The sequence below is a fragment of the Silurus aristotelis genome (assembly GCF_946808225.1).
Source record: "Silurus aristotelis genome assembly, chromosome: 2".
Classification (NCBI taxonomy): Eukaryota; Metazoa; Chordata; class Actinopteri; order Siluriformes; family Siluridae; genus Silurus; species Silurus aristotelis.
In genome coordinates, this window is record NC_139575.1 from 24325819 (window position 1) to 24397907 (window position 72089).

Genomic DNA, 72089 nt, shown 5'->3' on the forward strand with positions numbered 1-72089 from the left:
TATGTCCAGGACTGTTTACAGCTCAGCTAAATGCTAAAGGGTGGGATGCACTGTGGCTAATAGTAGCCAGCTGAAACTGACATTTACCAAGTGAGTTCCAGACTCCACACGCATTTCTAATTTCCTCCAAGCTCAAAGCAAAGCTATTCAGAGAACAGTGATGTCTTACTCTTCACTCTTCTTGAAACTTCTTTAAACAGTCTCATGAACAGTCGCTCTTCAGGATTGGTCATCCACATGAATTTAAGTCCATCACAAGTCCATATAGCAGAGTTCCTGTAGTAGTAATTGTTTACTGTGTAGAATAAAAAAGCCAATATTAGCATTATCTGTATTATGTAGATTACACACACTGTTCATAGTCAGTTGTTTGGGGTTAGTCAGTGTATCTACAAGCACTTTAGATTAACAGTTGAGAAATGTGTAGGGTTCGGACATGAATCAGTAATTGGTAAGCACTAAGATTTGGAGTAAGTGTTTTACTTCTTTCAAGGATGACAAGAATATAGAAGCAACACAGTTCAGTGTTCTCAACATTAATATGATGCATATGTGATTTAAAGCAATTTAAAACACTTAAAGCATTAAAAGAAATATAAAGATAATTTATGATATTCATGATGACAATCATAATAATAATAATAATAATAATAATAATAATAATAATAATAATAATAATAATAATAGTCATTTTACATGTAGTAAAGTATAGTATAATAATAATAATGGAATAGCCAGAATAGACTTTATTTGTCACATATACATTACAGCACAGTGAAATGTTGTTCTTCGCATATCCCAGCTTGCTTGGAAGCTGGGGTCAGAGCGCAGGGTCGGCCATGATACAGCGCCCCTGGAGCACACAGAGGGTTAAGGGCCTTGCTCAAGGGCCCAAGAGTGGCAGCTTGGCAATACCGGGGCTTGAACCCCCGACCTTCCGATCAGTAATCCAGCGCCTTAACCACTGGAGCCACCACTCCCCCTCTAGTAGACAGGAACTCAACCCCTAGTTTAAAAATATATGACAAATTAAAAACGCCAACAAATGATACACACATTATGCACACATGATTTGATTTCTCCTCATCAGACTCCAATCTTTCCATGCTTGAGTACACAAACTTATATATTTATTTATTTATTTATTTATTTATTTATTTATTTATTTATTTATTTGTAGCTACTAGCTACACTACATACTTCCAGATAGCAAAGTTATAATCATTGTCTTATAAATTTACATCTGACTTGCTTCAGTTTACAGCTCATATACAAATTCTATAATTCTATATTGATTCTATATCACCAATATTTAAATTCAGTTTACATTTAAATGTTTTAGCATTTTGCAGATGCCCTTATTTAGAGCAGCTTACTAAAATGTTTGGAAGTTTTTATTAATAAACATATTCTGATTCTCGTACATTAGGACACAGATTAAGAATATTGCATCAGCATAACACTCTTATGAGAGAGAATATATCTACACAAGGAAGTTTTTTTTTAACAGGAAAAAACAAACCTGCCTGTTTAAAATGCATGTCGCTAAGCTGCTGTCAATGTTAAATATGCTCATGCTGAGAATGATACTGTCTTATTTTACCAGTGAGACATCTACAAGCTGTTAAAAGCCAGCCAGAGAGCAGAGAGAGAATTAAGGTCACAGTGGGTCTCAACACTGGACATTTGCACCTCTTGCTGGATGATGTCAATGCTAATTTGCCTATTCATCATTTGTGATAGTGGAGAAACACTTGTCTCTAAAGGCTTCTGTATCAAACCTGACAAAGTACATAATGTCATGGAAATTCTACAATGATAGTATTTAAGTTACTTAATGGATTTACAGGGGATACATGAAACCTGGGGTCTTTTGAATTAGTGTGTGTGTGTGTGTGTGTGTGTGTGTGTGTGTGTGTGTGTGTGTGTGTGTGTGTGTGTGTGTGTGTGTGTGTGTGTGTGTGTGTGTGTGTGCCTGTGTCTGTGTGTGGTGGAGTAAAGGAGGGGGTTATGTGATACAATAAAACACATTTTTGAGTCAACGGTGTTTATACCTTTTTTAAACAGTCTATATGTACAGTCTAAGTACCAGTGACGGATGCAATCCCATAAGGCAACAAGATGCACTCACTTCATGGATTTACACGTTCCTCTCTACCGAGTTTCTTTCCGCACCTGAGGATCTTCCATCTTACACACCAGCAACAAGCCACTCCCTGCTCTTTTCCTGCCAGCAATTCCCACAATGTTTTAGGGTTATTTAAATGCACATGGTTCCAGTGAGTGTGCGATAAAGGGTCAGTTACTCATATCGAACCACATTCCTAATGATCAAGGCTGACAGTGCTAAATTGCTCCGAATGGTAAGGGAAAGTGAGGCATGGGAAACAGTGTGAAATGGAAAATTGACAGTCGTGGCAGAGAAGCTACATGCCTAAGGTAAACAAGGCAAGTTGCTGCAGGCTTGGTAATGGGCTGTCAGTTATGGGAGGCTCCTGCACTGTACACTGTATCTTTGTTTTAGTGTAATGAAGCTCAATGGAGAAGGAAAAAGACATAAATTCTGCAATTGCTGCAAATTGTCTATTGGAACGTTGTATTTAAATAATAGCTGACATCCAAACCTAGTATGGATGATGAATTATTGCACCTGGATTATATACCCCCCGAAAATGTATTTTCCTTGTACACTCTGTAACAAACATCAACCAGAGACAAATGGATTCAGAAGAATACTCAATATTTAGGTTATGGGCATCTTGACTGTGGAATCATTAGGCTCTATTTAGAGTGGGGTAGTTTATTACAGCAGTACCCTCAAATAACATACCATTTAATGTGAAATATCTGAAATCATTTTATAAGATGATTGTTTCATCCTTCTGAAATGTGTGCTTGTTTTTTTTTTCTTTTTTTTGTTTCTGACAATTTACACTTGTGATGGATTGTAGCAGTATGTCTACAAAACTTGGTCCAGTTTTACATACACACAGGCGCAAAGAGGTGGAGTGAACAAGAAAGAAGTCAGTCCAGCTTCTGTGGTTAAGGGCGAGAGCTGACATAAGCAGATAGCTAATTATGAGTAATTCTTTGCTAACCTGCCATTGCAAATTTTTTTACTGAAAAATACAGCATTGTCCTTTTTTAGAGTCAGTGACAAATTTACTAGTAAAAGTGAGATTATGAGAACAAGTTGACAGTGGTTTTATTCAAAATTTCTACCATCAACATACAGTAGTAGTAGCTAATGAACAAATAGAAACAAATCATATTTCTCCTAGCACTGCTTATGTCCTAATGGTGTTGAGCACCTACCCTGTGATATGTAATTAGTTCAAAGAATCGGCATGGCAAAAATAGTCAATTTAAGTTGGTTCAAAAAGTTTTTTTATGACATTTCCACCAATTAGCAAATAACGGTTAGAAAGAAAGAAAGAAAGAAAGAAAGAAAGAAAGAAAGAAAGAAAGAAAGAAAGAAAGAAAGAAAGAAAGAAAGAAAGTGTTATGCTAAGTTTCTTTTGTGTGTCTTTATGTTCAGTACATGTAATCAAATTTACTCCATAATGCAGACACACACATGAACACACAGAGTACAACTACCCAGTGTCCTTTGATGTAAGACAAGCTGGCAGTAAATTCCAGGGCTTTATCCTAGTTCCCGTTTCGATTAGCAAGGTTAACAAGCTTCCCTAGCTTAAGCTAATGAGAAGCTGCCATACAGAAGGGTCAGTGCAGCAAACCCCCATCTCACTCAGTCCTCTTTTCCGTTGCTTGGCACGACCGTCCCTCTTTCTCTGTCTGTCCTGCTGGGGACAGATGGGGGGTTTCTCATTAATGCAGGATGTGCCAGGATGCAGTAAACTCTCTGTTTTCCCCTTTCTTTCTTTTTTCCCCCTCCTTTCTTCTTTTTTTCTCAGGGGTAAAAGAGTGTTTCAGGGCTGGAGGAGATCACTTGCAGATGTAGAGGAGACTGAGAGCAGACATGCCGCTGGGAGTGAGAGAAAGAGAGAGAGAGAGAGAGAGAGAGAGAGAGAGAGAGAGAGAGAGAGAGAGAGAGAGAGAGAGAGAGAGAGAGAGAGAGAGAGAGAGAGAAAGAAAGAAGGGGGAGCAGGAACACAGTAAATATAAGGGAACTATATATTATCACTCCTTGTAGTTGCATGTTTTCATGTATCTGATTTAAGCATTAGATGGGAGATTACATTCATGACTATTTATTTTGCATTTATTATTAAGTTTAAAGTTGACCTCAAAAAGATGCCATGAAAGAAACAGAAATAAAACATTATTTTTCTTATTATATATACAATATGCTGTGAAATTTGCCGTTTTAAACAATAATCACTGAATTTCCGTAAGGACACTGTAGCAGCATATCACAAAGAATTTGTAGGCACACCCTCTTTTACACCACTCTCTTATATACACAGTATTTCATTTGCAGTCATGCATATAAGCCTCAACATGTGTAAGCCGATTTTCTGTTCAACTTTATGTGTTGGGATTTACACTTCTTCATGTGTATGTGTGTGAGTGTAAATGTGTCATTTCCTTCACTCACATTACTGTTGTCTGATTCATGCTCAAGGCAAGGTCTGAACACAAACCATAATCATTATGGTAGGGATAATGATAATTTGATTAAAAGCTTGCTCTTTCTCACAAAGCTCAGAATGTGCCCTCCTGCCCTTACTGAGCCCATGGCCTCTTAACTGAGAAGTGTGTCTCCCAAGGCACTGGCTGGGGCTCTTAATAAAGCGTGTTGTTCAGCTAATTGTTTAATTAATCTTAACCTTCATCTCTGACGGTCAGAGGGAGGGGATACATTTTTAAGTTTGTTGTAATTTGAGATGTTCTTAAAACGTTAAAATGTTTCAAAAAGAATTAAAAGGAATATTTTGCATAGATGTCAGGATGTGGCATTAAAATATCCTGAGCACATAACGTTTCACCTAGACAAATAGATCAGAGATGTGTGTGTGTGTGTGTGTGTGTGTGTGTGTGTGTGTGTGTGTGTGTGTGTGTGTGTGTGTGTGTGTGTGCATGTATGTGTGTGTGTGTGTGTGTGTGTAGAGTTAGACTGCACTTTGGGGAAGGACGTGACAGTGTGTGTGTCAGGCTGATGCTCAGTAGAAGAGACAGCAATGTAATTTGCCCTTTCCAGCACCACGGGCGCATGCATAATCCACGGTTCACGCTGTTGTTCTTATTTTTCTCATAGTATAAAGAGTTGATCAAATGCACTATTTCTTGTGTATGTACTTAAAATGGTGGAAAGGAATGCTATTGAGTCAGAACAAAAATTTCCCCAGGTAAAAGAAATTGCCTCAGTAAAATGCCAATATTGCAAAAAGCAGTGCCATGTCATTTCACTTTTGCTGTTTTTAGTTATTGGACCCTGTATAACTCTACCTGCTACAACATGCCCTCAATTTTCTTTCTGTCAAAGCACACTGCTGTTTAGCAGCCTTTTGGTCTGATTGTAAAGAAGAAATCTGAACGTGCCAAACAGGACACAATTGAACTCTAGTTCTAGACCCTTTTTTACAAAATGTAAAAGATGGATGTTAACATAGTGCAAGGTAAAAAAGCAACTGCCAAATCATTACATCGTGTATTGGTTATTAACTGATTTATACTCCCTACAACAAGCATATTGCAGATATAAAATCTTACATTGAAAAGGCAAAAATGACATCCTACCTAACCATGACACAATGGAACGATTTTTGTATAAAAAATACTTTGTCACTGTTATTTAAACATCAAAAAGAAAGCATTGTTTATCTAAGCATATATACTTACCTTACAATCAGACTTTTTATAATTGTTATGGAATATATACATACCATACACATAATATCACTGCAACAAGTGTAAATAGCTTAAATATCTTCTAAATAATTTAGAATAGTAGTATTACTTATTCTATTATAATAGGAATAGGAAAAGAATATATATTGCAATAAAGAAGATTATAAACATTCTTACTCGTCATTTTTTTTTTTTTTTTTTTTTTTTTTTTAAGAAATTATCCATCTGCCCTTATATCAGCATTATTTCAAGCTTGAGGCAAACAATAGGTTTAATAATCTTATATTTGGTTTATTGCACTTATAATAAACATAATAATCAATTAGACTATATTTATGATGTTTCCACACACCACAAAGTAATTTTTTGTCAGTGCTTAACCTCTGTAACCCTTTTGAAAGACAGGATGTGTTTGTTAATTCTTTGTAGCGTGCCAGTAGAGAGAAAAAAAACCCCTGAGATCATATTGATGAGACTGATTGGGCTGTCATTCCAAATAAAAAAATACAAGAGGTTGGTTGTGCTGCTACAGTACACAGGACACACTTTGAATTTATTCAAATTTTGATTCTGTGATTGGTATAAACAGAAGAAAAATTGTTCTATTAACTAAAGGTGTCTAAAGGTTTATCAATCTATGCCTTTTATTCGTATATTTAGAAAAAGACAGCTTTAGCAAGTAAGGAATTTACCTTATTTAGTATTTACAGAGTAGATGTTTTTCCTTTACATGTGGTCTCTATATTAATGCCTCCATACCAGACATACCAACAGCATGAGTCCCATTCAGTTCATTTAACTGCAGCTGCAAAACTTCAGTTTGTTCGGTGTGTACTGTTGCACTATTCATGCATTTTACTACTGAAGTGGTCCAGGTGTGTGCTGTGCAGGTTTCTGTCTGCAATTATTTCCACTGCTCAGCCCTGAGATAAGCTGAGATAAGCTCACATGACCACAGTCTTTTTGCCCTTCCACCACAGCTCACACTTACTGTCTCTACCACATCAAACAGACACAATCCGGCTTATCCGACATTTATTTTCTTAAATTAACATTAGTCATTAGTTGAATAGTTAAATGTGTCTTTGGAGTTAGCTGATGATACTGTTTTAACTTTGAAATAGATAAAAAAAAAACAACCCTTAAGCAGTTTTTCCTTAATCCCCACCCTCCAAAAATCACATGCATACATCCTGCATTAAACTGGATGCCTAGACACATGAATTCTGATGATCAAAAGGGAGGAGTCATCTCAAATGACAATTAACATAGACGGACAAGCAGGTGGAGACCTGGTTAAACATTGGCTGTGCACAGAAAGACTGGAGTATTGGCTCTGAACAGATCTTTCACAGAAGCATATTGCATATTATTATGCAAAATAATAGAGTGAATAAGGTGGATACAAGAAGCATAGGTATATCTCAGTTATCAGGTTAACTAAGATATTTTGTTGCTGTACTTTTTAAGCAATCTTATTTTGTCTATCTTAAAGTATGTGAAATAACTTTATGGTGCTTTAAAATGTTGTAGAATGTGCATAAAAAAAAGCGTTATAGCGTTATGGGATAAGATGCAATCACACGTCTCAAAAGGTAAGATGGTAGGTAGAGATGTTCCCTCCAGTACTTTATTATGGTATCTACTTCTTAGAAGGGTATGTAATTGAATGCTTTGTATTAAAATGGTTCCAGAGCACTCATAAAGTGTTACATGCACATTTTTCACTAACAAATTAGCCAAAAAAAGTGCAAGATATTGATAAAAAAAAAAAATTATATATATATATATATATATATATATATATATATATATATATATATATATATATATATATATATATATATATATAAAATGTGTTTTTAAGACTCAATTGCAAATTCATTAGAATTACTTTCAAAAATATTTTATGCAATGTCAATGCTTGTGAGAACCTTTTATTGACATCATTATAAATTTAGTTAATTAATACTATATATATACCTAAATGTGTAACCTAAACATCAGTGATAAACGAGTCTTGTTTTAAATAATTCTCTTGGGGACAGCACTATAAGTCACTACAAAAATATATAAAACATGCCATAAACCCACTATGCAACACCCCTAATAAAGATGCAAACGTACACCCAGAGATGGCAAGTAGCGAAGAACAAACACTTTGTTACTGTTCTTCAACATTTATTTTTCTGAAAACTTTTAACTTTCACCCAATAGATTTTTTTACACAAATATCTGTTCTTTCTACTTCTTACATTTTTAACTAGGCTCGTTACTTTAGTTTTAATCTATTTGGGGATATGATCAATATTTTTTCTTCTCATTGAGTGATGTTTTCAGCTCATCAACCTTTTTTTATCACCTGACCAACCTCATCATCTTTGCTCTGCTTGTGTTATATATAGTGGTTGTTCATCCTGGACACATTTATTAGATTCAGACAAAATTTGAAATTCTTTTGTATTGATATATACATTTGAGGTGAGGTCAAGTTACCAGCATGACACTTAAACAGGAAGTGGTAATGGCTACTTTTTACTTAAGTATATGTCATACTTCTTTACTTTAACATGAGTGAAAAAGTGTCAGTACTTTAACTTTTACCAGAGTCTTTTAAAACATGATTATCTGTACTTCTACTTGAGTAAACTATGTGTGTACTTTTGCCTTCTCTGCTTATACCCATATGACCGCAAGTTTCAATCTTTTCTCTGTTTCCCTCACCTTAAACCTCATGCCCTCGTCTCCACCCTTGTCTGTACCCTACAGGTCTTCCACTGCCATATCCATCTCTTCCCCATGCTGGATTTTCACCCTCTCCCCATCCCATCACCATCAAGGCATTCCTGTCCACATCTATTTATCCATCACAAATCCTTTACTCCCTTTTGCCTTCTCGTGCTCTCTCTCTCTCTCTCTCTCTCTCTCTCTCTCTCTCTCTCTCTCTCTCTCTCTCTCTTTCTCTATCACCAGCTATCCTTTGCAACCTCGGTCATTTGCCCTCTCCATCCCTCCCCATCCATATGCTCCCCCTCTTTTGTCAGATTTTTCTCAGAGAAAATAGCTAAAGGCCAGATTAAGGCTTTGGCTGCCTCTTTGCGTTACCAGCTAAGATAAATATTTCCCAGGATAACTCCCATTGCCTGCAGGATGTTTACACACACGCATGCTGCTCAATGTGCCCTCTCCCACCTCTCTCTCTTTTTTCTATCTCTGTCTTTCTCTTTCAACCACTTCTCCTTCTTGCCATTCACTGATAATAGTAGTTGGGTGGTGGTTAGATCATCTTAGCCTAGCCTAGCATCACATGTTAGTAAAATGTTTGTGCCAAGTCAGGCAAACAAACTTAAGCCGCCATGCTGGTGGATAAAAAGGATTAAGATTGTTGTGAGTCAATATAGAAAAGTAATGGAAAAAAGACGTTCACCTCAGAGGTGCTGGTGTGGATGAAAAACTTAGATCATCCGTTTTCCAGACTCCGGAGGTTTCAAAGTAAAATTGTACATAAATATTAATATTCAGGATCATCAGAAATGTACTTAAACATACTTTTCTCTGAAAATATAAATCAGAGTTAAATCGCCACTGTCAATAAACTACAAAGGGGTTTAATTTTAAAAAACAAAAGGAGATTGTACAGAAAGCATTGTGAACAATATACAGTCCCACTCAAGATAATTCTGTGCATTTGTATATCCATTTTATGTTGATTTGCTTATTTGTATGTCAATAGACACAAAAGATTAATAAACACTAAAAAGGAATATATTATATCTTATTTAGCACTCTGGATGTATTCATCAGCTTTCATTTTGACATGTTGAAACACAGCCCCTATTTTTTTTTCTGGTAACTGTCTTCTAAACCACATTTTTTTCCTGCCTGTTGTAAAATCAGTGTAGTTGAGCTATAAAGCTAAGAGTACTATATCACAGTACAAAAGATCTTTATTCTGAGTAAAAGGGAAACAATATATTGTATATGGTTTAGAACATATAGGAGAAGCATAGGATTTTCACTAAAAGTCAAGTAAAAGTGCAGTTGTTAGAGAGAGGTCATTCCAATATGCCTCATTCATTTCATGAATAATTATTAGCTGAGATTATTCAAAAAACCTCAACCAGGGGAAATATTAGCAGCAGTTGTGCTGTGGTCCTGCCATTAGAAATAAAGGGGGTAGATTTCAGAGAGCACTGCACGCCCCTACTTGCCTTTCAGCTCTTTCTCTCTCTTTCTGTGTAACTAGATGGAATAAATAAACCGTGTTCTCCTCTCAGCATACCGTCTCTGTCACCACAACTGATGAACACTTTCCCAACACCTTGATTGCTCCACATGATGACATTCATGACAAAGACACACCTCATTCTTTTAAACCTGTCATTGTGTTGTGTCACTGTGTTGTGTGTCTGAGATAAAGCGTTTTGATAAATCTAAATTTGGTTCATGCAAATTCGAATTCACAAGATGCAACTTCTTGTCTGATCTTAACTGTCTGTAAAGTTAAGATTACCTACATTTTAATATAATATAAGTTTTATTTTTGTTGCACACAAATCTATAAGCTCACTGCAAATCAGCATGTAGTTTCCTGTACAGTATACTGTGGTCCACATAATATACATGTTGATAGGAAAATATTGTATATAACACCAACGTTTCCAATCATATAATTTAGAATAGGAATGCATCACTGAACACATTATTGGTTTTTGTTTTCTTCTTTTAATACTTTAAGAGCAAACATTAAACAACACTGCATGCATAGGAAAACGGCAGCTGCAGGGAGGGACTTGCGACTTCAAAACCTGAAATTCTAGTTTGTGCGCTTAAGTGCACAAGTAAGTTGAAGGACATTACCAACAACTGATTCCAGACTTAAAATTGTTGAGACAAAGCTGTCTTGAGAACAAGCACAGTGACAAAAGTGTATTATTACATATACTGAATATTAAACTTAAAGAGTAATTGCTCAAAGACTCAGCATTTTTCAAACCTAGAGCAACAAATTATGCATTGACTTTTAGTTGGGTATGAGAAAACCTGACTGGCATCACTATGCTCACATAATACACATTTGATTTATTGCTTAGAAAAACAACTTCAGTTTGAAGCAACCTGTCAGGTGATTAAAACATTGAGTAAAGGCATGTAAATCATGGCTTACCTTGCAGTATACACCTCAGCCCCTTTTGGTTACACCCTAGTGCTAGTGCAGTTGGAAATATCAATAATGTCTCGATTGCAATAACTACAGAACTTCTGCTTTTGTTTATGCTTTTGTACATATAGATTGTTAGGTCTTTAAAAAGATTCCTTGCAGTAATTCTATTAGCCATTTTCATCCCAATACCATCTGTTTGTTTGTTTGTTTTCTCTCTCTTTCTCTCTCTCTCTCTCTCTCTCTCTTTCTCTCTCTCTCTCTCTCTCTCTCATTTCACATTCAGAGCTATGGTAGTGCTAAATCATCATAAAAAAAACTTTATCACATGGTGGCCATATGAAAGATTGGAGATTAGAAAAAGAAAAATAGTAATTAATAATAGTGACATTGATAATGTTAGCAAATTACAAGTAACTGCTTCATTTCCTCTAGTGGGATAGGCAACTGGTTCTTGTTGGAAAAAGGAAGAGAATTCGGAAAGTGCATTTAAAAAATTATATTTAAAGTATGTATGAATTTGTTCCTTCGGGACAAAAAGAGCAGGTCTGTCTCGAGAGCATTTCAGTTCCAGTGACTCCTCTTCCTCCTGCTCTTTCTCTCACACACACACATTCTCCCTCTCTCTCTCAGTTCACCCTATACAATAAAATGTAAGCTCTCATTCCTTTCTGCAAAGTTTGTCATCAGCACAGTTGTTTAGCATTATGAAAGCCAGGAGAGACAGGTGGGCAGGGCTCTCAACTCAACCCCCTTTTTGGTGCATTTTCAGTGTTTTTTTTTGTTTTTCTTTGTTTATTTTTTATTTTTGCTATGTTTACATTAATTCTTATAGATCTAGTATCTTAGATATCTAAAATACAAACAAAAGTGTCATGATTTACCAATACATATTGTACTGTATAAAGAATATAAAGAGGAAAATTATGAGGCATGCTTTCATCCACATAGTGATAGCTCAGACTGCCCCTTCAAACAGAAAAAACATTTTTTATGTATGATTTAAATGATTATTGCAGAATGTTGGCTTGCTGGTTTAATTCTGAAAAAGGATTAAGTGAAAAAAAAGCTGCAATTGATGACTTTATTAATACTAGGAACCAAGTCATTAGTTAAAAGAAATATTTTTGGGTTCATCTTGTTATTATTTTAAGTAAAACTGCTATGCTTGCCAACCCAAACTTGTTCTAAATTTGTAGCAGTCACTCTAGCTTGTGAAACAAGAGCAATGTCTTACCGATCATTTAAAATAAAAAAAACAATGCTGTAGACATGTCAATGTATCAGTAGCCTTCTCATATTTCATGATTTCTTTTTGTCATATCGGTCATCAGATTGTTAGTCTCATTTCTGTGGAATCAGATTTCAAAATATTTTCATTATAGGAATTCAAGTATAGTCACAAAAACCTGGCCTAAATCTGTAACGGAATAAATCATTTTGCCCCGGGTCAGACACGTCATACAATGCGACTGGCTGCAACCCGTTACACACTCACACACATCCAAATATACACACAAATTCCTGGACAGGGTGTATGTTTGTATTTAACAGTTATCTAAATGCTTGAGGTAAAATAAATACATATTAAGAATTCTCTCTCACTATTAACAAAAATATTCTGTCAGCAAAATTATTACTTCATGTCTACTATTTTCTGATTCCATTTTTATATTATTGTACTTATTTGGCTGATATCTGTATCATCATTGTTTAAAGCTGAAGTTTATTTTTATATATTTATAATCTCATTTCTTAAGTCTTGCTGAAACATTCTACTCCTAAAATGTTTAGAATTGAAGGTTTACCTAAAACAAGTCACGTGTGTGTGTGTGTGTGTGTGTGTGTGTGTGTGTGTGTGTGTGTGTGTGTGTGTGTGTGTGTGTGTGTGTGTGTGTGTGTATGTGTGTGTGTGTGTGATTTGCAATTATTTGTTTTTATACTCACCTGTCAATTCAACTTTGTTTTTACTTTTTTGCCTATGACCAAACTTTTGTGCAGCATATGAGAAGTATTATCCAAAACTTTAGCTCCAAAGAAGATCCGGGCCAAGTGCTGATTATTCCGAAGATAAACAGCAGGCACACATTATTAAATTGTGATAGGCTTAATAGGCTGGAGTAATTTTTCTCCATTTTGGTGACTCTTTCTTGCTTGCTGTTGTGTAAAGAAGATTGGTCTTTGACAAGGTGACACTGACAAGTTTCGTCAGTGAGCAGCTTCTTTATGTTCAGATCTTTACTCTGGAACATAGCCAGAGTCTACTGTAAACACTGTGAATCCTCCTGCAAAATAAGCCAAAAACAGATAAAGAGCAGCAGGCTAAAGAGCGGCAGACACGAACCTTCCTCCGGATCATGAAAAGAATGCTCCAGATTCAGATTACACTGTTTAGTTAACAGCGTCCAGTATGGTACACTGACATGCGTGATGTTCAAGTTCTTGAACGGTAACAATTGAACATGTCTACAGTAGATTATTTTTTTGTTGTTTAAGTAGGACTAAGTTAATGTGAAGTCTGAAAGCCTGCCGGTGAGATCTTTGAGGTGACTACTGAGTGTCTACCTCATGCGTCAAGTTCCCAGTGGAGACTCATGAACATGCAACTGTATCCCTGCTGCCCTGAACTATTATTATTTAGCAAAGAGCATTTAAGCACGATCCACTGTGAGATAATCAGTGCCACAATGATTTCTGGTTTGAATTGTTCACTTTTTTCTATGTCTCCCAAAACAAGCATGATTTAGGAAGACACTTAGTTCTTCACTCAGCTCTTCTTCCCTCCATCTTGTGTGTTACAAACAAGTCCAGGCAGCTTGCATCTCCCCCTGTTTTTTTTTTTTTTTTTTTCTAGATAAACACGTGCAGGAAATGAGTGTGGTTGGGCTATGATTCACTCTAGACTGGAAACACTTATTGTCTGAGAAACCCCATTCAGATTTTCAGACATGACATGATAGCTACACTAGACGGCATCTTATGCTGCTGTGTAGCTTATTTGTTTTTTTATACGACTATGCTCAGATGGTCTTCGTCTTGAGCGGCTGCTATTTTTATTGAGGTTTTCATGAATGCACTACGTTGTGTCACATTGAAGCTGATTTCATCATCCTCGTGTTTACTACCACTGTCAAATTGTCTTTTTTTAATTTGTTGCTGAACTTAACACGGGAGCTATTTTTTTGTAGTTAAGATTGCTTAGTTTAAGTAAACTACAGTGTAGCCAGGGTGTCCAAAGTGTAGGCTCATTTTCTTGTAGCTTGTGCTGTCACTTGAGTCTAACAACCCCTGAGCCATGTAGGACAGCTGTTTAGTGACACCAGGCCAAGTAATGAGTTTTACCTTTAGCTGAACCATAAATGCTAGTCTTTGCCTTCAGGCACCTCTCTTTCATTCTCTCTCCCTCTCTCTCTTCTTCTCTCTCTCTCTCTCTCTCTCTCTCTCTCTCTCTCTCTCTCTCTCTCTCTCTCTCTCTCTCTCTCTCTCTCTCTCTTTCTCTCTTGCTCGCTTTCTGTCTTCATCTGTGTTCACAAATAAAACATCACCAAATAAAGGTGAAAGTGAAGACCAGCCTACTAGTTATAATATTGCATAAATATTTGAGGTGGCGAACTCTTGTGTTATAAAAAATCATTTAGACTAGTGGTAAGATTTCAGCAGCTAAACAACATCCACAATATGACTATTTGGAGAAAGTTTAAGCGGGAAAAATGAGCAGGTCTTCATCCCACTTTTATAGTATTTGTAAAGTTGTAAAACAAATACATCTGGAAGCATTTGTTGGATTTGTTTGTACAACCATACATGTTTTTGGACATAAACTCACTTGAGCATGCTCACCGTTTAGTTGCCTGTAAATACATGTAATCCTTTACCAAAGCAGCTCCACAGGCCTCCACTTGAGTGTGGAGCAAAACTCAAATTGAGAATTTACAGTCAAGGCAAAAGATGGCTTTCCGCCTGCTTAGCTGTTAATGCATGCAGGTACTTGTAGCACTTAGAGACATGTTTCTTATTAAAGAGCAGTATGTTGCGACAGGGACAAGTCTGCCGTGTACAGAGTTATTCAATGTAGTACGCACTGTCAATCTGCAACATTCTGACAGTAAACATTGAGTGAGATAAATTCTAAAAAACAATGCAAAACAATTGTATTGAATTTTTTTGATAAGATCATTTGTATTTCTCAGGCTAATGAGAAGCTCAGTTTCCTGCACATTTTGAAGTACATGAAGTCCCCGAGACTGAGACTTAATGTGCTATGTATTTAGCAACGGTGTGATATCTAATGAGTAATAAAAAATTTGACAGTTGGCATTTCAACATAAGATGTATGAATAATACAGTGTCAAGCTGCACCACAAGATATCGATCAATTATTGGTGTCTTTTCTCATTATTGTTTTAATTCCCCCAGAAAAGACATCAGTCACTATGACAGAAATTATACAGAAATGTTTTTGTTTAGGCTAGATTATAACCACACCTGCAAAAGCCATGTTGGTTAAAGTTGGAAAAAAGACTTGTGATGTTAGAGTTGTAGTAGTTGTCACACTGTATATGATGATATTAATAAAACCATGGTTGAACAATTGAATCTGTTCTCGTTGTCAGATTATATATCTATGATGAAGCTCTTTTAACGATAGAATTGCAATTATAGCTAAAAACTATGCTCTGTAAATCACTCAGGGAGACCAGGGCTCATGCAGAAAGCAGGGTTGTATAAACAGAAACCTTCTTTAAATTGAGCTTGAGATAATAAGGATATTATCTGACCATTAGGACGTTTGTTTATGCATCATTAATGTCACTATCATATTTGCAGCTTTTCTGTTTGTTTTACATAATCTTATGTTGTCCCCTTATTGGTGTTCAATGCAGCTCACACACTGAAATTTTTTTATATTCTGTCGAATATATCATTATAGATAAAAAAATATATAAACATATATATATATATATATATATATATATATATATATGTATATATATATATATATATATATATATATATATATATATATATATATATATATATATATATACAAAATATTGGCATTTAATGCTACCAATGCTAGTTATAGTGAAAAAAGGCAACAATCAGACCCACATTTATATCCTACAATTGACCTTTAGGATTTCAGGAGATCAGGCGGAGTCTGATTTATATGATGTTGTGCTGCTAATATCATGAACAGCAGCTATGCTAATTCCTCTCCACTGCTTTTCTTTCTCTACCCATACCGAGGCATCCTGAGGTTGCTCCAGCCCCAGTCATGTCCCACTTTATCAAGTTGGTGGACCTTAAAAGAAGTAGATGCCGACCCCGCAAACATCCCAAACCATCAAGAGACATACCAGCGCCAATTGGAGTTTCCACATTGGACCTATTTGAGTGTTTAAAAGCTCTGGCATGGAAAAGCTGGTGTTGAGTCTACGATGATCGCAAATGTTGAGCTATTTTATGAGTTGCTCAGTAGCTCCTAGTTTTATAACCACAAATGACTGTAAAAGACTGTAGAAAGATCATTACTCATAATCTTACATTCCAGTGCTCATGTTATTTCTCACTCTTTAGTGTTCTGTATTGTTTAAAGATTTATAATCACACTCTTGATGTCACCCAAATGAGGATAGGTTCCCCTTTTGAGTCTGGTTCCTCTCAAGGTTTCTTCCTCATAACATCCGAAGGGAGTGTTTCCTTGCCACAGTCGCCATGGCTGCTCATCAGGGATAAATGCACACCATTCACCCTACAATGTGGTTTTTAAAAAGTCAGTTTTTAAAAAATAAACCCCTTATTTTTTCTGCCAGTTTACTTTCAGGAATGACAGTCAACAATTAAAAAAAACACAAAAAGGATGAGTGACGCAAAACATTCAACATAAGCCCTCTGAGAAAAATGGTGTGATTCATTTTGTTGACAGCATCATGCAGCCCCTCCATAATCCACTCACTGGAATAGGAAAAGGAACTTTTGACAGATGGTACACAGACACTTTGGCTATAGCACAATGCCTATCTGCATTTGTTTAGTGTTCCTAAATTTGCACATCTGTGTTCAGTTTTAAACACAAAGTGGCATGGCATAGCCAGAAGATTTTTTTATTATCAAATATGAATTCTATTATGTCCCCAAAAAACACTGGAACAAGCTGTAAAATATCAGCACTGGGAGCATGGTGTGTGAATTCTGACTGAAAAAACAAAACAAAAACCTCAACCTCAACCACTTCATTCAAGTTAAATACTCGTCTCAACAATAGGTGTGTACAGTCTATCTGACAGCTAACTTGCACCTGCATGAAAATAAAAACTTACTGCTCTGACTTTTTTCACTGAGACCCATGCGATCCCAATGTCCTGAGAATCTTTCTGGCAATCTTTCATAAAACAAAAGACAAAGCAAACAGTGCACATTTAATTTGTAGCTGTTAAGAATACATTTTCTGCTTGGTTACATCTAAAATACCTATATACAGCTATAAAGCTTGTTTAGGGAACTACAAAGAATGAGTGATAATGATTATGTTATTATAACACTCATTTCGGTTGGCCTATTGTTCTGACATCACATGATTAGAATATATGTTCAGTAACAGATTTTGCGGCAGTGAAGAAAATGTAAACTGATTTAAGGGTTTTTGTTTTGCAAGCAAGAACCTACACTGCATTTTTTTGAGTGTAGTCATTTAGTTAGACACACTGGTGGCTGCCTGTACATTCTTTACAAAGGGCATATGCTTTTAATTAAGTCTGATGCATACACCATTTTTAAATTTGCTTCCTTATTTAGTAGCAAAGAACAGGCAGTACTCCAATGTGAAAAGTCCTTACTATGTGGATCAGGGATGACTTCCTTTTTTGTTTGTAGAGCAATAGATTCATCTCTATGTTGATCCTATTGAACGGGTGGAACTATTCCCTCAGAAACAGACATCTGCCGTCTACCATGAAGGAGCGAAGCCTCGGCATGGATTTTGTGGCTTCGTCAGCCTAATTGGAAGGATTTTGCAAGTGAAGAGAGCGGGGGGGGGGGGGGGGTGTTTGGGTGGCTAGCCTAAGAGAAAGAGAAACAGGCCACATCATTCCCACAGAATGACACAAAAAAGGACAAAACAAGGAGTTGCTTTATGATATCATGCCTCATCTTTCCCAGCACCTACTCTTCATCTCTTTCCTTCTCTCTGAATACCAGATATAAAACAAACAACATGGGTACAATCTCACTCAACTGTCTGTAATTTATATTAATTCCTTCCACATTTTCTCCAAGGCTTACATGTTCACCCCACCCCCGTGCTTGTTTTTATGCTCTCGTTATTCAGATTCTTTGTACACACAAACCACCCCCTGCCATGCCCCCCACTGTTTCGTTGGCCAGAAAGCAACTTAACAACAATGCACCCCTGCCCCCACGAATCCAGCCAGGTATAACCACGCTGTGTACCATATGCATGTCAAAGCATGGCACGAGTTCTGGCTTGACTTTCAACTGTACAAACACCGTAAGCTTGTATGTGCTGATGGACATATGATAAAGCCTGTTTAATCTGAAGGAATTTCAGAGTGGTTACAGCGGTTTGGAGTTTCTGTTCCTATTAGTGTTACTGCAAATGACTCCTAATGTAAACCAGGCTGTGTAAGACTCGACACTGCATGCCTTCTTCCAGAGGTGTGGCAAAAACCCTTACAACAACAAAAATATAGGTATATATTTTTTTTCGGATCTTCACAATATTGATGATAATAATCTGCAGTCATTTGTTTGCTTACACCTTTCATGCATGTCAGTGGTGTTCTGTTATTTCTATTAATAAACCACCTACAAAACTAATACCTTTTGTACCAATCAAATGAAATAAACAGGGGGAATCAAACACATGGCTTCCGATAGCCTACAATGGAGTAGCAATAAACAAGTGTAATATTAAGTGTAATTTATGCTAAAACAAACACGACATGACAGCTGACTCTGCACATCATAATAAGACCAGAGACTCATTAAGAACCTAATTATGCAGATTAGTGCATAATTAATGCATAATGAAACAGGAGAGATACTATATCTTTGTAGAAATGCAAGATATCAGGATTATCACATTAATGTTGATAATCGTGATAAAACATTATAATTAAAATTGACTATGAATTATTCATTACATAACAAAATATTCATTACTAAATATACTATAGTGCATTACAGTCAGCCACATTTATGGGGTTAACCTTTGTGGATTTGAAAGTTATAATAATAAAATTGACATTTTTTGGAGTCAAAAAAACATAAAATATATGCATCATTACATGAGCAAAAGTATTGGGACACCTGGCTTGAGACTGCTAGTGGCCTGCTGTAGAATTCTGATCTCAGCCTCCTCACTCAACATCAGTAACTGACTTTACTAATACTCGTGAAAACAGTAAATTTCGAACAAGTGTACTTTCATTGATTGTTCAAGCAAAATGCTAAGGCTGCAGGAGGTGAAAACTGGTCCTAATCATTCTGCTGAACTTATGCACCATTACATCAACTGTATATAATATATTAATTGTATTAAATAAGAAGATTAAATACAAATTAACTCACTATTAATCTAAGAATCATTAATAGGAGGAAATTAATTGAGTAGCATAGATTCAATTACATATATATATATATATATATATATATATATATATATATATATATATATATATATATATATATATATATATATATATATATATATATATATATCCATGCTTGTGTGTTTTTCTGTGTGTTTTTTGGTATGATATTGCTACTTTGCTGATTGAGGAGCAGTTATGTAAGAAAAAGGAGTTATGAGTCAGTCAGTAAAAAAAGAATCCATTAAAAATATATACATTTCTTATTTTCTAAAAATGTGAAACTGCATTTTGTTGGCTTTGTACTTGTACTCTGCTTAATAACAGTGAAGCTAAATCTATTTGCGCTAATCTTATATGATCTTTTCAAATGTTCACCTTTTCATGTACTCTGTGAGCTTTAAATATATAAAGAACCCTCATATACTGTAGGGCCAAGTGTCGGCACCACAAAATATATTTAGAAAAATGAGCTCTAAAATTAGTTATTTATATCTTCATTATGGAAAACTAAATGCAATGGAAGGTATTTTAATACACAGAGAGAAAACATGTGAGAATGATCTTGCCTGAAAATGTAAGCAAGAAGGAGTAAGCAAGAAGAGCAGTATGCGCTGTTTCAAAAACCCATCGGTTGACACCTTTTAGGTGAAAGAGGAAATGAATGCCATGACCATTGGCAGTCAGTCATCAAAACTAGTCTTATGAAAGTTAGAATGGCTCATCTTTCAGCCTTGCACAAAAAAAGAATCAAGCAAAGGCGGTTACAGGCAGCCAAAGCTCAGCAGCAAAAGCCACATGGCCGGTCCATCAGGTTCTGAGGGAGAAGCTCACACTTGTCAGTCACATGAATCACATTCTCACACACACACACACACACACACACACACACACACACACACACACACACACATGCACACATGCACACATATTTGATGTGAAAAGAGGAAGATATAAGAAGGCACAATGAATAACTGTGATAATCATAGGTGAGCTGTAATAATAGTGGATTTGTAAAGATCTACGACAAAATCGTAAACATGTTTTATGAGCTGGTGCATCCAGCTGAGCTTTTATGAGCTGGTGCATCCAGAATGCCATCTTCCACAAGCAATTTTACAAAGCAAAGTTGCTTTCAGAAAAGCTAGAAGTCTCTGAAAATATTTAACTTTCTGGGAAACATTGGTTAACAGCTAATTCTCCTGTAGTAAAGCACCCAGAACGAATCAGCATTTGAAACTACAATAAAATAAAATACAGGCAGGAACTTATCTCTCATACTCATCAGTTTTGCTGTCACACCCATTTGCAGCACGGTAAGGTGAGACGTGAAAATACGGAACTGTGTTTGTAAGCGATGAATAAACAAACTATGGGGGATCCATGCAAGGCATGTGCATGCAGGATCTTTTGTTTGATTAGAGTGGTCACAAGGTTTTCTGAAACATCTGCTATTTAGTATTTCTTATGGTTTAGATATGTAAAAAAAACAACAACAAAAAAAAACACTTGTAATTTGCAAGCACTTTTACTACAAGTACTATTTTTCAACGATTGCTCTTATTTACACTTAAACTGGCTTTTACCCAGATGCCTCACTAGCAGAAGTGTGTGTGCATGTGTATTAGAGTGTACCAGTGATCTGACCACATAAATGAGAAGACTTAACAAGTGCAACTATGAACAGTGATGTCTTTTTATTCTTCTTTATCCTAAAGCTTTAAAAGGCTTTTACACATATATGAAAAGAAAACAATCCCCAAGGCTTAACTACTATATGATAAAAAACTAATCTATTTATAGAAAGATTAAGACGTCTTTTCCGAAAGCAAAACCATACACCAGAATTGTACCAGTATTTACAAATCCCATTAAATTACAACATAAATTAGAAAATATTTACATTTAGGGCAAGATAAGTGGAGGCAAATTTTCTAGTCCATTTAATCTAAAAGTATAAAAAGACATACTGTATTTACAGAAAACATGTATAATATCACACAAAACACACATGCATTTATCTGATCATCAAGGAAAACTGTTGGATATGGATAAAAAGATTATGCAGGTGGCCAGTGTTCTTAACTGGGGCAAATTTGTTCAACATTGTGATCTTAATCGGTGAACTTTTGGTGTAAAGCTAATAAAGACACTAAAAAAAACACCCCTAAAAGAACTTATTGTATTTAGCCCAAATTGTCACTTGACAAATATTTCAGTGCCTTTAGGGGGAATTATTTCTAAACTTAGTTGAAGAGAATAGAGACATACATAACACTCATTCATGTGAACAATACTCCCACAGACAGAAGTATAATAACACTGCATCCAAATGAAGTCAAGCAAAAAGCTACTTATTCTCTCAAAGTGGATCACATGTCCTCTGCATGTTGTATAGAGGGTCAGCACTAAAGAAGATGACATAAAAAATTTGGGACTTCCTCTTCATGAAAAAAACAACAAAAAGCTAAAATCCACATATGAACTCTTGAAATGGTATCTGGTTAAAAAAAAGAGGAAAAAAATGCTCCCTCCATTTCTTTTTGGCTGAGCATATGTCTAGAGATGCTGGTAGAGATGTTACTCAGAGGAACAAAAAGGAAAACCTCTGTGGAAGACCCAAATATGCAAAAAGGGATACCGAGCCTCTCTGTGAAGGTGATGAGACACCGCACGCTCTGTGGTCCTCAAAGATTGTTAGAATGTTCCATCACATCTTGGACACCTCACTTTCTGTGCTTGTCCATCTTGTCCATAGTTTTACTGCTTCCATCTGAGGAGCTTTGTGAGGAATCTCCAGGTGCATTAAGGTACATTTTGTCCACCTGCTTTAGAGCCTCATTGAGGTAGTTTTGCAGGGAGGTCATGGCAGCGCAGATGGCTGGTGAGCCAAAGCCGTGTGTGATTAGACTGAAGTGGGTCAAGCAGCCTTGGATGCCTGGGTCCAGGATGGGAACTGGTCGTGAGTTGCCTAGTGGACTGCGATCCTGGGTCAGGAGGTCTGTGAACTCCTTGCATATTTGCCTTTGTAAACAAATAGCAGGTATGTATTAAGTACAAAATGTGTTAGTTACAACTGTCTTGACAGTGTGATAACACATCTTTGTAAACATGAACCAAAAAATATTTTTGTGAACATCAAGCCCCATGTACAGAAACACCTGTGCACACACATACACACCTGCCAACGGCACTTATAAAGATCCCCAGGTGTATAAAGTGTGTCTACTACCATACAATAGCATTGCATTACAATTGCATTAAATTGTATAAATATTATTTTCATATAATACTAAGATAATTAATATTTCCTTTTTTATATAAAATATATAACTGTTGGATGGTTAAGAAAACCCTTAAAAGCAATGATTCTTAAATTTTTTGGTAACCATGGACACTCGTAACCGGGAATAAAAATCATAGGACGCTCCAGGTTGTGGAAAAGGTAGCAAAATTTTCTTCCCAAACATTCTGCCTGAAGGACACACTTTATTAAAACAGTGATCAGATTCAGGTGGATATTACACTCAAATTATCAAGTGCTATATTTAATAACTGTGCTATGGTTAAATTTAATTTCTTCAACTTTAACAAAAAATATATATTTTTAAAACTCTCCAAAAACTTTTCTAATCACCAAAACAGTACACAATGTTCAGCAGGATACATTGAACAGTACAATGATTAGCAGTTTGTTTGTAATGTGACAAATGGAAGTTTAGGATGTAACTTACTTCGCAGCCAGAAGCATGTTCTTGCGCGTGTTGATCTCGTTACGTTCAACATGGGGTCTTCCCAAATATTCAGCCACCGCCTTAGCTGGAAACTCTGTCTCACAGACATAACCAAAGTCTCGGGCCAGGTGTACAGCCTCACCTGCAGACATTAATCACAGGTGAGTCAGATACATATGACTCTTTTAACCAATGCTACTTAATTAGTGACACATTAACCCAAGACTTCCATTAATAATTCAAATAAGATCACAAAGACCTAGACAAAATTAGTCACAGTTTGTCTTGGGGAGGGAGGAGTGGTCACATTGCATGTGTTTAATAGCTTTAATGTAGCTGAAGGCAGTAAACAATCTCTAACACCCAACAGAGGCTCTTATTGATAGGCTACACATAGTCATTATGTCTAACAATACACACAGATAGTCTCCATCTTTAAGGTCAGCTTCCCCTCTTGGCTAGCAAACACATGATAACAAGCCCCAATTCAGAATTCTCCAAATAACAGCCTTCCAGTCATGTTCCTGTTCCTATTAATGTTGAAAATGACAACAATCCAGCAAAGAAAAAGATTCCATATAGCTGAGGGCAATAACACACATGATCCATGTATTAACAGCTCTCTGACTCAGGGCTTGAATATTCTTTTACAAAAGGTAATTCTGGATATAAAGTATCATGAAATGAAAGCCTTTGTTAGCGCATGCCCTTAAGTTTAATTTGTAGTGTGGAACTGTGGAAAAAAATACCAGGTTAGTAATTTATGATAGAAGAGAATACTTGAGGTTGCTATGCCAGTACTTGTCATTGTCTAACATGATAAATAGCTGAAATGTAGAAGATCCTTTGGAATTTATAGGCCTGGGTTTTATGAGTCATTTCTTGCTCTTCAGGTTTTAGGCAGCTGCTTTGCTTATCTTAAAACTGTCAACGCGAACATCCTTTCAGGTGGTGTGAACTCTTTCATCATGCTTAAAATCTAATAGAAACTAGAAAGGCAATAAAAAATGTGTTTCAGAGACAAAGTGTAAGCTAAATTAAACTCTGACTAGAAGTTTTAGACATTATGTTTATGAGAGGACTGTTGAGAGACAAAAATGGGTAAAAAAACACACACAAAAATAAAATAGATAAGATTCAAATGCCGTAGTTTTTCGTAGTTCTTCAAATACCTTCTACAAGCGCTGTTAGCAAAGTAACGTTCGCCGCCTTCCTGCGACCTGCTGGCAAGTTTAGCCCAATCTTATCCAACTTCTCTCTGAGTGATCTCCCACCATTCTTTGATTTAGCCCTGTGGGATAAAAAAAGTTATGTCAAATAACTAAATTAACCAGATGGTTAGTTAACTAAATATGTGACTAAAACAGCTAATAGTAACAGCTCCAGAGCTTCTTCAGTGATAATTCACACAAAACATGCGTACGCACGCACACACACACACACACACACACACACACACAGACACACACACACACACACACACACACACACACACACACACACACACACACACACACACTCACATACATTCCCCACTTAATTGACCTGCTTCAGGCATGACTAGACTTGGAGGCTTGGCGTTGTTCTCTACATTGGTGAGTAAGAAAGAGACGCATCATTGGGGAGGAGTGAGCACCCTGCTTCTGCGAATACCCCCCTACCCCCCATCAAACTTTTAATGACCTACTTAATAATATGTTCGAGAGTGTGTACAAATGTGTGTGTGTGTGTATGTGTGTGTGTGTGTGTGTGTGTGTGTGTGTGTGTGTGTGTGTGTGTGTGTGTGTGTGTGTGTGTGTGTGTGTGTGTTTAACCCATTGCGAGGATGAAAAATATGTCCTTGAAATAATCAACCGGTTTTCTTTTGGTTACCTAGCTGAAGTTAATTTTGCTACAATGTCCATTATGTAAATTGTTTGGATCCAGGCAATGATTAAGTGTGTGTGTAGGTGTGTGTTTTTAACTCAACTACTGTAAAAACTGTACCTAATTTTCCCATGATAGTGGTAATGCATCATCATTGTATTACTATTTGACAAAACATAATGCTTAAAATGCAGTGTTTGTTAAAAAATAACAGAAAGAACTAAAATAATAAATCCTAGTAACTGAAGCTAAGGATGGGATGTTGCATAGCAGACACAGAGTAAAAGTTCAGTCTGTTTGGGAAACTTCAACCTTCATGTTCAATGCTGTTTGAGAAGATAAAGCTTAATCGGGAGCAAATATTAAGAATATTTAATTGTCTTGACGTAGTGGTTTTTTTACTTATTGTATAATTTGGGTTATTTTATGGTGTTTTCCATATAAAAGAAAGAAAACCCCTCTCTGAGCAAGTGCACCAAATCGTTTGACAGGAAGAGTCTGATAATCTCAGATCTTCATTTCACATACAGCAACTTAATACTTATTATTAAGATCAGTCACTTTTAAGATCAGGCACAAACACTAAGACATCCAGGGAAGATCATCCTGTAGTATGTTATTTCAGAGTGCTGTTTTACACCCAGCTCACACAAACACAATGTATAAGTGTACGGGTGTATATTTGACTTATGTTATGTCACAACATAACATAAGAGAAAACAGTCTTAAACTTAGCCCTTGTATATTTATTTGATTAGTGACTGTTTAGAAGCATGTCTCACCTGCGTAGTACCCCACCAAGCAGGGAGGCGTTTAGACACTCAGGTGGGGATAACCGTCTCTGAACCTCGGCTACAGTCACTTTGTACTTAGAGGTGGAGCTGAGCAGAGAGAGTCGACCGGGGACAGAACAGAACACTTCTGTCGGATTGGAAACCATGCCCAGCAAGGACTCCCTCTGGAAAGGAACACCTATGGGGTTGCCCTTAGGATGAGTCAACGGTCCTGCACGGAGGAATCAGCAATATTAAAAATACCAGAAATGCTAGATTTTTCAGATTGTCATTAGGCCATCTTTTATTTATCTGCTCATTATTGGTCACCGAATCAGAGTCTGTCAGGGTGATTGTCTGTCAGGTTTCCTGTACATATTAGATATGTTCACTTTTAAACTGTAAAGTCCAGCTGCGAAATGTTTTGGGGCTTTCACAAGTAAACTTCCAGTAGAATCCAAACCCTCACATAACCTCACTTCAATACTGCATGCATGCTAATTTTTTTGCTACTATTTGTGTTTCCAAGCACCTGATCATTACAGTGAAAGCGAATCGATTGCCAGCAAACAAGAAGCAGTAAGGGGGGAAATAAATATTTAATTTTACTCATCTCAAAAGGATGTATACTCAGTATAATTAAAAAGTGATGTTCTTATGTGAAGACAGTGTGGTCTCTGAAGTTCTCTGAAGCAAACTTTTTAATGAGAAACAGACATGCATTATCCTACACACCAACCACCACACATAAGTCACAAATTATTGCTTAGCATAAGCCATTAATTCCATCATCCTGCTCTTACTTTCTCTACCTGTTAACAAGCTCTAGTACTAACGAAGCATTGCTATGGAGGGAAAGTAGCAGACTAAGATTTAACTCCATGTCATAGTCTGCAAAAAAATAAAAAATAAAGAAAAAAATAAACCAGATGTCTGCCAGTGAAGCAGGCATTACTCATTACTCATGCCATTGGCCTTACCAGCAAAACAAAACAAAACAAAACAAATAAAACAGATAAGACATAAGAATCACAGATGGCTGGTCATTTGGAACAAAATACATATCTATTATTATGTCCATAAACCATATGGTATCCATAATCAAATATGCAACAGAAAACAATACACCTAATGTGCAACGGTTCTATGTGAAATGCGGTATTCTATTCATTGTGTATTACAAGTCTGCAAAATAAACATATGCTGACAACATGTTGTTGGGAATTATAACACAATACTTTTTTTTTGGAGTATCATGTGACTGCCGACCAGTGTAACTGCATAAAAGGGCCGTGCTGTGTTGATTGGACCCGAGTTTGAATCCCAACAATCCAAAAGATGTCTGTAACTGACTCATAGTTCAGCACTACTGGACACTGCAAGCGCATGCAAAGAACCAGTCAGCTTGCTATCCCTTGAGGAGAAGTGTGCCCCTTGCCCTACTGAAATGACAGGAATCAAATATTGGCTTGTAATTGGCCACATTTAACACTATCAAAATAACCATTAAATAAACAGTAAAATAAATAACTAGTAAACAAACAAACAAACAAACAAACAATACAAATGTATTAAATAAAATAGCAACATGGTTATACTGTGCTCTCATAGTGTTAAGGTCACTCATTATCATCCAGCATGTCATAATCTTCTTTTCTCTAATCACTTAATATTTTTCCCCTTTGATTGCATTTTTTTGCTGTTATTTTATATAACGCTGTTGTTTTGCAAGTCAGCATTTGCAATGAGAAACAGACATTGTCCTTACTGACAAACTGCTGTTAAACACTTTTGCTGCGTCTTTAAGTTTACACACAAACAGGCTCATCTGCCTCACTTTTAACACATTTTCGGCAACTACATTTCCACTTATTGGCCGTAACTGTAAGGAATACTAAGCAGATCATAATGCATACAGTGCATTACAAGGCCATTACCGTATGCTAGATAATTGTGGGAAAACATAAACGTTGGCATTTTTCATGGTTATAAAATACAATATTATTATTGCAATAAGCAGGTGGGCTTACTATATTCATACAAAACATTACCAGAATATATGTTACAATATCAGGTTATATTATCTAAAATAATTATCCTTTTTTTACGACTGTTGTTTATTACTAGTGTCGCTAAGGCACCACAGCTCTCTGTCAATGCTTAGCTATTCATATGTTTAACTACTGTCTTATCATTCATCTAAAACTGCACTTCAATCATCATCAAAGTGCTATGCATCATATCATTTAAATAATAATTTTTTTAATACACAACACTGTAACCATGGCCAAAATGCACCTCATCTGAAAGCTGAACATACTCATACTCTAGCTACAGATTTCTATAGTTTACCACCACGTCATCAAACTGAAGAGGCCTTCAATTTCTGTCAAAACCGTTCACCCTGCTTTGATTTAAATGGCTTAAAACAACTAAAGCCTCTCATTTACTTTAATATTGTCTGTGGTGGCTATGCTCATCCCTAAAAGTTCCATTCAGTACCCAAGCTAAGATCATTGACTCAGATAGTTAAAAGAAGTCATTTTGGATAATAAAACCAAAACTTCTGTTAACCACTAAAGCCAACACTGCACTGCTTTTCTTTTTTTAAATATTGGTGCGAATGTGAATTTGTCAAGAAGCTACAGAGTTAAAATTACTGTCTTTTTACAGTCCAAATTACTGACTGTCAACTGGGCTTGCGTTGAGAATTTCGCATGAAGCAGACACTTGAATGAAAACACATTTTAGAAAATCTCAAAGACTGATGTGTCCTTTCCCATTCCTAAAACACAGGTCTTTTTATCAGGTTGATTTAGTCTGGTTTCATTTGTTTAGTTTTTAATAAAAGCTACCACCATATTCAGTATTACCACTTATACCAGTATTCATAGCAACATAATCACATATAAATGACTAGTTGGGCACTCATAGTTTTCATACTTCTCCTTTTCACGATACGTTGTGCTACATTTTGTTGTATTCCGTCATTGTATTATCCTAATTTGGGCAAAATAAGTTTTACTTTTACTTAAATAAAACTTTAATTGCATCATTTACTAGCTGATTATATCAGCTCATCTTTGTGAAGTATTATGAGAAACATTTAGATGAATGACATTTGAGCTAAATATCAGTTTAAATATTCAGTCTACAGCAAGACCTCCAAAAAATATCTCTGTACGCTTACTTAAAATTGTTTCTGTCACAACAAAAATGACTGAGCAAACTGTGTTTGTCTCAAAGGTGCCCCACCCCAAGTGCTGTTGTTTCACATTTTCTGCTTTTGCGTGAGTTTACTGAGGCGCTAAACTCTGACAGCACTCAACGCCAATTCAAAAAGCAAAAAGAATTAAGCTTAGACAACAAAGATGGCCTAGGCCTCTCCTATCTGAGCCAGCAGAGCATTCCGCAACTTGTCAGTCTGTGTGCCATTTTGAGAAGATTCCTCCTGCTGACTTTCCATTCAGCCTGAACGAGAACTACAATGCCGCGAGGATCAAACCCAGATTAGTTAAATGGAGCACATGGCCAAGAGGATTAGTGTTGAAGTTTAAACCAGAGCTTCCTCAACTTTTCTTATTCACGCTTGCATTGTGCAATGCATCTGGGCTGGGTGAAGTACTTCAGGACATAAGTGTATTATGTGCATCCATGCATATCCCTGATATTAAAGTGCAGTACTGCTTTTTTAAAATATATATATTATTAATGGAGCAACCAAAAGTCATTATTCGATATCGCATGACCTTGTTCCTGTTTTAATAAAAGAGTGAAACAGACAGAAAAGACTGGCATTCAGCAAGGTAAGAAAACTGAACCAACCTTTCTTGATGACTGTCTGGTCAGCAGTTACAATACTGTGGTCATCCACATGCTGAAACAACAGACAAAATTTTATAGAAATTATAGCATTTTCTCTTATATGCATTAAAAAAAATTCTGTCTCATATTATATGTGTGTATGTGTGTCTGGTTAAATAATTGCACTCCAGTTAAGCAATAATTTATGGAAAAGCAAGGCCTGATATACTGACCACTTGGCTAAAGAACACTCACTTGGACATCATCAAGTCCTTGCCCCATTTCATGCAGTCCCATATTCTCGCCCATTGTTGACTCAAGTCCATGGACATGTGGAGGTAGCAAGTCTGGCCGTCGGATGCCATCCCTACGAACACTCGATGATCCACTGTCTAAGCCTAGAATCTGAGTGGCAAATCCACTGCGGGCATGTGTTCCGATCCCATCTTGGTTTTGACGACCAAGCCATGGCTGTTGCTGATTAGACGTCGGGGACTGGTGAATAGAATTGATGTTGAATGGATCGCCTAGATGAGAGTAAGGGTCGTTCGGCTGGGTGTATGGTAGTGGTTGGTAGGGAGGAGGGAAGTATGGTGGTTGAAAGTCAGAGCCGGTTGAGTGTGACAGAGAAGGCGCTGGACTGTAGAGGGGCTGACTAACCACTGGATGATGCGGTAGACGTGAATTTCCATTGCTGTTGCCATCGTGCCTCTCCTGCTGAAGTGTACAAGTTTTATTAATGTCAACTTAAAAATGAATTTAAAGGTATGCAATTATGTGGAGCTATAACTTATATACCAAAGCGCAAAAAATATATCAGCTAGTGGCTCAGTGATGATTGCTTGAGCTCCTGGTCAGAACGCCAGGACAACAAGTCCTGGTACTGCCACAATGCCACAATGTCATCGTTGGACACTATTGTCCAACAAGATATACTAAGATATGCAAGGAAAGAGTTTTGATATTGTATGTCGAATTAGAGGACCTCTGCTGAAGGAATTTGAGATAATGATCATTTAGATGTGCATAATAATAATAATAATAATAATAATAATAATAATAATAATAATAATAATAATATTAAAAATAGTAAAATAAATTTTTTTATCCACGAGCAATAAAACCCACATTATTTGTTATTTAAAAAAAACACTTTCATACCTGCCCACCAAAAAACTTTATTTAATTTTTTTTTTTTTTATACTGATTTTTATTTAAATTGATTTTAAATCACATCCGTGTCGAAAAGACAGAGCTTGTGCCATGATGATGTGTTTTTCTTTCTTACTTCCTTCTTTTCTTTTCAAAGAACACATTTAAGCACAGAATAATTTGTCCCACAGAGAAGAAATCAAGGATGCCGTTACGGTACATAATGCAGGCCTCTGGTCAGCGTGTGATTATTGTTAAAGGTGCTTTGTGGAGCTGAAGGGCTTGCAGTATTGCTGTCAGTGTGGACAAAGCGCGCGCGACACCGAGCCAGCTATCACCATGTGCTGTGTCAATAGCCGAGTGATCCAGAGGGCCATTATTCATTTACAATACGGAACGTGCTAATTAAATTTCGGTGGTGTTAAATCGAAATGAGTTTAATTAGGCTGCTGGGGATGCCGAATAATTTAGTTATTTATATATATATTTATATATTTGTTAGGCTGCTGGTGAGGTTTGTATAGAGCTACCAAATCTACTTCATAAGTAAGGAAATCACAAAAAGGATTGAAGTCAATTAGGATTTTGAACTAATGCAAAGGGTTATTTAAATGGTATAATGCAAAAATTGGATTTTTTAAATGTCAACGATTATTTTTAGGCTGTCTTCAGATCTTGAAAATTGTGCGCCAAAACGGTCACAAGTATTGCGCAGGTTTAAAAAAAGAGGCACGTGAACATGCAGCTTTCTGGCGCGTCATTTTTTTTTTTTTCTAAGGAAACGTTTAGTAGTTGCTTTGCTATAAATGTAGAGCTGTTTAAATATTTAATGCGAAACAGGAAATCATCGCTTGCGCAAGACGTTCGCTTGACTTACCTCGCAATCCTCTTCGTACTTCACGTTATCTGCCAACTTCCACAACATTTTTCTTTTATTTTTTTTCCCGTCTTTCACACAATGCAAACCTTAGAGGCTTTTATACACGAAGTCGGGACAAGATAAACGCTCTTCGCCTATACACTTTAGTCCATGGAGCACACTACACCCAGTGAAGAAATGCATCAACTCGGGAACACGGAGCCGCCGCGTCTCGGGAGAGAGAAGGATTTACTCAATCAGCACTGAGGAACTGAACCCCCGCAGAAAATTACAAATAGAAAAGTTCACACCGACGCTTCCAAGTGCTCACGTACCGGGGGAGAAAGATATATTTAAAAAAAAAAAAGAAGATGAAGAAGAAAAAAAACAAACAAACTACAAAGTTCTAAAACTAAGCCAGTGGACTCCCTCTGACGGACGAAAGCCTGTCCTGTGCTCTACTCGTTTGTCCTGTTGGAAGCGTCGCCACTATATTTGCATAGACATCGCGTGTGGGCGGGGACTTCGCCGGGTGGACTCGCTAATGTCCTGGCCAATTGGTTGGTGCAGAAACAACGGACCAATCAGTGCGCTGTCCGCCTATTCATCAGTCTAAGCTTCCATTTTATATTCGATAAAACTTCAAGAAAAGGAAAACATTGGAATGCCTTATATATATTTATTATTATATAAAAACAAAATGTAAATATTTTAGACTAAATAGTCTTTTGTTATATTGTTTATAAGCTCACCATCACCATTATTATTATTATTATTATTATTATTATTATTATTATTATTATTATTATTATTATTATTATATACGTTGGTATAATACACAATGGCTCCTTAGCCATAAAATAATAATAATAATATTATTATTATTATTATTATAATAATAATGATAATAATATCATCATTATCATAATTACTATCATTATTATTATAATTGTTGTTTCTGCTGTTGTTAGTATAAATATATATAATTAGTTTGTATTGTTGTTGTTGTTGATGTTGTTCTTGTTGTTGTTGTTGTTGTTGTTGTTGTTATTTAAGTGTAAAAAACAATATGCGTGCTGGTTTCCAGTAAGTCTTCTGAACTGCTTTAAACTCGGAGTATCCTGAGCTTAAACGCCGATCAGCCTTCACTTATCCACTAAGCACCAGAGATCCTCTCTTTCATCTTAATTACTGCTTTTGGCCGAGCTGCTTTTCCGCGGCCTCTGTGGCGACTTTCGCTTACTTTCCAAGCTGCAGAATATCAAATAATCTCTTTCTGCACTTTAACTTTTCATTATATTTATTATTATTATAATTGTTACTACTAATAATAATAATTTTACAACTGCTTCTAATCAAGTAGTGTCGTTTGTTTCTTAATGATTTAGTTCTTAGTTAGGCCGTATTTACAATTACACAGACGTTTTCTCTAATAATATTTTCCAGTTAAAGTCAATTTTCCTATTATAAAAATTGCAACTTTAAAACCATTTTGAACCCTTTTTTTTCTAAAGTGCAATATTGGATAAAAGAGTTGTGTGATTAACGAATACTTACAGATTGGAAGCAACAATTAATCTATACATTTAAGGCGATTTGGCACTCCGGTTTTTATGTATATATGATATTAAAATCTTTACTGACTCAGTTGTAAGAATTTTTTTCAACAATTGTTAGAAAATGTAAAAGAAATTATATATTTATATATATATATATATATATATATATATATATATATATATATATATATATATATATATATATATATATATATAATAAATACATATAAAACCTTAGCAGCGGGTTTGGGCTCTCAGCAATTATTATCACTATTTGCTAATTATTTCTTATTAACGGCTTTAATTGTAACCATGATTTGTAATTAGCAAACTCATATATATATATCAATCTTAAATTGTAATATTATACATAATTATAAATGCCTTAGCATGTTCATGTTGCATTAGCAGCGCAGCACAGAAGGCTTTGGGCCTGACTGGGTTCTAATTGTGGCAAACAAATTGTGTTTCTTTACAAAAGATTTGTTTTCCTTTTTTTCTTCACAAGCAATTTAATCTCATCAAAATAATATAATCAATGGAAAGATTACGAGGCAAATTTTATTTAAGAAATTCAAAATTCTGTCCGGGACACCAGGATATATAATTCTAAGGCACAAACTGGAAATTGGCTGCAATCTAATATTTAAAAATGTTACCTTATAATTCTATTGCCTACATTGTGTATATTTTTTTGTGTCAGATTTTTATATATATATAAAATAGCAGGTCTCTCTCAGCCATGAATTAAACCCATATCCAGGCGTGTGTTCGTAAATAGGCTACTTAATGTGCAAAATCCGAACGCAAATCGAATCAATAAAAAGTTATCAATATTCAGCTTGTATATTATTATTATTATTATTATTATTATTATTATTATTATTATTATTATTATTTAAGAAACTAAAAATAGTATATTCAATGTGGCTTCGTTGAACTGTGTAAACATTTCATACTGATTAGAACAGGTAGCAGCTTAATCTCAACAAGGGATGCTCTGGGTAACAAATAAAACTTCTGAATTGAACAGCACTCGGATTAGTAGCCCTGCATTTTCTGTTACTGATGTAAAATAAAAATCAATAAAATAACTTAATAATAAGGAAAATAACTTACCCGCCAGTCCAGCCTCTCCAATAACGACATCTGCAGAGATCTCTGTACAGTCCCTAGTCCCTTCCGAGTAACAGCGAATGCCTGAGATCACAAGTGCGCGTTATCGCTGACTACACCTGACTGCCGTCTTCTCGGCGTGCGCATGCGCAAAAACCTGCACCACCTGAGCGCAGCCCGTAAAGACCGTAAGCAGAGCTAATAGGTCCAAATGACGAATGCGTTGCCTCATTCAAATCAGGAGAGACACGTGGTCAAAAAGCGACGACCCGTGAACACGTGAGCCGTGTTATTTATCCCAGTGTGTTTGATTTCAGCGGTTTTACTATAATCATTATTCAAGACGTGCTCAGTGCTGCAAGGCCGGTGAAGCCAAAGATTGGTTTTCTCTTTAAATAAACAAGTATTGGCAGTATTTTGCAATGTTGTTAATTAAAGAGCACATTTTTCACGTGAATGAGTTCAAATGATAAATAAATAAATAAATAAATAAATAAATAAATAAATAAATATCAGTAAAGTCACATATTGGATGTCTGAGGTGCAGATGGCAATGATTATATAGAATAATATTATTTTATAATATATTATATCGAATATATTATAAAACCGTAACATGAATTCTCTTCACTCTTAATTCCCAATGATGTATTATTAATAAATTCGCATATACACATCCCGACAGAAGTTTATTTTTTATTTGGGCTAAAATATATAATCATTAAAAAAAAAGATTAAATGATGACAATCACGCAAAACATTTTCCCAGCATGAGTAAGACAGAATTGACTAAAATTCTGTGTTTCGTGTCATGGACGTGATCATCAAAATATCCAAGAATCAAAGCTTATTTGTTTGGAAACTGTATACGCTTGGAACTGTTCCCAAGCTACTAATCTATTACACTTCTTACTGAAGCGTTGCACAGAGGAAAATCTGATGAAAAAGAAAGAAAAGGGTTTAGCAAAAGTTAATGACTGCATGGCCAACAAGTCAAACGTAATTACGCTTCGGCACTTGAAATAAAACAGAATACACACATTGTGGCAAGGTTTTTGTTTTCTTTTTTTTTCTTTTTTGCCATTTGTACAACTATTCATTGATCCTCAAATGCGAATCAACAAAAAATTAGCCCATAAACATTCATTGTTTTTGTGGTTTAAATCCGGACAAATACGTGCTAAGTGTACAACACTTCAAATCTATTTGGTTTTGTTTCAGTAGTTCGCAGAAACTCGTCTGCTATTATTTCAGGACTGGACACTCCTGAGAATCAGTACTGTACTGCTCTCTACTGGTGACTAATATGAACTGCATCCAGATCATGAGTGTATCTGATGGGCCAAGTCCAAACTTTACATAAGTACACTGGCATCTTCAAATAAATCTAAAAGTTATCACAGACAATTGGGGACATTTCAAGATTATGTTTTACTTGGTTGTCATTGTCAAAGTATGAGTACGTATGAAATTCGTTGTCACACTGAATTATCGATTAGTTGGGCTACTCAATTTATGGTTTAGTGTGAGATGACACAGTTGATTCTAAAATGGCGGAGAGTACAGGGTCAACCGGCAGCAGGAAAAAATGTTCGTCCCAAGTCATTCCAGGCATGGGAGCAAATTAATATTAAACGCAAGGCATGTGAGCATCTTATATTAAATGCAACAAAGAAGACTGTAACCTGCAAGTTATGCAAAGCTGAGCTTGTGTAGCAGGCAAGTACCACAGTCATGCACAAGCATGTGAAAAGAAAACACAATGGTGTCAGAAAGGAAAGCGAAACATCAGCACAGAAAGCAAAAACTGTATAATCCTCATCATGTGAAAATAGTATGGTTTATTCAACTGATATCTTCTGTTGTGACTCGTGAGCATTAGGTAGTGCAAAATACAGTAGTGATGGATTAAATTAAAATGTTGCAAACAAACACTAAATCTAAAGACAGCAAATAACAGTAACAGTAAACATGTATATATACTGTTGTGGTTTTCAGTGAATGCTTATGTATTTGTACACCAATGCATTTTTTTTCTTCCTTTTTTTTTTTTTTTTTTTTTAGTCTGTTAGCTTGCTGCATTTCTCCATTCTATTCTCTTTTAATATCTGTTTTCAAACGTGATTTACTGCGGTTTTACTACGTTCAAATGCTTGTTTTTAATGTTTGTATATTTAATTTTTGATCAATTATTTAATTATTATACAGCATTAAATTAATTATATATTCTAGATGCTCATATCTTCATTATTGAAAAAAATCTGTTTATTTATTTTTTTGTTTTGTTTTTTGCCAAATCTTTTTATTGGTAACATATATGAATGCTTCACCATGCTAAATTAGGTGAATCAGTACCGTATCTTATGAATGTGAGTTGCCCAATAATAAAACGAATGAAAATCTGGTAGCACCAGACCACCGCTGGGCTTACATCTGTAAAAAATGTATTTACACACTGTGGGAGATCCCTCTGTTTAAATAACAGAATTAATAACTTTGTCTAATGCAGGGGTGTCAAACTCAAATTCACAGTGGGCCAAAATTAAAAACTGGTCACGGGCCAAACTCAATATTTCTTGCATTTATTTCAATTGCAGTCAATCTTATAAAAATTAACTGCAATTGTGCATGTTTTCCATCTCTCCAGATGTGTAATTTTTAACCATTTCATATTTCATACTTTAGTTTTTTATAAACATTGAATCTAATACAACCTAAGTTTAATATTATAAACACATGAGAAATTAAATTTGAAATAAAACACACATCAGTGGTATTTGTTTTTTATTATGTCTCTCTCTATCTGTAGCATTTCGAATTACTTTTTAATGTAAATCTTAAACAAAAAAACAACCAAAAAATAATAATAATTTCCTTTAATTAAAAAAGCAATCTTTCAACTGTAATCAGTTCATGCCTTGAAGTAGAAAAAGTGCATAAAGACAACATTCATTCAAGCTCAGTTTCTACACTCTGATTTACTCTGATTGGTTGAAGTCAGATATCTGCATCTCTTCTTATATGCACGTGCATCAATGTCTGGGTTTAGGCTCTGAGCTGAGCTGAGGATTGAGTGAAGATGTTCATCAGTGAGACTCCTGAGTGGTTTTTTGTTCATCTTCATCAAAGAGAACAGTTACTCACACAGATGTGCTGCCAAACATAAAGAGCGTTTGAGCAGCTTGGGCACGGAGTTGGAGCAGTGTGTCGGGAAAGAAACATGGAAACTGTGCAGCACACACAGAGTCGTACTTTGACTTGAGTGTGTCTCTACACTGGAGTTCAATCAGCTCCATTTGGAGGTTGGTTGCTGCGCTTTCCACGTCAACCACAAACGGATTACTGAGCAGTTCAAATCCGCATTTCTGGGTTTTAAAATCGGCAAATCGCGGAGTAAATTCAGCGCTGAGTACGCGTAGCTTCTCAGCGGTCTCGACTGACGCGCTAACAAAGCATTCTGGGATTTGTAGTATAAGCGGTGTATGAGCTATATACGGGCGGGCCAGCTTTAATACACATTTGATATGATCTCGCGCAGGGCCGCTGGAAGTAATTTTGAACAGGGGGTGCTGTGAATTCTTTTATTATTTTTTTTTTGGACAAAAAACCTGTGAGCCTATGGGCCTATTTAGAATACATTTTAAAAATAAATACATAGGGCTGTGACGATGGCAGTTTTTTTTGGCGGTGGTAATGGACCAAATACCGGCGGTGTTGCAGTGGTTGGGGTTTTTTTTTTAAATAAATAAAAAAAAAGAAAAAACACACTAAAGCCTGTAAAGCATTGAAATAAATATCAGTAAATACTGGTAACTTACATAATATAATAAAGTTGAATCCATTTAAAAAAACAAACAAAAAAAAAAAAAACAGTTTTATATTTCCACACAAAGACGCGTTATAGCCCACCGCTCTGCGCTTTGAGAGGGATGTGGAATGAATGTGGAATGAAACACGAGCAGGAAAGAGACCACCGATCTCCTTTTCTGATATCTTCATGTTGTTGTAAAAGGTACGAAGAGCTAATTTTATCTTCCACAAGGGCAAGGCATTTGGGCTATGTTTGCGCGCTGCCAGAGAAAGCGAAACTAAAATCACCTGCGCGTGTGAAACGCGCTTTACAAATGAACATGTCTTGCCTTACCAATTATCATATGTCTAATTAATAACAAGCACAAACTGTAGGCTATTAAAGAGAATTTGATTTATTTCATTTTGTATAGTGGCCGACATCCAGTTGTCTCTTCCTTCTATCCACTTTCTTTCTTCAGGTAGATCATAGGTGCGAACCTTCCGAACCTGTTTTGATTAGGCCTCAAAATAATTAAATTCAAATCCAAATACACTTAATAGCCTACGTGTGTCAAAATCATTTCCTAAAATATTCATAAGGAATTTATAAATTGTGCAAAATATTTTTAATAGGCCTACATTTTTTTTTAAATCTCTCTCTCGCCAATAGGGGGTGCTGCAGCACCCCCAGCACCCCCACTTCCTGCGGCCATGATCTCGAGGGCCAAATATAATTACACCGCGGGCCAGATTTGGCCCCCGGGCCTGAGTTTGACACCCCTGAATGAGTCAAAGAAGTGCTGAGGTAGGAATTAGGGAATTGTTAGAAACAAAAACATAGATTGTAGGCATAACATGCATTTTAATAGCATACATTTTCCCAATTAGAGACAAAGGCAGGCTATTCCATCTCTGAAGATCAGACTTCATTTTGGTTATGAGTGGGGTAAAATTTTCAGACAAAAGACCTGAGAATGTATCACATTGATACCAAGATACCTAAATCCAGAGGGAGTGATTACATAGATACATAGATCAATAAATCATGTGCATACAGTGATAATCGATGTTTAACACCATTCCTTATGACACCCTTAAATAAAGCAGAGGATCTCAATGATATGGCTAATGGCCAGAGCAAATAGGAATGGAGATAAAGGGCAGCCTTGATGTGTTCTACTTTCCAGTGAAAATTCTGAAAATCTGTTCGCACATTGTTCGTTTAAATTCTGTTTAGTGATGATGTGTAAAGTAATTTTACCCAACTAATACATTTATTACCAAAACCTATTTTTTTAATACAGCAAATAAATACTTCCACTCTGCCCTATCAAATACTTTCTCTGTGTCTACTGAGATCACCATCAGGTACCTTCTCGAAATGTGTAGAGTGAATAATAGATAAAAGAGGAACGAGTCTCAAAAAATTAATGACGTCCCTTGATAAAAAACGTTTTGTTCATCAGAAATAATTCTGGGCCATTTTTTGAATGCAAAGCTGTTTTTTCCAGAACCTTTACATCAGCATTTAACAAAGATAAGGGACTATAGGAACCACATAAAGTTGGAACTTTATCACTATTTAGAAGAAGAGCTATTGAAGCTTCAGTCAGGGTAGTAGCAAACCATTTTCCAAGGATTCCTTAAACATCAACAGAAGTAGAAGTGCCAATTAAGCAATATTAAAAAAAACTCTAGAAAACCCATCAGGGCCCGGGGATTTATTGTACTGCTTTAATTGAGAATTTAATTTTTTTTTCAAGGGAGAATGGGGCATCCAGTTCCCGTACACAGTCAGAATTAATGTTAGGGTAATCAAGACGGCCAGAAACTGATAGTAGTATCAGCTAATTTATACACAGAAGTATAAAATGATTTAAATGCAGCATTAATTTCTATTGGATCTGTAAAAGTTACATTGACATTATTAAATGTATGTATCAAATGTGAGGGAGATTGACGTTTCAACTGGTGAGCCAATAGGATTATTTTTTTCCCCATGTTCATAGTAAGTGCTACGTGTCTGCAATAACAGTCACTCTACGTCTTTAGTGGAGATGTAATCAAATTCTGTCTTAAGGTTAAAGCGTTTTTAAAACAGTTCTGGGGAAGGACTGGGTGAGCACTCTTGGTCAAGGATACCAATAGCAGAAGTAAGTTCTACAAGCCTGGCCTTATGCTTTTTATTGAATGTGAAGAGAATGAAATAATCTGCCCCTGAGGAAAGCCTTCAGTGACTCCCAGAGTAAGGAACATGTGAATTAATTGTGATTGAAAAGGAGAAGCTTCTCAATAGAATTGGAGACAAACTCACAAAATGTATCTTCCAACAAGAAGATTAAACCGCCAAAGGGGGGATGGATCTATGTGTGGGCAACTGAATATCCAAAAATAATGGTGCATGGTCCTATATTAAAATACTATTTATGAAAATATAGTCTGTGTAATCTGTTGAAGAATTTAATGTCATCAAAGTTAGGTGCGTAGATGTTTCCATCAGTGGTTAAATTAATCAGTAATTAAAATAGCAACTCCTCTTGATTTGGAATTAAAGTTAGAATGAAAGTGCTGTTTCAAATGGCTAAAAACTACCACGTTTAGGTGGGCTACTCATGCCGCGTATATTCCAGCTAATGAAATGAATGTCTGTGCCTTCTGCCTTCTACACCTTGAGAGTATGGTCGGGGAAAACGGAGATCTTAATTTCTTCAACAGCAACCTGTCAACTCTCTCTCGCATGCCGTAGAACATTCACATAGTCACTATAATAATGAAACACGGTAATAATGGTGCATGGTCGCTATCCATGTTTCGGCTGGATGTTTTATGTACCCAGTCACGGTACATTCCATTCCAGTTTTAAAGCTTTTCTATGCAACATGACGACAGCTGTAGTGTTGGTGACAGTGTCCTCAGGAATCCTGACTATCCTAATGTTATTTCGTCGCGACCAAGATTTAAGGTCCTCACACTTGTTTTACAATGAGACAAAATAGGTGGTAAAGTATGTGAGCTTGTTCTTAAGCTCAACTATATCCTCAGTACAGACCGAGAATGATTCCCCATTTCCTGCACTGTACCCAGTGTAGCCAGTTCAGCGTCCACAGTAACTTTATCGTATGCTAGTTGTGTTTTTACTGATTGTAGGTCAGCTCTTATTGTGGACAAATGCCACAACACAGTGCCCCTTTGGAGTTCGGTTTTAAGGATCTCCGCAATGTCTTGTTTCATCAAGTTTAGCAATTCTCGCTTTAGGGACCCCGCATAAATAACCTGTGCGACTTCACTCAGAGAGGTCAGGTCAGGTCAAGTTTATTTCTATAGCGCTTTTCACAACAGACATTGTCTCAAAGCAGCTTTACAGAAATTAACAGTGAAGATGAACGATGTGTATTTATTCCTGATGAGCAGCCATGGTGACTGTGGTAAGGAAAAACTCTCTTAGATATTATGAGGAAGAAACCTTAGAGGAACCAGATTTAAAAAGGGAACTTTCCTCATTTGGTGTACATCAAGAGTGTGATCATAAATCTTTAAACAATACAGAACACTGGAGAGTGAGAACTAACATGAGCACTGGAGTGTAAGATTATGAGTAATGTTCTTTCTACAGTCTTATACAGTCATTTGTGGTTATAAAACTAGGAGCTACTGAGCTCAACATTTGCGATCATCACAGATCCAACACCAGCTTCTCCATGCCAGAGCTTTTAAACACTCAAGGAGGTCCAGTGTCCAAATAAAAATATTATTTACACAAACAATTCTGATCACCAGCCAAGAGATGATGAAAAGGAGCACACATCAAGGCCATGTTGTTGCTTCCTAAATAGAAAAGCCAGTTTAAAGTTCTTTTCTAAGTGGATATGACTTTTATATACATGCCAACACTGCCAGTGAGCCTGATACTGGCCCTTAGCCTAGACTTTAGTTTTTCTTCTACCTAGATTTAGAGAAAAGCCCCTGCCATTTGCCTAAACACAACTCTACCCAGGACTTCTCATTTGAAACCTACACGTCTGCGTTTGCTTTCAGAAACAATAATCTGCATTTGGTAAAGTGATATACATCATCGTCTCTGGGCAACATAAATGTACACAGAGCCATTGTACGTGGTGTGTGTTGTTTAACATTGCTCGGTTTTCAGAGCCGTCCTTAAAGCTTTATTTTTATTCTGCCAATGAGGCAGATAACCCAGCCGGCACACTGAACGGCTGCTGCAGGAATGAGACTGTGCTAATCCCAGAGCAGAAAGAGAGCAGCCCTAGCAGAGCCTCACCCAGGAGACCTTGTGCTAAGGCAAACACTTAACCTAGAGACACTAAACAGCCAACCATAGTCTCCTGCTTATTACATATGAACTAGAGAGATCAGTTCCAGGTGAAGAAAGATAAAAACCTGGAGTGGGAATTCCTGTGTGTGACTTATTATGAGTCAAAATATAAGCTTCCCAAATCCCTTCATTATAATAATTGAGTCTAATTTAGAAATCATTTACTAAGGTTCTTAAACAAACCTAAATTAAAAATGTTGAAGTTTCTGATTTTCTTTGTACTCATGTATTAGTGGTTATCATTAACAACCTGTGAATTGTCAAGAGCATTCAAAGTGCGTCCGATGTTTATTTAATGACTCCCACGAAACTCTATTAAAGGCAGAAAACTGAAAAACAAAAATGACAATACAGTGGACTACATGAGCAGCCGCTATATGCTTTAAAATTTCAAAATTAAAGATAGTTTAACTCATTATGTGGCTTTTGCATATTTAAGTACCCTTTTATACATAAATACCCTGAATTAAGGTTTTATATAGTTAGAATAAACAAAAATAAATTTCAGATTTATTTTTATCAAATTAATTCCGATTAATCAAAAAATAGTCATGCGATTAATTGATTATCAAAATAATTGTTAGTTAAAGTCCTAGTCTGGTCTACAGACAGGTCAGTTCAGCACCTGGAATTTTCTACTAGATATGGTATGTGGTTTAACATAATCTTGATAAAATATGCAAGGCTTTTCATGAAAAAGACATTTTGTGGTTGGAAGCATACGATGCTCTGAAGCACTAATAGTGCCTTTTCATATATGAAAGCTACTATTCCGTAGGCATTAATGCATGCCCATACCTTCAGAGATAAAGGCTTTTCAACTAAGTGCTGATAACAAGTCAGTTGGTGCCTCTGCTCTTTAGTCTAAAGGTCATGGTGTCAATGGTTTCCTAAAAGAATTTCAAATCACAATACAGTTTTCCACTTTGCCTCAGTCTATTTTAAATACATTTTGGCCTAGAACAGATGGTGATATTTCTGGGTTCATATTTACATGTGGCTACTTCTTTGCATTTGTGGATGGCATGGCAAAATGTGTTCACAGAACAATGATTACTGGAGGTATTTCTGAGGTTATTTCCATTACAGAATCATGCCTGTTTTTAATTAAATGCTGTTCGAGAGCCCAAAGATCACAGGCATCCAATATTGATTTTCACCCTTGTCCCTTGTGCACAGAAATTTTTTCGGATTCTCAGAATCTTTTGATATTATGTTCTTTATATTGTGATATATTTAGTCTTTGCAATTTGACATAGAGGAACAAAATTGTTCTACGAATTGTAGATGCAGTTTTCTGTATCTGTTGCATCTGTTTTTTGGAATTGGGTTTGTAGTAAATGCAGATCTGCAAATATCAGATAAATTAGATAATGATGCCAATATTTTATTCACAATAGAACATAGATAGGTCTCAAAAAAGTTGGCATGGGGGCATGTTTACCATGGTGTAGCATAGCCTCTTCTTTTTAAAACAGTTCAAAGACTTCTGGCATTTAGGTTATGAGTTTATGGAGTTTTGCTGTTGGAATCTGGTCCTATTCTTGTCTGATATAGGTTTCCAGCTGCTGAAGAGTTTGTGGTCATCTTTGGCGTGTTTTTGTTTAATGTTCTCTATAGGTGAAAGATTTGGACTGCAGGCAGGCCAATTTAGCACCAAGACTCTTCTTCTACAAAGCCATGCTATTTTAATAGCTGCAGTATGTGGTTTTGCATTGTCCTGCTAAAACACACAAGGCTTTCCCTGAAATAGACATCATCTGGAGGGGAGCATATGTTGCTCTAAAACCTTTATATACCTTTCAGCATTTAAAGTGCCTTCCAAAACATGTCAGCTGCCCATACCTTATGCACTTATGCACTCCCATACCATAAGAGATGCTGGCTTTTAAACCGAACGCTGATAACATGCTGGAAGATCTCCCTTCTCTTTAGCCTGGAGGACACGGAGTCCATGATTTCCAACAAGAATATCAAATTTGGACATTTTTGGACAGATGTTGACAATTTTGGACTTGTCTGACCATAGAACACTCTTCCACTTTGAAACAGTCCATTTTAAATAAGCCTTGGCCCACAGGACACGACGGCGCTTCTGGACCATGTTTACATATGGCTTCCTTTTTGAATGATAGAGCTTTAGTTAGCATCTGCAGCTAGCATGGCAGATTATGTTTACCAACAGTGGCTTCTGGAAGTATTCCTGGGCCCATTTAGTAATGTCAATGAAACAATCATGCCGATGAATGATGCAGTGCCGTCAAACGGGGTCGGAAGACCATGGGCATCCAACAAAGGTCTTCGGCCTAGTCCCTTACACACCAAGATTTCTCCAGTCTCTCTGAATATTTTGATGATGCTATGTACTGAAGATTAGTGGTCCCCAACCTTTTTTGCGCCACGGACCGGTTTAATGTAAGACAATATTTTTTAATGGACCGCCCTTTAAGGTGTGGCGGATAAATAGAAAATAAAATGATAAGACCAGCATAAAAACTGGTATTTTCTAAATATAATAATGAACGTGAATCCACTGTGTATTATGTGTTACCAGCCGGAGCAGCCCCTTTAAGAAGGTAGTGGCTGTAGGTAAGACATGCATCAAGAGTGAGTCATAGACAGATGTGGCGGAGAGAATCCGGTAATTTTCCAAAATAAAACATCGTTCAGAATCAGATAAAAAATTAAACGGAAATAAGGTTATAAAGTTATGTATTCTTTCTGTGGGGCCCGGTACCAATTGGCCCATGGACTGGTTCCAGTCCACGGCCCAGGGGATGGGGACCACTGCTGTAGATGATGAGATTTGTAAAGCCTTTGCAATTTGATGTGGTTGAGGTTGTTTTTAAAGTATTCCACAATCTTTTTACGCACTCATTCACAGATTTGGAGAGCCTCTGCCCATCTTTACTTCTGAGAAACTGCCTCTCTAAGACATCCCTTTTATAGCTAAACATGTTACAGACCTGATGTCAATGAACTTGATTAGTTAACAGATGTTCATCCAGCTAAATATTTTTTACATTTCTGGCTTTTTCAGCCATTTGTTGCCAACTTTTTTAAAACCTGTAGCAGACATCGAATTTAAAATGAGCTCATTTTGTGCAGAAAAGTGTACAATTTCTCAGTTTATACATTTGTTATGTTCTCTATGTTCTATTGTGAATACAATATTGGCCCATGTGATTTGAAAGTCTTTTAGTTTTCATTTTATTCAAATTAAAAAAAAGATCACAACATTTCTGGAATTTGGCTTGTATTATAGTTATAATAATTGCAGCACAGTGCAAGTTGTTTAATATAAGGTGAAGACAGGTTAGTTGCTGCAGTTAAGAGCATTGCTTAAGAGAGTTCATGAGACATTTTGTGCAGCAGTGTACATATCAGAACTTCCCTGAAAATGAAAAAGAATGAGGTTTGTTGGTCAAGAAGTAAAGAGTCAAGTTGCAGTACTAGTACCAAGACTGGAGAGTTTGCAGATCAGCTTTGATGGAATATTGTTGTTAAACAATTGTGGAGGTAGTAAATGCTATTTGCATAAATTGCTATTTGCCAGGTGAGTCAGAGCAGTGTGAATAGTGTATGGTCGTTTGGGTTCACTTGTCCCCTAGAGTGAACTGATCACCTTTATTCAAGCCAAGACACAATGAAGTTGTTCTATCGGAAATAATCAATTCAAGTTGAAACCTGATGACTGTGAGACAGCTATACACTATATGGCTGAAAGTATGTGCACACCTGACCATAACACTGGGGTGGCCAGATTCAAACAGACCAAAAGTGGGACAGAAACATTTTTTTTCCTCCACTGAAACTAAGAGTTCCAAACCTGTTTTATAATGACAGTGTCCCTGTGTACAAAGTGAGCTTCTTAACGACGTGTACACTAACTGCACTTTGAACACTAACTGCACTTTGCCTGACATCAGTGCTTGACCTCACTTACAGTCTGGATAATGAGTACAAATCCCCTCAACACAAGATCTAGTGAAAAGCCTTCTCAGAAGCTTGAAATTTAAAACAGCAAAGAGGGGTCTAATTCTGTCAACACATATAATGATAGTGTAGCACACGTGTCAAACTCAAGGCCCGCGGGCCACATCTGGCCCAATGTACAATTACATCTGGCCTGCATGCCGATTTTATATAGATCTATTATTATTGTTAATAATGGCCCGGCTATATGAAGTGCTGATAACACAAACTACAGATCCCATAATGCAGCGCGTCAGCTGCCTTACCGAACGCTAGGCGACCTGGGAACATTCCAGCGTCAATCAAGTCGAGCTTCTGTTAACCCTATTGTAAAGTTATTGTGAAACAGCGCCTCACAGTAGTGAAGAGAAAAGTTGATTCTGAAAACAGAGTCTTTTAAAAGCGATGGGATTCTGAGTAGATGTTTACTGACACTGGCGGTAAACACGTGTGTCTTATTTGTGGAGCGAATATGGCTGTAATTAAGGAATTGAATCTAAGATGTACCTACGAGACAAAACATCAGGACCAGCTGAAAAACCTGAATGCAGAGCAGAAGATACAGAAAGTAGAAGAGTTAAAGAAGAATCTGACATTTTAGCAGATGTATTTCACCAAAGCAAAATCACAAAGTAAAGCTGGAGTGAAAGCAGAGGAGAAATCAGAGGCATATCAGCCGTTTATTTACTGAGGGAGCGTTTCTGAAGAGCTGCATGATGAAGGTGTGAGACGTCTGGTGCTTAACAGGAGATATGTTTATGAAGAGCAAAATATTTTAAGTTGTTTAAAGTTTAAGTTGATTTATTCTGGAATAATATTCCTGTCTGTTTTTATTTATATTTATGTAAAAAAAAAATAGTTTTAGTGTGTTCAATAAATGTTTGTCCTGTTCGGCCCGCGTCCTCCAGTGTGCTTTGAGTTTTGGCCCCCAGTTTGATTGAGTTTAACACCCCTGGTGTAGCACATGACCATATAAACCATGTAAGTATATAAACCATTTGTTGAACCCTGTGGATAGGGACACTGCCATCCTAAAGAACACCACTTCCATCAGAAGATAAACAGAGCCAAAAGCCCAAATATTCACAAGTTCTAATCAAATCTTATTTTATACATTACAATATCTTTATAGAGTAATTGAATAAAACAACAAAATAAGGTATAAATATGCAATCAGGCACGATTTCTGCCTAACAAAGTAGCTGTTTAAAAAAATTACGTATTGTAGCTACAAAACACAGTTTAAAAATATGGCAAATGTCTAAGAAGAAAAAACTTAATGGCATCTTAAACAAAATGTTGGCAAATAGATCATCTATTTCCACTAGAGGGTGCTTTTGCCCACTTATCACCAATCATGTGGCTATTTAAAGCATGTTTGAGAGAAACTAACATTGGCATCTGGCCTTTTGTATAATAAGAGATGAATTTGTGGGTCTCAGTCTACTACTCCATGCTCTGAGTGAACCCTTTACTCCATGCTCAGGGACTATTGAACTTAAGAGTAATTATAGATAGATAGATAGATAGATAGATAGATAGATAGATAGATAGATAGATAGATAGATAGATAGATAGATAGATAGATAGATAGATAGATACAACTTTATTGTCATTGCATAGTACAGGTACACAGCAACGAAATGCAGTTTGGCATCTATCAGAAGTGCAAAATGTAACAGTCGTGCAAAAGTGCAAATAAATATATGGTATATTTACAGCAAGTAATAGTGATAATATGTAAACATATGTAAAGTGAATAAATACAAAGGCAGTAACAGTGCAGAGATGTGTGGACATCAATTTATAGTACAAGTCGAATAAACAGTCTACTATATATAAATATATATATATATATATATATATATATATATATATATATATATATATATATATATATATATATATATATATATATAACACAGGTTATATACACAAATGAATGAAATGTTGGGCAGAATGTACAGTAATGATATAAAGATACACAGATAAAAATAGTGCAGATGTAATGAGGAGTAAAAGATATACTATGTAATAAGTACATGTATAGAACAGAGGTTATATACAGTGTTTTGTTTTGTGTTTGTTTTGTAGTGATTTAGCGGTGTAGTGTAGAGTTCAGTAGTGTGATGGTGGATGAAAAAAAGCTGTCCCTGAACCTGCTGGCTCTGGTGCGCAAGTTCCTGTATCTCCTTCGTGATGGAAGGAGGTTAAACAGTTTATGACTTGGATGTGAAGAGTCCTTGATAATATTGTGAGCTCTGCGCACACATCTGCTGTGGTGAAGGTGCTCAATGGCAGGTAGTTGGGTGCCAGTGATCCGGTTTTGACCACCCTTTGCAGGGCTTTTCGTTCACTCACAGTAGAGCCTCCGTACCATACAGTGATGGAGTTGGTCAGGATGCTCTCAATGATGCAGCGGTAGAAGCTCGTTAAAATCCCCGGGGACAGATGAGATTTCTTGAGACTTCTCAAGAAGTACAGGCGCTGTTGTGCTTTTTTTTACCAGAGCTGAAGTGTTCTGCTGCCATGTCAAATCCTCAGAGATGTGAACTCCCAGGAACTTAAAGCTGGAGACTCGTTCTACCTCAGTTCCATTGATGCTGACAGGTAGATGTCTCCTGCTGTTGGATTTCCGAAAGTCCACAATGAGCTCTTTGGTCTTTGTAGCGTTGAGAGTCAGGTTGTTGTTGGCACACCACGCTGCTAGATTACGGATCTCTTCCCTGTAGGCCTTTTCGTTGTTGTTGTCGATCTGGCCAACCACGGTGGTGTCATCTGCATACTTTATGAAGATGTTGGAGTTATACAGAAGAGCACAATCGTGGGTGAACAGGGAGTAGAGCAGTGGGCTCAGAACACAGCCCTGAGGGATGCCAGTGTTCAGAATGAGGGTAGAGGATACCTGGTTACCCAACCTGACAGATTGAGGTCTGTTGGTGAGAAAGTCCAGAATCCATCTGCAAGTGGAGGTGCAGATACCCAGTTCACTGAGCTTAGTGATCAGTACAGTGGGGAGGACTGTATTGAACACAGAGCTAAAGTCAATGAACAGCATTCTGATGTATGTGTTGCTTTTATCCAGGTGAGGGCTGAATGAAGAGCTGTGGAAACTGCATCCTCTGTTGACCTGTTCGGGCGATAGGCAAACTGGTGTGGGTCCAGTGTAGGTGGTAGGCCCGCAGTGAAGTGATTCAGGATCAGTTTCTCAAAGCACTTCATAGCGATAGGGGTGAGTGCAACTGGGCGAAAGTCATTCAGGCATTCAGCGGCTGAGTGCTTAGGCACTGGTATAATGGTAGTGGTCTTCAGGCATGTAGGTACTGTGGCTTGGGCCAATGACAAGTTAAAAATGTCAGTAAAAACCTGTGCCAGTTGTCCAGCGCATGCTTATTTCTTTATCTATAGTTCATCTACACATAAGTGTTTAGAACAGTGGTGATAGGTGGACTTTGGAACTACCAATCCACAGTTCAGAAAACTGACTTTATTACAGATTTAACTTCTCTTCCCTCTCTCCACTTTAGGACAATGAATGAAAGCTGGACCACTCTTGGGAATTTGGCAAAAGCTATTGCTTTCTCCTCTGCTTCTGCTTTCTTTCAGACTACAATATAAACTGGCAAATGTTGTGGCACAGGCTTGACACTGTCTGAGAAACTTCACACTTCTTCCACTGTCCCATTTTATTGTCCTGTTATATCAATTCCATGGTGTTAGTTAACTATCATCCACATAGCCTCATGCACTCTTTTGACCTGACCCTCTGGCTTTTGTCTTCAACCTACATTAATTCGCTTTACACATCAACATTACCCTGTCTGGTAGATCTCATGTCAATGCAGTCTGCCATCTGAAACTTAAACCTAACAAAACTAAATAGCTGTATTATACATGGAGTTGCATCTCCATATCAATATCTAGTGATCTCCAAGGAGAACTCTTGGATCATACTGTCTGACAACAAATGTAACCTTACAGTAGATCTTGACAACTGACTATTAATTCCTTCTTATATTGTGGGCCTAAATGACTCATCTTTATGACATGAAGAATTTGTTTATTTGTATAAATAAAAGACTCCTAAGAGTTTATTTACTACCTTGTGTTCATGAGACTGGACTACTTCTGGTAGAAGTCACCACTGGCAGGCCATCAGACCTACCGAAAAGCACTTATCAAATACTGCCATGCACGGTTCCTATGAACTGTCGAGTAATTTGGTCAAAAAGCATAAAGATTTACCTCATGACCAGGGATGGGCAGTATTTATGATAAATGTATTTCAAATACATATTTCAAATATAAAATAAGATTTTGTAATTTGCATTTGATAGGGTTGAAGAAAATGGTTTCATAATGGCTCCATACTCTTGACTTGTCTTCATATTTTGTATCAAAATATTTTCATGTTTTGTAGTTTCAAAATACTGTAAAAGTCTACATGATGGCATCATAAAAATGTAGCCTCTGATTGGTGCCTACTCAGTAGTTTGCCCGGACTTGTTAAGATCAGAACAGAACATTTATTAATATGGATGAAGGTGGTCAAGGTGAGAAATGTGGAGGCTGCCAGCTTTCAAATAGTTATCCAATGGTTGATAAATCAATATTCAATTGCTGAATATTGTACCCTTATTGAAGTAGCTGCTTAATAGGATCATGAGTTTGCATGCAATTGCATAAATGACTACCTGATGTATAATATATTATATTTATGATTACAATTAAATAATTAATTAGTTAGAAACTAGTTGCTATAAAAACAGGTGCTATTAAGTGTCTTCTTATGAATGACTTGTTTGTCATTGAGTCAGTGTTGCTGATGCAAAGTAGTCCTTCATTACCAAACACCAAGTAACTAAATAAGGATACAATGATGAGTCATTTGCAAACTTTTACACATTAAATTATTAGTTACTTTAAAACTAAACTTCATCTGGGAGATCACAGGGATATTGTATGTGAATACTTAATTTGTTAACTGGTTGCGTATGTCAGATTTATTTCACGACTTGGCCAAAGAAAAGCTGTTGCTATCAAACATTGTTTACTTAATCAAATGAGTTAATGTTATGGTAAAGGAACAGTTCAAAAAGGCCAATTGATTTGCGTAGATATTTATTTTTATTTTTTTTTGCAGTGACTGCCCGTCAGGCATGGGGGGCTGCCTAAATCCACCAATGCTAAGCGCCAATCAAAACAAATTTAAAGCAGTGTGCACTCTACTCTGATTGGTAGCTTCCTGCATGCTTGACCAGGTATGTTTTCATCCACTTATAAATAAAAAAGATCAACTGATTTAGCAAAATGTAGTTAAGTAAAAAGATATTTGATTTTGTAATGTAGTAAAGTTAAAGTAAAAGACTTCCTAAACAGAAATACTAGAGTAAGGTACAGAAACATAAAAAAAAACTATTAAAGTACAGTAACGAATTACAATTATGTCCACCGCTGTTGCAGGATCGTCGTAAAATTTTCAAATTGTATCAAACGTCTCTGTGGCAGATTTGCCCAGTTTTATTGGCCAAAATAAAACCGTTGGCATGTAACAAAAAGTAGTCTCGAAAATGTTTTATACCACATCATAATTGACGAAGCATGGTGGCAATATTTAAGGGGAAACATTTGGGACATCTGGTGGACAAAAGGCAGTAATGCATGCCAAACCCTTTAAAATTTGAGCCTTTAGACCAGTGGTCACCAACATGGTTGCCCGCTAAGACGACATGAGTCGCCCGTGGGCCTTTTCTAAAAATAGCTCACTATAGCGCCACTTGCCAGTGAGCTGCATCAAATTTTTTTTGTTGTTATTCTCTTTTAAATCACACTTGCATTGAAATCAAATCAAATTTTATTTGTTACATACACATACATAAAGAGTATAGCATGCAATGAAATGCTTTGTGTGACTGTTTAGCATTTAAGTATAAAAGGAATAGAATTAAGGATAAAAAAACAGAAAAAAGGTAGATAAATAAAAAGTATAAACTATATAAAATATATGAAAATATACATATATACATTAATGAGTAATTTGTTCTTCCAGTATCTGCCATAAAGTGATTTAGTGTGATTGTCCTTAAAGTGTCCATGGGCAGTATGGTCATATAAAGTGGCACTGTGCTGTTCAAGTCCAGAGTCGAAGTGACAGTCCAGAGTTAAAGTGTCGTAGTGCAAAGAAAAAAGTGCCGAAATAAGTGACGATGGAGAGGGAGGTCTAGTACTCGATCCTGGGTCTCCCAATGGCCTGCAAGAAGAAGCTCCTTCTCATTCTCTCTGCATTTGCTTTCAAGGAGCGGAAGCGCTTCCCTGAACACAACAAAGAAAATAGTACATTTGTGGGATGGCTGAGGTCCTTCACAATCTTCCTGGCCCTGATCCTGCACTGTGTGCTGTAGATGGCCTGCAGGTTAGGGAGCACGGTGTGGATGGTACAGTCAGCAGACCGCACCACCCTCTGGAGGGCTTGTCTGTCCTGCATAGTGCTGTTCCTGAACCAGGAAGTGATGCTACCAGTCAGAACGCTCTCAATGGTGCAAGTGTAAAAGGTCCTTAGCACCTGAGAGGGTAGTTTAAAGTCCCTTAAGCATCTCAGGTGGTACAGACGCTCCGGGGCCTTCTTTACCAGGGTGCTGATATGGCAGGACCAAGACATGTCCTGTTTGATGTGAACACCTAGGTACCGGAAACTGTCCACTCTCTCCACTGGGGTCCTGTTGATGTTTACTGGTTGGTATGACCGATCCTGCTTCGTGCTGAAGTCCACTATCAACTCCTTAGTCTTGCTGACTTTCAGGAGAAGATTGTTCTCCTGGCACCATCGTTCCAGGTTTTTAATCTCCTATAGGTAGGCCGTCTCATCATTGTTAGAGATCAGGCCCACCACAAGCAAACTTGATGATGGTGGTGGAGTTGGAAGTGGCCACACAGTCATATGTGTACAGTGAGTACAGTAGGGGGCTCAGAACACAACCCTGGGGAGCTCCAGTGCTGAGGGTGAGGGTGGATGAGGTGTGTTCGGCCACCCATACTGTTTGTAGTCTGCCTCCAACTTAGAGGTGAGCGTGGAGGGAATTATGGTGTTGAACGCTGAACTGTAGTCCACAAATAGCATTTTTGCATAATTCCTTTTTCTGTAGTGCAGGTCCATCGTAGTGTGAAGAAGATGAGCAATGGCATCGTCAGTAGAGCGGTTCTGGCGGTATGCGAACTGTAGAGGATCCAGTGTGTCTGGTAGTGATGCAGTGATGAAGTCTCTGACAAGTATCTCAAAGCACTTCATCACTACTGAGGTCAGGGCTACAGGCCGATAGTCGTTGAGGCAGGCGCGCTGGAATTTTTTCGGGACAGTAACAATGGTGGACTGTTTGAAGCATGAGGGGACAACAGACTGTTCCAGGGAAAGGTTGAATATCTCAGTGAACACTACCTGTAACCTGTGACTACCTGTGAAACCTGTGATGCCATCTGGTCCTGCTGCCTTCCTGGTATTCACTCTCCTACATTAAACACAATAATTAAACATTTTTGTTCTATTATGAAGATAAACTTAATAAAATTAAACTCTTAAAAACCTACAAAAAAACCCTTAATTGTTTAAATTGTTGAACCATATTTACAGAGGGGGCCAATATTAGTCCGAATGAGGCCCAAGGAAGTTCTTGCTGTTGTCCATGTCCTGTTTCCCAGAGTACAGGAAAACAAAAAGCAAAACTCACTGGAAATGGTTTGTTTAAAATAACGTCCTGAAGTGAGGGTGCAGCCAATAGATATAAGAAATGCAAAAGCAGTTAGAAAATACTTAAAATGTCTGAAAGAGCTGATAATTTGCCAGGATTCTGCCAGTACTCTACTACCCCCACTCAATATTGACAGAAGAATGTGAAAACCTGACCATCACACCCATAGGTAGGTCAATTTAAATTGTTAAAAGCACACAGTTGTATATAAAGTCTTTGTATGATACAGCATTACATTTGCTCTTTACTAGAACTTGGGGCCCAATATGACAATGCCCTTCATCTTAAAATAGGGGGCATGGCTTTCCAGGGTAGGTTTGGAAGAACTAGCTTGACCCCCGGAATCCCCACAGCAATGCTTCAATGCTTCAAATGTGTCTTTTCAGAAGAGTGGGGGCAGATAATAATAGCAAACGAGGGACTAAATATGGAATGAGATGTACATGAAGCACATACTATATAAGTGTGATGTTCAGATGTCTACAAAATTCTGGCCATATAGTCTACCTTTTGGAATAATAGAGTTACAAAGTATGCAGCATTGCCAATTTAAAATGTCAGCTATGCCATTTTTAATTAAAAAAAATTATTTAATGATTTCGTCAATATTTAAATCTACCTTGTATGAAAGGCAAAACTCAGCTTAGACGGATGTTGAGTATTATAGTCAGAAACACAAGCAGAGAAAAAAGTTTCAGAAAGGATGTAAATGCTATATTTTTGCAGAACTCGTAAAAGAAAAAGTGGTTATTGTGGTTTCTGTTTGCAGAGGATGTGAGCTACTTTCATCAGAACTGAATGCGCAGTTGCAAAGCCCTTTATAGCAAGCTAATAAAAGGGCAACTGCACGCTTCCTCAGATATACGAAGGTAAGATATTTGCTCTCATCACAATGTTTAAAGTAACTAGCAAAGCTTAGAATTAAGCCTCCTATTATATGTTTACAGTTATAGAATAATTACATTTACAATAATCAACATCATCAGTGTCAGTTTCTTTAGTCCTACTACCGAAGAGTAAAAAATCTCATGCCACAGATTGTAGTTTTAGTGAGAATCTCTGTTGCAAGTTAACATTAGGTCAAAATTATAAAAAAAAAAAATCTTACTTGGTGGTCCAATTTTTATTAGAAAACCTATCACAGATTTTATCTAGCATGAATTAGTGCTGAAAATATGTGGTTTCTTATTACTGTTATTGACAATTCATGCTCAATTTTTGCTTTAAGATGGAAATTAAATCTCAAGAAAACAAATAATCACTGCAAGATTTCTTCAGTTTAAAAAAAGAAGAGGTTTGTTTTTTCTTTTAAAAAAGAGATGCTACATTATACAATACTCAGTATATACATTTCAGACTGACCTAAAATGTTTTTAAAATTGCAGATAAACATCTTCCCAAAGCTGTTTACTGTTTACAATTTTTTTGCAAAACAAAACAATACATTTACAGTAATTTCATCTTCATAAATCAGTTTAGACATTAGACAGTTTGAAGCAAAACACTCTTAGATATGAACTGCTAGATTAAATTAGAAGTACTGATGTGGTGTCTGTGTCATGAAAACTTGAGAGTGAATCACAACAACAACAATAATAATAGTAATACAGTCTGTAATGCACCTTACTGGCAGAGCATTCCCAAGCCTTGCATAAGTGCTGACTTAAGAACCACAGAGTAATTACTAAGGCTCTTATGACACTGACTGAACCCGTGCACCACACGAAACTTCCTCTAAATTCTCTAGTGTGTTTCCAACTTATCATATCTGGGAAGACCAACGAGGCAAACAGCAATTACATTCATCATTTTACTAGAAACAAAATCGAATAACTGTCTCGTAGAGCTGTCTATCTATAATCTAGGCCAACACAAGAGAACTAATATCTTAGGTTAACTCAGAAGAGCTCACAAAGAAGCTACACCCAAGGGCTTAGAACATCCTCAACACCAGGGATTCAACCACAGATTAAAAAAACACTTAATTCTATGACTAGGGGCTTTAAAAAAAAAAAAATAGTAAAAAGGAAGAAACAATGGGTGCAAAGAAAAGACACAAATGCAAGTAAAAATAAAACCAAAAGAGAGCGACTGGGTGATAGAATCAGTCTAGGGGGAAGTACATTAGAGAAGAGAGGGGAGGAGAATTAAAGAGAGAGAGGGTGAGGGAGAGGGAGAGAGAGAGAGAGTCATGAGTAGTTGCTAGGCAAGCTCAGCCTCTAAATCGCTATGTCTCTCTCTGGTGAGCTCTCTCGTTGTATCACATGGGGAATGTAGCTGAGCAGCCAAGCAGCCAGTCACACAGAGAAGAGAGGATCGCACTCTGATTACACAGCAGCAGAAACAAGAGCTTCAATAACACCGCTATCTGCATGCAGTGTGTGTCGGCAGCTCTTACAGCACACACCAGCTACTAAATGGCAGTCCAGGAGGCATGACTCTCCTCTGTCTCAGGCAGCATGCATTTAGCTAAGGTCATGGTAGAACAGACCTTTCTGGAAGTCAGACTTAATGGTTAACCTTATTTGATGACTCTGCTGCAGCTAAAAGGTAGGAGGCCTTTTTGGTTGATGTATTAAGTCATGTGGTGAATGGGGATATGTGAAAACCTGCACTAAGTCAATAGAGTTAATGTGTGTGGCTCCATTATGGAAATCTTTTGCAGGTCAAAGCACATTGACGCAAACATTTTATAAATTATTATTTTAAATTCTAACTTAAGCGAAATAAATAGACCTTAGTAGAATAAGGTTCAAATTAAAATGAAATATTATTAATTTCCACTCAGGCACTCATCCTTTACTATTTTAAAGGGAGGGAAAACAGCCTAGTTGGGTCCTGTGCCTTAGGTTTAAAGAAATAAACGAATTTTATTATCAGTCTCTTAGACGAATGAGCATGTGCATTTATATTGTATGTATGATTGTTCTTCTGACAGCAATTATGCAAAGAGAAACGTATTTGTGTAAAACATCACTGGGCATCACCTGCTTTTAATAACAATATAATGTAAAATTTGCATGAGGGTATTGGATAATATTTCCTGCCGACTCTGAAAGGCAGGCAAACAAAAAGGGATAACAAATGAGAATAATAGAACTTGATGATATACTTTAGTAGTCGACCCACAGGCAAATGGGACATCAGGCTGCTCGGTCAAGACCTGACAACAATAATAATGACAGAATGATAATGGCAATAATACAGACTTGTCAACCATGTGAAGAGTAATAATGCTTATTCCTTAGGGCTAGAAAACATTGTACATTTTTAATATGATTTGGTTTAAACCTGTCACATATTTTTTTTTACACCTTGTGCGCATATGTACTAGGTTTTACAGTAACTACCAGGTGTTCAAGGTTAACTACTTTCAAATAATTAGTACCATTAAAACAATAGACAATTTCTTTTAGCAGTCAGTGCTAAATTATTAAAATTTATATTTAAAACAACGTTTATTTATTTTTTCTAATACAGCACATTAATGAACCAATCTACACTTATATAGGGGGGAGTGGTGGCTCCAGCGGTTAAGGGTCTGGGTTGCCGATCGGAAGGTCTGGGGTTCAAGCCCCGGTATCGCCAAGCTGCCACTCTTGAGCCCTTGAGCAAGGCCCTTAACCCTCTATGCTCCGGGGGTCCCTTACGGGGAAAATATCAAGGTCCGTGACGTCGGAGTGACGTGGGGCCGCCTTCCCGTGGGCTCACCACCTGCAGGAGGGACCGTAAGGGACGGTGCTGTGAGGATTGGGCAGCAGTCGGAGGTGGGGGTCTGCTTAGACTGCTGCCCCCGCGACCCGAATTACGGATAAGCGGGAGAAAATGAATGAATGAATCTACACTTATAAATCACTACAAATCTATTAAACTATTCCAAATCCTGAAGCAAATTTGCATGTATTACTCATTACCATAAATAATTAGCACACATATTATTAAAAATGTGATCATGTTTATTAAAGCCAAATTGTGCAGGCGATAATTACTAGCTTACACTGTTTTGAGCAAAGGTTAGATGCTACCATAGCTGTAAACCTGCTGTGAGATGAGCTTCACCGTATTATTTTGTATTTTTTATAAAATTCTTTGAGCAAGCTAGTATCTGTATACTGCTAAAGTATTTAAAACCTATTTCTGTCATTTCTGCTCATTTTGACAGATAAGCGATCAGTTACTGCTTTGTTTAAGAGACTCCTAATACCTTTTTACATTTTAATACAAATTTGAGATATGATTCAACTTGAAAACAACCAGTATTAACAGGTTTAAATGTTATATGAAAATGGACACCTTCTTTCACAATATTTTTTAATAACAAGAGACCAAAAGATTAGACTGAAAACTTGTCTTATCTTGTTTATAGCATGTCTGAAAGAATTCTATCTCATAGAAAAAGCAAGAGCACTGAGATTAAGAGAGTAATAGAACCCATTTTTAATTACAGTGTATTTAGGCAGCAATTTGCATACCTTTCAATTAACTTCCTAATTTTTACTTAATTCTGTCTACAAATTTTCCTACATAGACTGGTCTGCTTCATGGTGGACTATGCTCCAGCTTGAGAGTGCCAAATGGAGTTTTCTTCTCTGCCTTGGAATCAGCATCTTAATTTGCTCAGTCATTTATCTTAAGGGCAAACCTTATGCTCAAAGGCCACTGCACCGCTCTTTGAGCTGCCGTCCATTCCCAGAAAACTGTAAAGTTTTGCCACCTACCACCACTTACACAAGTTGGGAAACAACAGAATGTCAGAACTTTAGCTACTTCAATGGTCCACTAAACTGCTCCCATATGCAACACAAGTTTCACTTTATTATGAAGACCCTGAGCAAAGAAGAGGAAGACTACCCTCTGGCCTTCATCATCACTATTCACAAAGACCTGGAGATGTTTGTACGTCTGCTCAGAGCCATTTATGCACCACACAATGTTTACTGTATTCACATAGATGCCAAAGCTCCAAAAGACTACAGAGTAAGTGTTGAGAGATTGGCAGACTGTTTTCCAAATGTCTTTCTATCCTCAGTTAGCGAGACAGTGACCTATGCAGGATTTTCCCGTCTGAAGGCTGACATTAACTGTATGGAGGACCTGGTGAAGTCTTCAGTCAAATGGAAAAAAGTGATAAACCTGTGTGGCCAGGATTTTCCTGTCATGAGCAACCTGGAGCTGGTCTGGTATATGCAAGATAAAGAATGGATAGATAATAATATGACTCCAGGTATTAAACAGCCAACTTACATGCGATACAGGACTGAAATACAACACAAGGAAGTCACAGGTCAATATGTGGTAGCCTTGAGTAAAAGTCACAAAAAGACCCCTGCTCCACACAACCTGGAGATCTACTTTGGCACAGCCTACTACAGTCTAAAAAGAGAATTTGTGGAATATGTCCTTAACAGCACAGTGGCCAAAGTACTATTGGAATGGTCTAGGGATACCTACAGCCCTGATGAACATTTCTGGGTAACGCTTAACCATGTGAAAGGTAAGATCAAACTTCTCAGACATTCAAATTATTAGGCGAGGTCTCAGCATTCGCAAATGCAACCAGTGCTGGTGGAACTGTGTGAAAAGCCAGAACATGTAGGCAATTAACAAAAATGGATTATAACGAACATATTAACTGCTATTGCAATGTTCAAATTTTCCACAGAGGCCCCTGGCAGTAAGGTAGAGGGTGGCTGGGAAGGTAACATTCGCGCCATTAAATGGAGCGACCAAAAAGGGACAGCACATCAAGGTTGTAATGGTATGACAGCTTACAGTACAAAACTTTGATAAGCCTCTGTCTAAAGCCCTTTCTAAAAATAATCTTTTTGCAAACATTGTATATGTGAGAAGTTTTTGTCTAGAATTTACATATAATTCATGTTATTAATCTTATCCAAAAAAACATGGTATTTTTCCCCACAGGACATTATGTCAGGGATATCTGCATCTACAGTGTTGAGGATGTACCCTGGATAATTGAGAAAAACAGCATGTTTGCTAACAAGTTTGAGAGCACAAGTTTTCCTGATGCTCTGGACTGCTTGGAACAGTGGCACAGGCACAAAGTCTTACAGAAGGCAAAGGTGCCCATTCAGTCATCATGGAAACTTGCAAGAGAGATAAAGATTAGGAACGCTACAATATCAGTCTGAATTAAGAGATTAGATCAAAGTTAAACAGTAAATTGTATGATATTTAACATAAAATTATAAACATGAGTTGTGAATACTGAGCACAGTTACATTATTTTTACGTTTGTTGTCTAACTATGGTTTTGTGCATAATAATGTACATATGTATTTGTGTAAAGTGAATTTAATTTATTGATTGTTATTTTTTTTTATATAGGATTCCTTTATAACATTTGCTTTTGAGCAGAGTTTTCAGAAGATCTGTCATAAAATTAACAACACATATTAGAAGGCGTCAATATATAAATGTCGCAACACTATAAACTGTTTGGGCTTTTGTTCATGTCCACTATCCAAAAACTGGGTCAAATGATAAAACAAGTGCACTTAGTTTTCAGAGTTTTTGCCATCTTTTGGCATCTTTATAGAATTATACTGTATTTATGAATCCTCTTTGTGAAACAAAGACCAGAACAGAAAGGAGCCAAATCACGGTTAGGAACCTTTTAGTAGAGGTTACTTAGTGGATATCAATGTATATTACTGGCAGAAACAAGTAAACAAAAAAGTCAAACAGTGATTTCAGCTGACAGGTTTTCACAGCAGCCACACAGTTGTTATGTCTTTAAAAAACTATTCAACCTAATAATTTTAGTTATTACAAACAAGTAGAATCTCATTCATGAAATGCTGCATTTCACATAAAAAATTGATTAACATAGATTACCATTCGAAAGTATAGACTGATTGGAGATTTAATTTAAGATGTCTAACAATCATACAATGAACCTGTTCATTGCTTCATGCAGAGCCAACTTGTAGAAAATAAATGCAAGGTTCACCCTCCCCCTATTTCATTGTGTTATGATTTTTTTTTTAATGATTATGGTAATAATTCTACATCTATTTATATACATCTATATCAAGGCACTTATAACTGTACTGCAATTTCAGACTATATCATTAAACTATTGACAATTTTCCCCATTGTTTTTTGTTGTTTTGACCATGCTTTACATAGTTGACATTTACCTTAGATAAACATCAAAGCCCACTGTGCTAAATATCATGGATGTTTTCAGGTTAACTCGCCAAAAAACAAAAGTTTTGTGAGATTGAAATAAACAGGATTACACTCGAAAAAATAAATAATAACTTGTTTCACAATTAACATTGTTTTGTCTCTTCGGTTATTTACAGGAGATTGTTTAACTATGAATGCATGGATCAATGCCATGTTTTATTAAATTACTTCCTTTGTTTGTTTCCTCGACTTTTGGGATTTCTCCTTTTGCTCAGAATATCTTGATCCTTATAATGCACGGAAATTCCTCAGGCCCATTGGCAAGTTAATTTCAAAATAGGTACACATGGAATTTCTTCAAATACACTAGACTGTGCCTGTATAAACCAATGTGTTTATTTCAAATAAGCTGATAAAGAGAATTGCATTTCATGACTAAAATTTTACTGTCCATTTCAATAAAATCCAGATCAAGTCATAGAAAATGACAGAAAGATATGGTTTTAATAATTTGTAATGTAGAAACAGATATGTAGATAAGCATTAAACTAACATCTAACCCTTCCTTTTGTAAAAACATGCACAAATTTGAATAGAAATCTAAAAGTTGAGTCATTCAAAGTCATTGTAGAGAAAACATTTTTTTTTTTATCAGTTTATAGATTATAGATTATTGGTCAGATGATAACTTTTGGCCAGGTAAAATTGAGTGATTAAATTTTACCTTGTATTTTTGCAAATATTTTGTAAATGTTAATACCTAATATTGCCTAATAATGTTTGTATCAATGTTTTCAAATAGCAGGCCATCACTTGTTGGATTTCTATCCTTCTTTACATAGTAATGAAGTAATTTAGTATATATATATATATATATATATATATATATATATATATATATATATATATATATATATATATATATATTTAATATATATATATATTTAATATATATATATATATATATATATATATATATATATATATATATATATATATATATATATGTGTGTGTGTGTGTGTGTGTGTGTGTGTGTGTGTGTGTGTGTGTGTGTGTATATACATATGAAGGCAATTATCAAGCCCTGCTCTACAACTTGTTCTCCTTGAACATCTAACACAGCTTAACTGATCTCACCATCCCTCTGGCTAAGAATGTGACAATAAATCATAAAACATTCTTCTCTCTACTGTCAACCAGGTGGCAGAAGGAACTTCGTGTAGCCTCTAAATGGAAGGGTCCATGATTTCAAAAGCCTTAAAAACCATCACTTTAATAAGCAATTTAATTTACTGGGGTTTTTTTTTGTTGTTGTTAAAAACAAAATATTTTTCACTTGAAAATGTTCTAAGACCTGTTGTTTCAAGCAAGTGTTTAGCCGTTTCGTAGTAAAAGGCTATAACACATGCCTTCTGTATTCTGTGACATACTTCTTTAAAAACAATCATAATGTGTTCATCTATATTTATTTACACAGTACAATAGTTATTACACATTACACTTCCAACAAAAATCCACATTACTCATCAGATTGGTAAACACTGAATTTGTCATAGTACATTGAACCTAGTATTTTTTTTATGTATACTGTTCAAATCAGTTAATAAATAATCCCAGTAGATTATATTTTATATGTACCTATACACCAAACAAATGCTAAACTTGTAAATTCAATAGGACTAGAGAGCTAGAAGCTTCGACACATAATTAATTGTGAAAATTCTGAAAAAGATACAAATAGACTTATAGTTGGCTGTATAGTATAGCCACAGTTAGATTTTTCCCTTTTCTTTAATTACAATAAACAAATAACTGTACAATAAACATTACAATAAAAAAAAGTTTTTTGTGTAATCCATTAAATTAAAATTAAACAATACAATTTCAAACAGTATGATAACAAAAATTAACTCATTAGACCTGTATAATAATAGTATTCTTTTCTAAAAGTATATCTGCCTAAACATATACTCCTAAAAAAAACATTTGTTTTCATTTCCTATGGACTCTTGTCTTTGACCCCAGTTTCAATGGAATATAAATATTAGTCTGCATACATGTAAAATATCTTAGTCACCATTTCCTTGGAAAAAAAAAGAACATATTCACATCTCCCATCCCAATGATTACACATGGGCTCACACAATCATGGCAACAATATAAAAGGACACTCATTCCACCACCACAGTGCAAAAGATATGCTCGGTGTTGCTTTCCTGTCAATACAACGATTTTTCTTGCAATAGTAGTTTCTGGTTATTTTGTTTATGTGTATGTTATATTTGCCTTTTTTGTTTTAATAAAACTCAGGTCTGCAACCATCACTGTCTCAGAACTTTAACAATGTTCATGCCCTATACAAATTAGATAGTTTACATAAAGATACCCCAGCAGTAAAAATAATATTAGACAAAAGGGGCAAAATATTTCATAATGTTTTAACAAACACATTTTTAACTCCAGGTTGAAAAAATTCAAGAGAAACTTTCAGAGAAAAATATCCAATATTAAAATAACAAGCAATTCTTGCTCTAATGGCCAGTCATAATGCCTGTGGGCTCATGGGCCCCCTCCAAGTTGGGCTTTCCCTAATTTACATTGCTTGCAAAAGTTGACTTGATATATTTAAGTACACATTCAAATTAAATACCAGTATTACTGTTTAAGTAGCTGACATTATACAGTAAGCAACTGTTTGATTTCTAACAAACATATATTTTCATCAGCGAATCCTGCCTGGCTCAAAACAACCAAAAGCCTGTAAGCAGCTCTTTCTTTCCAAATATTTAAATTTACTTTTGGTCCACCAAATTTTGAATTAAAAAAACATATTTAAATGTTTCAGTTTACTATTTTGATTGGAGAAGGGGCAATACAACAGTGCTCAGGGAGGGTAAGAGCTTGGAATAAAAACTTAAAAAGGTGTAAAAGTTTGTAGAATGTGGCCAATAAGGATACTACTTAAAGGATTATTCTCTCAGCAGTTTGGTAAGCCTACTAGTGGCCTCATTCATTTCAGAATAAAATTGAGTTATACAATTTATAGGCATAACACACACTTAACAAGAGCTGTTAGTTTAGCTGTTTGTTGGAGCTATATATCAACTAAATCCAGCAGCTCACAGAAAAAAATACAAACTGAAACAAATGGTTGCAGAAAATAGACTAATCTGATTATAGTTGTTTATGCTTCTGTGTTTTGAATGCACTTGTGCCATTTCCATAAGCTAATTAGATTTACTTTTCCTGGAACTATTCTTGTTTAATTTGTGTGTCTATCAAGTTAAACCAGGGGTTCCTAACCACTGGGCAATGGACTGGTACTGAGGTCACAATTCTGTTGTACAGGGCCACACAGAAAAAAATAATAGTTTTAATGTTTATATTATTTCTATTTTATTAACTTTGTGGTCTACAGTGTGTTTTTTTTAAAAGAAAAAGACCACTTCCCTTTATGCCAATTTCCTGCAATTGTTTGTCACAGTTTTTTTTTTTTTTTTATAAAGTTATTGATAAATTTAAAATATATATGGAGACAAGGTGAGGGAGGTGAGATTGAGATGGTTTGGACATGTGCAGAGGAGGGACATGGTGTATATCGGTAGGAGAATGCTAAGGATGGAGCCACCAGGCAGGAGGAAAAGAGGAAGACCAAGGAGGAGGTTTATGGATGTGATGAGAGAAGAGGGAAGGGAGAAGCCGAAAGAAGAAGAAGAATTTACAGAAGGAGAAAAAACACGCAATTGAGCATGACAATATATATATATATATATATATATATATATATATATATATATATATATATATATATATATATATATATATATATATATATATTCAAACTAAAAACCTCAGCAACAGCATTTAGACCTTGGCTGATATAAATAACTTTTATTACAGTTTCTTTTTTTTTTATGCAATTGAGTAAACGCATTTAGGAATTACGTCATTTTCTACTGCGACATGCTCGACTTGGTAAGTGGTATTTAAAAAAACATGGACGCCTCTGTCAGCAACAAGAGGAGGAAACCCTTGTCGATTTTTGAGATTTGACAAGTAAATATGTCTGTATGTAGATTAATCTAAAAAAAAAAAAATATATATATATATATATATATATATATATATATATATATATATATATATATATATATATATATATATATATATATATATACACACAGTAAAACCTTTTTTAAAGTTGAGAAGTGAGAAGCTACTTATTTCCGGCGCTGTTGATTTGACGCCACTCAGCGAGTAAGACAGTAAGTCGGTATTTAAAGGAGCGTTTTCGATGGTTTTTACAGGTTGGAGGTGGAAAATTACAACCTGCAACTTCGCCGGAATGGCTGTATTTAACCTTCAATCGGTCCTTGGGGTCTATATGACCCCAATCGACTTTTCCTTGATTAAAAAAAAGGGTTCCCTTCATCTGAGTGGAATAATATTTTGTGACTTTTCTCACATAATCTATCTATACACACACAAAAAAACTGGGCTTGATTCGGTTGTTCTGAAGGTATGTAAAAAATTTTTTTACACTTCTGGTCTTCGGGGTCAATATGACCCCACATTGAAATGAATGGGAAATGTAAAAAAAACTCAATATTTTTTCTAAATTTTTCAAAAAAAATCTATAAATCCAGCATAAATCAGAAAATTTTCACACAGAAATGAAGGCCTACTACTAGAGCATAAATGTGATGTAGAAAAGACATGCTCACTCACACACACACACACAAACATGTATGTGTGTACTGCCACAGCATTTTTATAGAACTGGCAAAGGAAATCAGTCACAAATGCAGAACAAAGATATAAAAGGGTAAGACCTAATTCATGCACACAAACACACAGGCACACACAAGCACGCACACACGCACACATACATACATACATATGCACACATGCATTCTCTCACTCTCTCTCTCACACACACACCGAGAGACCGAGCTGTGTTTTTTTCTCTTTTTGCGTTCAATGAAACACACACTATTGTTTCGTATTGCCCCAAAAGGCATAAAAATGTGCTGCTCATGAGCACATGTCACAAGGATGACAAAATCAGTGACAGGAATAAAAGTGACATAAAAAATTAATATTTCATATGCAAGCTTATGGTGTAGTTGAGGAATTGTGTGGTAAATAGGTACAAAAGTACTTCATATCTCCCGAAACACAGCATTAATGAATAGATGAGAAGTAAACAAAAAAATATATATATTATTTGTATAATTAAAAATGTATATTTTTTTGTATAATTAGTGCAATAGAATTCCTAATGGGAATGTCTGATACGCTATAAACTATAAGCTATACAGTCATATGCATGTAATATAAGTGACCTCTAATAAAAGACATGAGGCTGCTCTTTATTTTTTAAGTTTTTTCCAAATTGGGCTAGGTCAAATAAATTTACACACACACACACACACACACACACACACACGTGTGTATATGTGAAATACTGTATGTACACTGTATGTACAACAGTATCCAAGTTAATACACTGTGTATATACAATTAGTATATCAATATATAAAGATAAATGAGGATATGCTACTGTATGAAATTAAAATTATAATTAAATAGATATTTTACAATATATTTGAACCTTGCGACCAGAATTTGTGAGATGTAAGATGTAAAAATTATTTTACAGCAAAGTTTAATTTGACAAATATATTAATTTAAAATATAAATACATTAGTTTATTTTAATACATTTTAATTAAGAGTGGCAACAGCCAGGCTAGATGATGGTGTCCTTTTAGAAAGCAAATGAACAGAACATTATCTGGTATTATGTTACTACATAATTCCTTTTAAAAAGGAAATTGAATCAGAAAATTGCTGATCACACTCCATTATCATTGGCTGTGATGTTTGTGTGGTAATAGCAGTGATGTTTGTGTGGTAATAGCATGCTTAATGGAGAAAGAAGCCATTATCTTATTTAGTCAATTTTGACAGACTATCCGAGAATTCACCTTAATTGTTATGCATTAAATACCATACAGATATTCATTGTTATTTATTATTATACTGATGCAGTTTTCTCAGTTTGGAATTAATTTATCCATTAGACTTCTTGGCTTTATAATAGAATTCAATATATAATTTAGTAATAATAGTAGTTTACACTATTAACACTACCAAAATAGATTCCGGTCATTGCTTTTTCAAAAGGTTTTTGCTGCATCTTCTACAATTTTTGTCTATCAATCAAGAAATTTGATTGTTCACAACATTATGAATGCAATCTTAACTAAACATGTTGCTATAAATCAAAAGTTAGTAAAACTGATCGTAGCATATCAAGCCTGAAGTCACAATTTCTTTCGGATTTTTGATATTAAGGATGTTTAATTCATAAAATCCAAGGTAAGTCACCAAACAGGAAGCTATATCCTGCAACTTAGGAGGGCTACTAAAAACAAAATTTGAGACAATGTTTTGACAACAGCTTGACATTTTAGAATTCAAATTTACTATGTCTCCTTAGGAATATGAGGCAAACATTCCTGTCTTTTCCAGCCATATGAGGCGCACTGTTCTAGGATGTAATTTGATATTGCACACATCATAGCACTACATTTTACTTGAACTAGGAGACTCAAACCTGTTTCAGCATGATAGTGCACAAAGCCAGCTCCATGAAAATATGGTTTACATGGTTGAAGTGGAAGATCTTGAGTGGCCTGCTATAGAGGTCTGACCTCAACCCTATTAAACACCTTTGGGATGTACTGGTATGCTGACTGCACCCCAACCTCCTCACTCTACACAATGCTCCAAAACTTAGTGGAACATCTTCCCAAAAGTGTGGCAGTTATTATAACAACAAGTAGCAAATAAATGTGGAATGGGATGTTCAAAAAGCACATACAAATCTTATGGTCAGGTGTCCACAAACATTTGTTCATATAGTGTCTCTCTCTCTCTCTCTCTCTCTCTCTCTCTCTCTCTATATATATATATATATATATATATATATATATATATATATATATATATATATATATATATATATACTACAAAGATTCCGATGAGAACTAAAACTTTATTTTATTGAGATAAAATCATGTTATAAATGAAGATAAGCAAGATAGGCATTCACAAAAATTACATTCTCAAGCATTAATAAAACTAATCACCAGTCAGGGACTGATCATTTGAATATGCAAGCAGTCAAAGTTTAGCTAAACATCAGAACTGTTCTCAGGATACTACTTTTCTACATGCATTACAAAATACTAATGACTGCACTGTGAGGGAAAATAAAAAAAAAAAAAATGAGAAAACAGATGTGTTAAGTTTACAGCATAAAAATAAAAAAAACCCCACAAAATACACACAATTACATGTATTTGATGTCATATTTAAGGTGTGTAATTTAATATTTAATGCAATTGTAATAGGTGCACGCAAATCCCTAAATGTAATTAACAGCAAATAAGCACGTGTAATTTTTGTAGTTGAAACTCTTGCTACTGTAGGACCCCTTAGAATAAGACTAATCAAGAATCACTACTGTAGTGCTGTGCTGTTTTGTGTTAAAGTCTGAAAGCCTGAACTTTACGTAATACACACGACACACATATACTTATACTGTGTGTCGTCGTATATAAGTTTATTCTGATAAAATTTTACGGTGTACTGCATCAGCTTTATATGGTTAAAATGACAATAAAAGCTTCTTGACTTGGATCGACCTGACACATCCGGAAAGTGTTCACTGCTCTTCACTTTTTCCACATTTTATGTTACAGACTTTTTCCAAAATTAATTAAAATCATTATGTTCCTCGAAATTCTACAAACAATACACCATAATAACAAAGCGAAAGAAGTTTCTTTGAAATCTTAATAAAATAAAAACCGACATGACAAAAAATCACATGTACATTCACAGGTATTCACAGCCTTTGCAATGATGCTCAGAATTGAGCTCAGGTGTATCCTGTTTCCACTGATCATCCTTGAGATGTTTTTACAACTTGATTAGAGTCTATCTGTGGTAAATCCAGCTGATTGGACATGATTTGAAAGGCACACACCTGTCTATATAAGGTCCCACAGTTAACAGTGCATGTTAGAGCACAATCCAAGCCATTAAGTCCAAGGAATTGTCTGTAGACCTCAGAGACAGGATTGTCTTGAGGCACAGATGTGGGGAAGGGTACAGAAACAATTTCTGCAGCATTAAAGGTCCGAAATAGCACAGTTGCCGCCATCATCCGTAAATAGAAGTTTGCAACAGCCAGGACTCTTCCTAGAGTGAGAGAAGGGCCTTTGGGAGGTGACCAAGAACCCGATTGTTACTCTAAAAGAGCTCCAGCATTTCTCTGTGTAGATAGAGGAGAACCTTGCAGAAGAACAAGCTCTGTAGCACTCCACCAATCAGGCATGTATGGTAGAGTGGCCAGACGGAAGCCGCTCCTCTGTAAAAAGGCACATGACAGCCCACCTGGAGTTTGCCAAAAGGCACTTGAAGAGCATGAAAAACCAAGAGTGAACTCTTTGGCCTGAATGCCAAGCGTCATGTCTGGAGGAAACCATGCACCGCTCATCACCTGGCCAATACATCTCTGAAAATGAAGCATGGTGATGGCAGCATCATGCTTTAGGGATGTTTTTCAGTGGCAGGAACTGGGAGACTATTTAGGATCGAGGGAAAGATGACTCATCATGTGACTCTTAAAAGTGGTAGGGAGTATGAATAACCCAATAGGATATCTGTTCTGTTGTTCATGCCAACATTATTTCTTAATAGCAGTGATTAATCTTATCAGGATACAGTGCCCTGCTACATTATAAAAAGTGTGTGGTTATTAGTTTTAAGAAGATGATGGTGCTGATTTGTCCTTCAAATTCCCCAGATCTCCTTCCAACTAAAAGTCTGTTGGAAATGCTGGTCAAGCAAGGCCTAATTTCACAACTTACATGATTTAAAAGATTAGCTGCTAACCTTTGTGTGCCAGAAACCTTAGTACACCTTCAGAGTCCAGTGAAGTCCATGCCACACTGGGCCCAACACAATATTAGGCAGATTTACTGTTATGAATGCTTGGTATATTTTACTATTTAGGTACCAACAGTTGTCAGTTATTTCAGTTATATTCTTCCTTCAAAAATCTCTCCACTTCCTGGCACATGTTAAGAGCTAAAACATCAGACAAAATTCAGCAGCACTGCATTAATTAATTCAAAGAACCTGGAAAAGAGGATTCAAACATTCTAAGATTGATTTTAAATATGAAAAGATATTTGTACTTAATTCTGTAGATACCATGGTGGTTCCATCCTCAGCATTCTCCTACCGATACCCCATGTCCCTCTTTCTGCACATGTCCAAACCATTTCAAACTCGCCTCCTTAACCTTGTCTCCAAAACGTCCTACATGCGCTGTCTCTCTAAATACCTAATTTCTAATCCTGTCCATCCTCGTCACTCACAAAGAAAACCTCAACATCTTCAGCTCTGCTACCTCCAGCTCCACCTGTTGTCTTTTACTCAATGCCACTGTCTCTAAACCATACAACATCACAGGTCTCACCACAGTCCTATAAACTCTCCCTTTTACTCTTGCAGATACCCTTCTATCACAAATCACTCCTGCCACTCTTCTCCACCCACTCCACCCTGCCTACACTCTTTTTTCTTCACTTTTCTAACACACTTTCCATTATTTTTCACTGTTGACCCCAGTTTCCTGAACTCCTCCACTTTCTCCAACTCTTCTCCCTGCAACCGCACCACTCCACTGCCCTCCCTCTTATTCACAAACATGTACTCTGTCTTAGTACTACTGACTTTTATTCTCCTTCTCTCCAGCGAATACCTCCACCTCTCCAGGCTCTTCTCAACCTGCTCCCTACTTTTACCACAAATCACAATGTCATTTGCAAGCATCATAGTCCATGGAGAGTCCTGTCTGACCTCGTCCGTCAACCTGTTCATCACCACTGCAAACAGGAAAGGGCTCAGAGCCGATCCTTGATGCAGTCCAACCTCCACCTTGAACCAGTCTGTCGCTCCTACTGCACACTTCACTGCTGTCACACTGTACTCATACTTGTCCTGCACCACCCTCACATACTTCTCTGACACACCTGACTTCCTTATACACTACCACAACTCCTCTCTCAGCACCCTGTTAGACGCTTGCTCTAAATCCACAAACACACAATTCAACTCCTTCTGACCTTTTCTATACTTCTCCGTTAACATTCCCAAAGCAAATAATGCATCTGTGGTGCCCTTCCTTGGCCTGAAACCATACTGTTGCTCACAGATGGTTACCTTATCTCTCAGCCTGGCTTCCACTACTCTTTCTCATTACTTCATGATGTGACTGATCAACTTTATGCCCCTGTAGTTTCTGCAGGTCTGCACATATCCCTTATTCTTAAAGATCAGTACCAGCACACTCTTTCTCCATTCCTCAGGCATCCTCTCACCATCTAAAATCTTGTTGAACAACCTAGTTAAAAACTCCACTGCCATCTCTCCTTAACATCTCCATGCTTCTACCAGTTTGTCATCTGGTCCAACCGACTTCCCACTCTTCATCCTTTTAATCGCTGCTCTCACTTCCTCCTTACTAAACCTATCCACTTCCTGCTTCATAATCTCCACA

At 36.4% G+C, this 72089-nt stretch overlaps 2 protein-coding genes and 1 long non-coding RNA gene across 7 annotated transcripts; 1 reads left to right on the top strand and 2 right to left on the bottom strand.

Annotated features, from left to right (window-relative positions):
• Positions 1–1904: 1904 nt before the first annotated feature.
• On the bottom strand, positions 1905–11702 carry LOC310720525. The gene is made up of 2 exons (XR_014531765.1): positions 8539–11702; positions 1905–3988 (listed from the first exon to the last, which is right to left on the bottom strand). It is a non-coding gene; the product is annotated as an uncharacterized lncRNA (long non-coding RNA).
• Positions 11703–21269: 9567 nt separating this feature from the next.
• On the bottom strand, positions 21270–34605 carry tfap2c (transcription factor AP-2 gamma (activating enhancer binding protein 2 gamma)). Of its 4 annotated transcripts, none has more exons than XM_083560497.1 (7): positions 34454–34605; positions 30020–30481; positions 29786–29837; positions 25970–26192; positions 24494–24612; positions 23322–23463; positions 21270–22611 (listed from the first exon to the last, which is right to left on the bottom strand). In XM_083560497.1, the coding sequence occupies exons 1-7, from the start codon at positions 34481–34483 to the stop codon at positions 22314–22316; spliced, it is 1326 nt and encodes a 441-aa protein (XP_083416623.1). In that variant the 5' UTR covers positions 34484–34605; the 3' UTR covers positions 21270–22313. The 4 variants fall into 4 exon arrangements, with proteins under 4 accessions (XP_083416623.1, XP_083416624.1, XP_083416622.1 ...); XM_083560498.1 differs by having other exon boundaries at positions 30020–30478; positions 34454–34598; XM_083560496.1 differs by lacking the exon at positions 34454–34605 and adding an exon at positions 31794–32274 and having other exon boundaries at positions 30020–30478.
• A 20456-nt stretch (positions 34606–55061) lies between these two features.
• LOC310720170 (beta-1,3-galactosyl-O-glycosyl-glycoprotein beta-1,6-N-acetylglucosaminyltransferase 7-like) lies at positions 55062–61406 on the top strand. 2 transcript variants are annotated; one of them, XM_083530537.1, is made up of 4 exons: positions 55062–55161; positions 58821–59786; positions 59955–60050; positions 60215–61406. In XM_083530537.1, exons 2-4 carry the CDS (start codon positions 58844–58846, stop codon positions 60442–60444), a joined length of 1269 nt encoding a protein of 422 aa, XP_083386663.1. In that variant the 5' UTR covers positions 55062–55161; positions 58821–58843; the 3' UTR covers positions 60445–61406. The 2 variants fall into 2 exon arrangements, with proteins under 2 accessions (XP_083386663.1, XP_083386662.1); XM_083530536.1 differs by having other exon boundaries at positions 55150–56842.
• The last annotated feature ends 10683 nt before the right edge of the window (positions 61407–72089 follow it).

What these genes read in the sequence shown, in the direction of transcription:
- tfap2c (XM_083560495.1), bottom strand. Translation starts at nt 31,841, where the DNA reads ATGTTGTGGAAGTTGGCAGATAACGTGAAGTACGAAGAGGATTGCGAG. An exon ending in AAGGACTTGATGATGTCCAA is followed by an intron (nt 29,838 to 30,019) that starts GTGAGTGTTCTT and finishes CTGTTGTTTCAG; the next exon opens with CATGTGGATGACCACAGTAT. An exon ending in GCTAACAGCGCTTGTAGAAG is followed by an intron (nt 23,464 to 24,493) that starts GTATTTGAAGAA and finishes TAATGTCTGCAG; the next exon opens with GTGAGGCTGTACACCTGGCC.
- LOC310720170 (XM_083530536.1), top strand. Translation starts at nt 56,821, where the DNA reads ATGACTCTGCTGCAGCTAAAAG. An exon ending in AACGCTTAACCATGTGAAAG is followed by an intron (nt 59,787 to 59,954) that starts GTAAGATCAAAC and finishes AATTTTCCACAG; the next exon opens with AGGCCCCTGGCAGTAAGGTA. An exon ending in AGCACATCAAGGTTGTAATG is followed by an intron (nt 60,051 to 60,214) that starts GTATGACAGCTT and finishes TTTTCCCCACAG; the next exon opens with GACATTATGTCAGGGATATC.